Source organism: Triticum aestivum, chromosome 1D (assembly GCF_018294505.1).
Source record: "Triticum aestivum cultivar Chinese Spring chromosome 1D, IWGSC CS RefSeq v2.1, whole genome shotgun sequence".
Lineage (NCBI taxonomy): Eukaryota > Viridiplantae > Streptophyta > Magnoliopsida > Poales > Poaceae > Triticum > Triticum aestivum.
The window spans coordinates 463,374,763-463,445,671 of NC_057796.1; the positions used below are offsets into that span (position 1 = coordinate 463,374,763).

At 46.5% G+C, this 70,909-nt stretch overlaps 5 protein-coding genes and 1 pseudogene across 8 annotated transcripts in view; 2 read left to right on the top strand and 4 right to left on the bottom strand.

Annotated features, from left to right (window-relative positions):
- Positions 1-593, top strand: part of LOC123175773 (uncharacterized) — a 1,182-nt gene extending 589 nt beyond the window's left edge. The window contains exon 3 of the mRNA XM_044590306.1: positions 1-593. This exon is cut by the window's left edge and continues 139 nt beyond it. Coding sequence (XP_044446241.1) covers positions 1-383 — 383 coding nt within the window. The 3' untranslated portion in view covers positions 384-593.
- A 25,384-nt stretch (positions 594-25,977) lies between these two features.
- On the top strand, positions 25,978-27,402 carry LOC123175785 (uncharacterized). 2 transcript variants are annotated; one of them, XM_044590315.1, is made up of 3 exons: positions 25,978-26,105; positions 26,230-26,520; positions 26,641-27,402. In XM_044590315.1, the coding sequence occupies exons 2-3, from the start codon at positions 26,257-26,259 to the stop codon at positions 27,133-27,135; spliced, it is 759 nt and encodes a 252-aa protein (XP_044446250.1). In that variant the 5' UTR covers positions 25,978-26,105; positions 26,230-26,256; the 3' UTR covers positions 27,136-27,402. The 2 variants fall into 2 exon arrangements, with proteins under 2 accessions (XP_044446250.1, XP_044446248.1); XM_044590313.1 differs by lacking the exon at positions 25,978-26,105 and having other exon boundaries at positions 26,166-26,520.
- Positions 27,403-45,945: 18,543 nt separating this feature from the next.
- On the bottom strand, positions 45,946-53,136 carry LOC123160676 (disease resistance protein Pik-2-like; annotated as a pseudogene).
- A 188-nt stretch (positions 53,137-53,324) lies between these two features.
- LOC123175798 (disease resistance protein Pik-2) lies at positions 53,325-59,575 on the bottom strand. Its single transcript, XM_044590323.1, has 5 exons — positions 59,424-59,575; positions 59,128-59,330; positions 58,312-58,997; positions 53,619-55,603; positions 53,325-53,517 (listed from the first exon to the last, which is right to left on the bottom strand). The coding sequence occupies exons 2-5, from the start codon at positions 59,314-59,316 to the stop codon at positions 53,384-53,386; spliced, it is 2,994 nt and encodes a 997-aa protein (XP_044446258.1). The 5' UTR covers positions 59,317-59,330; positions 59,424-59,575; the 3' UTR covers positions 53,325-53,383.
- Positions 59,576-66,013: 6,438 nt separating this feature from the next.
- LOC123182988 (50S ribosomal protein L7/L12) lies at positions 66,014-67,628 on the bottom strand. Its single transcript, XM_044595708.1, has 2 exons — positions 66,965-67,628; positions 66,014-66,479 (listed from the first exon to the last, which is right to left on the bottom strand). The coding sequence occupies exon 1, from the start codon at positions 67,572-67,574 to the stop codon at positions 66,984-66,986; it is 591 nt and encodes a 196-aa protein (XP_044451643.1). The 5' UTR covers positions 67,575-67,628; the 3' UTR covers positions 66,014-66,479; positions 66,965-66,983.
- A 341-nt stretch (positions 67,629-67,969) lies between these two features.
- Positions 67,970-70,344, bottom strand: LOC123182989 (ER membrane protein complex subunit 6). 3 transcript variants are annotated; one of them, XR_006492393.1, is made up of 5 exons: positions 70,090-70,344; positions 69,112-69,307; positions 68,543-68,562; positions 68,229-68,401; positions 67,970-68,154 (listed from the first exon to the last, which is right to left on the bottom strand). XR_006492393.1 is itself a non-coding variant. In XM_044595709.1 (4 exons), exons 1-4 carry the CDS (start codon positions 70,176-70,178, stop codon positions 68,371-68,373), a joined length of 336 nt encoding a protein of 111 aa, XP_044451644.1. In that variant the 5' UTR covers positions 70,179-70,344; the 3' UTR covers positions 67,970-68,370. The 3 variants fall into 3 exon arrangements, 1 of the variants encoding a protein (XP_044451644.1); XR_006492392.1 differs by having other exon boundaries at positions 67,970-68,149; positions 68,224-68,401; XM_044595709.1 differs by having other exon boundaries at positions 67,970-68,401.
- Positions 70,345-70,909: the final 565 nt, after the last annotated feature.

The following is a 70,909-nucleotide window of genomic DNA, read 5'->3' on the forward strand; positions in this document are numbered from 1 at the left end:
CCGTTGCCTACCTCGCCGTCGCGGTCGCCATCGTCGGCCACTGTTTGTTGGCCAGCATCGCCCCCCTCGCCGCCGACGCAGGACTAGGCTTGCTCGTCCCCTTGATCGTCTACGCCGTGGCGGCCCTGGTGCTGCTACTCCCGTGCCGTTGCCGCCGGATCTGCCATGCCCTCGCCTACCTTGCGCTTGCGGTCGCGGTGGCGGCCGTCGTCATCGGCTGCTGTATTTTGGCGAGCTTCGTCCCCATCGCCGTCGACACAGGACTAGGCAGGCTCAGGCTCATCCTTTTGGTCGTCTACGTGGCGGTCATGTTCATCCTTGCGGTGGGCGACCTCAGCTTCCTGGCCCTCCTCATAGGAGGGGAATTCCCATGGGACTGCTGATTGGTCAGCCCCAAGCTCATGCCCATGGATCAGCTCATGAGGTACTCACGTACGTACGTACGTAACGATCGACTTGCGGGGAATATTAATATTGATGTGGTGCACTTCATCGGCCTAGTATTGGACCTTAATAATTTGATGCTGAATTAGCCTGTTATTTGTGTGATCGAGATATGCTATTGAGTTCGTATTATTGATGAACAAGCTACATATATGGAGTCTGCTTTGATGTAGTATTAATTGGACCTTTTCTCTGCACGATCAACGGTATATGCCTAGCTTCGGTATAATTGATGTTGATGATCTTGTTATGCGCCACATTCCTTGCGCCTTAACTGTGCTAAATAAAAATTGTCGACCATAGCAATTTTTGTTCAGTAAGTTACAAGCATATGACTGATGGACTAATTCGCTAGGGTATTCTTCTCGTTGCCAACATGTTTCATGCATGTGTTGAGAGCTTTGGACTTTTGATCGATGAACTTCGCACGTGTATAGAACGGATTCCCATTCAACTGTGAGTCTCCCACTTTGTTAGAGCAACTAGCTCGGATGCTCTCATAGCAGATTGGTATCATTTCTTTCCTTCAGGGCGGTTAAGGTGGTATGGATGATGGGCGCCCGTGTGCCAGTGTAATTATCTTCGTCACCTTTTTGTTTCCTTGGGCCATTGGAGCGGATGATATGGGTCAAGCTGAACCCACACTCAACAAAGATATAAAGAGCAATCTACAATGGCACGCTAAGTACATGCTCGGGGTTGCAAAACGGACAAGTGGTCCGTGGTAACATACTAATAATAATATACGTATTTTACATACCGGTAGATTGGATTTGTATTGTGTTTCGCATGAACAGAAAAGTATGACTCTGACTAACTACCGGGCAAGTAGTTTACCACCATATACGTGGTCGATGGAGACCAAAAATAAGCCGGTGAATGCGTTCGATTGATCTGGTAAAAAAACAAAAACTACCCGATGATCTGTCATGTAAAGTAAAACGCAATTAATGTAACTCACAGCCCAGGTTTTACCCGCTAACGGCGGCATCCAACGTCACGTAAAAGTAAATACATGATGCTGTCGAAATTAATGTTGTGCCACTAGGTGGCATATGCATGCATTATGATTATTTTGATTGCACGAACTAGGCAGTATTGCCGTACGTAATGATTCCACGAGCACAGCAAGTATACCAGTACCGCAAATGGAACGGCCTGGCCCTGTGGCTGTGGCATCGGTAGTGCACGATGCACGCGGACGAGTGAGCTAAAACGAGCTACGGACCCAGGCTTTGGCTGCCCTGTGTGCACTGCCAAAAATGGTATACGCGCTGCCCAGATCACATGCCGCACCGGACCCTCTCCCTCCCTCACATGCTACTCAGTGCAGCTAGCTCAGAGCCTGCGCCTGCTCGAGCTCGACACGTCCGTCGTGGGTGTCTCATTGCAGGGCAGGCTCGCTCGCTCGCCACCGCGTTGCTCCTGCTCGGTACTTCGCACGTGCTAGATGGATATGTTATGGATATGCTGATTATGTAGATGGATATGTTGATGATGATACATTATGACAATGTTGCAGCAAACCACTCATGTCATACAAAATAAAAGAGGATCAAGACTAACTCAATCTCATTGCATCAGAAGATAACTTCACTGATCCATTACGTATTAAGCAAGAGCATACAAAAAACAACTTGGCTTAAACTAGAGCAACTAAACCAGACAGTACATTGCATTTAGATTGGCTGCAACTAAACCAACTAACTAACTTAAGATCTTGCCTGCAACTAAGCCAAAAACAAATATAGTGAAAAGAAACAACACATTGTGAAATTTGGCCCTAATCCCTACAATCTCTGCATTCTTCTCTCTGAGTTGAGTTTGCAGAGACAGAACCATGGCCTCCCTTGTGCCATCATCTTCACTGGGAGTTAGCATTGGAAATTGATCTTCAGATCTAGCAACAGTTGCACCTTTAAGCCTCCAGACTTCATCACACAGATCCCCAATGAGCTCACTCCAAAATTTGGGCAATGGATCATCATGCCATTGCACAAATCCACAGCCACCATTCTATTAACATGCACAAACAAATTTCCAAATATATATCATTTCATATACTATTGCACAGAAGAAAAAGGAAAAAAATTAGGCAAAAAACTACACTCGCCAGAGCATCCATGCAGCTATAGTACCTCCTACCAGGGTTCTGCCTGCTCCAGGAGATCCATCTTGGCGCCTTCCTCGGAGTTGAGCAGTGGCACATCACTGGAGGCTCGTATGCCATTGGGTTCTCACGGTAGCGCACCGGCGAGCGCGACTCCTCCCCCCTCCTTCCTGCGGCTCGACGAAATCCGGGAGCGGACCCGGCACTGGACGACCACGACATCTCTCTCTCCGCCGCCGGCCCCAGTCAGCGCCTCCACGCTGAGATCTCTCCTTCGCTGCGCTCCAAATGGACACCGCGTGGATGAACCTAGTTTCGTTCCCCACTCGCTCGATACAAGCTTGTGCTGTCACTTTAATAGTAGGAGAGGTATCGGTCCCACCTGTCAGAATCCCCAAATGTGGTACTGCATGTTATGTGATGCCCCAATATTGGTACTGACATGCAACAGCTAGCAGCAGTATTGGTACTGACTTGCAACAAGTAACTGCAAATGTGGTACTGATTTGCAAATATTGGTACTGGATTGTGCCAACAGACATTCATAATTCAGGCACTGGCACTGGCAACACATACATACATATTCATCAACAGCAACACATACATATCCAGTAGCAACATCAACAGCAACACCATACATACATATTCAACACCAAAATATGATGCCCCAACTAGAGTACTCCACCTCAAGTTCAACATTACAATAACCAATACTGGATTGTGCCAAAATATGCATCAAGTGGCAACAGCACATCAACATCAACATCAAGTTCAACCAAAATAACACCACATCATTTCAAATTACATGGCTCCTCTTCCTGTGCTAGCAGTGAAGTAGGACATCCATCCAGTGTGTGTACCATCAGTAGCAATGTCAGCATAAGTTGAGGCAGCATATTGCCTGGGGGCACTGAATGGCCTTGGAGCACCTCTTCCAGCTCCTGTGCCAACTCTTCCTCTACCAGCTCCTCTTCCAGATGGTGGTGGTGTAGTAGAAGTAGCAGCAGCTCTTCCTCTGCCAGCTCCACTTCTTCCAGATGATGGTGGTGTAGGAGCAGAAGCACCAGCTCTCTTGCCTGTCTTGCTGTTGGTGTAGTAGAAGGACCAGCAGCTCTTGGCTGTGAGTTACTTGGAGTAGCCTTGCAAAGAAAAGGAAAACAGTTAATAATGCTAGAGAGGAATGTACAAGAAAGGAAACATTAGTATATTTCAAGGTGAAAAATTATTACCACATGCTTATTCTTCCTCAAAGCTAGCTCAGGCTTCAACTGTTTAAGACAGTTTGTGTACCTATGCCCTTGGAGACCACAATTGCCACATGTTATGGTCCCCATTCTTGAAGTGTCTTTTGGCTTTGGTACTTCAAATTTGCCCTTGATCCTCTTTTCTTTCCTTCTTCCTCTCTTGATTTTGAATGCAGGTGGTTCTATGTCTGGACTAGGGGTCCTTGTCCAATCATGCTCACCAGGCACAGGAAAGATCATTGGTTCATAAGCTGCAACATAAAAATCTTTCTTGAAGAATTTGCTGACATAATCCTCTGGTTTCCTTTTAGCCTTGTTTATTGCAGAGATGGCATGGTTGCAAGGTATGCCACTAAGGTCCCACTTCCTGCATCCACAAGTCTCAAGTTCCAGGTTGACAGCATGTGTTTGCTGCCCACTTGTAACTTGCCATAAGTTGACCCCTGCCTGTATTGGCTTGCAGTATCTGGCCCTCTCCTTCTCAACCTCTAGCTTCTCATTGTAATGAGGTGTTATCTCCCATCTTGCTGCCTTTCCACTCTCTCTGTTCCTGTGCCACCTCACCATCTGCTTATCTTTTATGCCATCGCACATTGTCCTTATAGGTTTTCTCCTAACATCTAGAATGTACTTGTTGAACACCTCAGACAAGTTGTTCACTACCAAGTCAGTCTTGCTGTTTGTGTCAAATGCATGCCTTGCCCATGTTTTTTTGGTATTGCAGTAAGCCACTCCCAAGCTTCCTCACTTTCAGCTCTAAGATCATTCATTGCAATATTAAATTGTGTTCATTGTAGGCATAGCTAGCATTATCCATGCACTTCTTAAGATCTTCACCCCTAAACCCAGCATTTTGGAAATTTGCATATAAATGTCTAAGGCAGAATCTTTGGTTGCAATTTGGAAACACAGCATTCACTGCATTCAGTAACCCCTGACACAAACAATTTAACAAGTCTAAGCTACAAGCTAAAGAAATATGCACCAATCAAACTCTAAGCTACTGTAAACACTTGAGCAAAACAGAATGAAATATGCAAACACATACCTTTTGTCTATCTGACATTATAGTATAAGGTCCAAACTTGCCCACTTCTCCCCCTAGGCAAATTTTCAGTTGGTGTAGAAACCAACACCAACTAGGTGTGTCCTCTTGTCCAACTATGCCAAATGCCAGTGGATATATGTTGTTGTTGCCATCTCTACCAGTGGCAGCAAGGAGTTGAGCACCTGTAGTGAGCTTAATGAAGGATCCATCAACACCTGCATAATCAACATTTCCAAACATTAAATACATTCAAGTGAGATACAATATGGAGTACTCTACAATATGTAAATGGTGCACAAGGTTAAGGAACTAACCAATGAATGGTCTGCACCCATTGAGAAACCCCTCCCTTGCTCCATTCCTGCAAAAGAACATGGCATGGAATCTTGGGCCTGGGTGGGGTATTTTTGCATTTGGTACTGGAGTAACAGTAGTGACTATTACTCTACTCCCAGGGTTTGTGTCCATGACAGTTTGAGCATAGTCTTTAAGCCTAGGATATTGCTTCTTGTGATCTCCTAACACAGCTTCAATAGCTATGTTCTTTGCCCTATATGCCATGCACTTGGGCACATCTACACCATATTTTTCCATGCATGCATCAATTATAGTCTGAATACCAGTAGTTATATCAGATCTAAAGAGATGCTCATATTTCTGTGCTAGCCACTTAGCACTAACCCTGGTGGTCTCAGTAGTACTAGGGCAAGTGTGCTCTAGTCTCATCTTCTTAATTACAAAGGCTTTCTCCCCTTTTATAACTGCTGCCACCATGCATAAAGAACTGGCATTGTTTATCTGTACACTCAACAATTATCCTCTGATCTGAATTCCTGTGATACTTGAAATTCCTAGCCTGAGTAATGTGCAAATTCAACAAAGCATCTCTGAATTCATGTTGATCCCTAAAACACAACTTTAGACATAGTTGTTCATGTGGTTGCTCCATTTTCTCATTGTACCACTTCCTAGCAGACCTTTTCTTTGCCCTACTCTGCCTTTTCTTTGATAGGACAAATGAGATTGGCTGAAAACCATCATCATCACTCTCCCTCAACAACCCCTTCTCTTCTTCATCTGATGATGGTCTGAAATCAGGTTCAACCTCTGGTAGCTTACTGGAATGTGACCTAGTAGTTGGTCCTCTTCTAACTGGCAGCTTCTGCTTCTTTACAGGTACAACTATATTTTCTTCTTCTTCTTCTTCTTCTTCTTCTTCTTCTTCAAAAGTCCTATCTTCCTCTACCTCAAAAGGGTCCTCAACTTCAGTGTCACCCTCATAATGCAGCACTGGTTCCTCATCTGATTCTTCCTCTTGTACTTCTAACTCTCTCTGTCTCTTCCCCTCTTCCACCTCTACATCTTCATCATCACACATATAATTAGGCTCACTTCCAATTTGACCATCCTCATCAGAGGCAGAAGCATCACTGTCCTCATATACCTCATATCCTTGATATCCCTCTTCTTCTTCTTCCAAAATAGCTTTCAACTTGGCATTTGCATTCCTGCTTTCTTGTGTGCAACCAACAGGAGGATGGGGTGTGCTAGAGCTGCTACGTTGACTCTCAAAAACTACTCCTTGCTGATCAACAGCTAAGACAGAAGGCTCACTAAGATCATAAACAACAGGCTCTTGGTACACAACAGTGGACAAATCTAGCCTTTCACATTGCTGCAACTCAAAATCTCTATCAGGGGGTGGACAAGCCCTAACTAGCAAATTAAGCTCCAATTTGTCCTGGATCTTCCTCTTTATCATCTGTAATTCTGCATGACTGTCTACCAAATCCAGCCCTTTCTCTCCTAAAGATGGATTTTCAATGTGATACAAACAATCATATGCATTAAATCCTTGGGTTTCCATCACTGCAACCAAATTCAGATAAGTAATATCTGAACTACAAAGCTTCATCTCCAATGGTTCTCTTGCATCAAAATGGATCCTTACTTGCCAAATGTCTTCATCCAAACTACAGAACAAATTCAATTTCATGTATTCATTACCATAACTCTAAATTTGGAGAGCAACAGTACAATACAGGAAAATTTGAATTAACTTTCCTATAAGTCTCAAATTTACTATTACAATTACAGATGACAGAACATGAATCAATGTAGCTACGACCATTTCAGCACAATAGCAAATTCAAGGAAAAATACAAGGACAAAATACTTCAATTACTCAAACCCTAATCCCATATTGTTACTGTAATTGAACTACTTTGATAGTGCACTACACTAGGTTGCTAGGTTACTGTAATTGTCCTACAGTGCTCACAGAAGATGAACAAACCCTAATCCCCAACTGGATAAATGATGACCCACGAGTATAGGGGATCTATCGTAGTCCTTTCGATAAGTAGGAGTGTCGAACCCAACGAGGAGCAGAAGGAAATGATAAGCGGTTTTCAGCAAGGTATTCTCTGCAAGCACTGAAATTATAGGCAACAGATAGTTTTGTGATAAGGTAATTTGTAACGAGCAACAAGTAACAAAAGTAAATAAAGTGCAGCAAGGTGGCCCAATCCTTTTTGTAACAAAGGACAAGCCTGGACAAACTCTTATATAGAGAAAAGCGCTCCCGAGGACACATGGGAATTGTCGTCAAGCTAGTTTTCATCACGTTCATATGATTCGCGTTCGGTACTTTGATAATTTGATATGTGGGTGGACCGGTGCTTGGGTGCTGTCCTTACTTGGACAAGCATCCCACTTATGATTAACTCCTATTGCAAGCATCCGTGACTACAAAAGAAGTATTAAGCTAAACCTAACCATAACATGAAACATATGGATCCAAATCAGCCCCTTACGAAGCAACGCATAAACTAGGGTTTAAGCTTCTGTCACTCTAGCAACCCATCACCTACTTATTACTTCCCAATGCCTTTCTCTAGGCCCAAATAATGGTGAAGTGTCATGTAGTCGACGTTCACATGACACCACTAGAGGAGAGACAACATACATCTCATCAAAATATCGAACGAATACCAAATTCACATGACTACTAATAGCAAGACTTCTCCCATGTCCTCAGGAACAAACGTAACAACTCACAAAGCATATTCATGTTCATAATCAGAGGAGTATTAATATGCATATAGGATCTGAACATATGATCTTCCACCAAATAAACCTACAAGTACCAATCTCAGACTTAGAGACAAGAATTGGATACAAGAGATGAACTAGGGTTTGAGAGGAGATGGTGCTGGTGAAGATGTTGGTGGAGATTGGCCCCCTCCCGATGAGAGGAGCGTTGGTGATGACGATGGTGATGATTTCCCCCTCCCAGAGGGAAGTGTCCCCGGCAGAGCAGCTCCGCCAGAGCCCTAGATTGGTTCCGCCAAGGTTCCGCCTCGTGGCGGCGGAGTCTCGTCCCGAAAGCTTGCTTATGATTTTTCTTCGGACGAAAGACTTCATATAGCATAAGATGGGCACCGGAGGGCCACCAGGGGGCCCACGAGGCAGGGGGACGCGCCTAGGGGGGTAGGGCGCGCCCCCACCCTCGTGCCCAGGGTGTGGGTCCCCTCTGGCATTTTCTTCGCTCAGTATTTTTTATTATTTCGAAAAATAACTTCCGTGGAGTTTCAGGACTTTTGGGGCTATGCTGAATAGGTCTCTAATATTTGCTCCTTTTTCAGCCCAGAATTCCAGCTGTCGGCATTCTCTCTCTTTATGTAAACCTTGTAAAATAAGAGAGAATAGGCATAAGTATTGTGACATAATGTGTAATAACAGCCCATAATGCAATAAATATCAATATAAAAGCATGATGCAAAATGGACATATCAACTCCCCCAAGCTTAGACCTCGCTTGTCCTCAAGCGGAAGCCGATAACGATAAATATGTCCACATGCTTAGAGATAGAGGTGTCGATAAAATAAAATACGGACATGAGGGCATCATGATCATTCTTATACAGCAACATATATGGATATTGTCATATGATTTCTTATGCTCAAGTAACAATCTATTCACAATGCAAAGTATGAATCAGAAACTTCATTGAGAACTAACAAACTATAATGTCAGTCATTGAAGCAATTGCAATTTATCATAACATCAGAAAGTGTCTATGTAAGAGCTTTTTAGCAAGTCCACATACTCAACTATCATTTAGTCTTTCACAATTGCTAACACTCACGCAATACTTGTGGTTACAGAGTTTTAATCGGACATAGAGAAAGATAGGGGCTTATAGTTTCGCCTCCCAACCTTTTACCTCAAGGGTAATGTCAACAATAATAGTTCATGCTAACTTACATCCAATTAGATATATATATCAGGATCTTTCCAACACAATGTACTTGCCAAAGGATAAAATATAAAAAGGAAAGGTGAAGATCACCATGACTCTTGCATAGGGTAAGAGGTAAAAGTAAAAGATAGGCCCTTCACAGAGGGAAGCAGAGGTTGTCATGCGCTTTCATGGTTTGATGCACGAAATCTTAATGCAAAAGAACGTCACTTTATATTGCCACTTGTGATGTGGACCTTTATTATGCAGTCCGTCGCTTTTATTTCTTCCATATCACAAGATCGTATAAAGCTTATTTTCTCCCACACTAATAAGTCATACATATTTAGAGAGCAATTTTTATTGCTTGCACCGATGACAACTTACTTGAAGGACCTTACTCAATCCATAGGTAGATATGGTGGACTCTCATGGCAAAACTGGGTTTAAGGGTATTTGGAAGCACAAGTAGTATCTCTACTTGGTGCAAGGAATTTTGGCTAGCATGAGGGAGAAAGGCAAACTCAACATGTTGGATGATCCGTGACAATATACTTTATTTTAGATGTAAGAAAACATAACCCATTACATTGTCTTCCTTGTCCAACATCAACTCTTTAGCATGTCATATTTTAATGAGTGCTCACAATCATAAAAGATGTCCAAGATAGTATATTTATATGTGAAACCTCTCTTTCTTTATTACTTCCTATTAATTGCAACAATGACCAATACTATGTTTGTCCACTCTCAACAATTTTTAATCATCATACTCTTTCTATGTGAAGTCATTACTCTCCATAAGATCAATATGATCTCTTTATTTCTTTTTATTCTTTCCCTTTTCTTTTATTCCCTCAAGATCATAGCAAGATAATCAAGCCCTTGACTCAACACTAATCTTTATTATATATAGCTCACGGACTCGATTACATAGAGGAATCATAAAGCAAAACTCAAAACTAAATCATACTAAAATTTATTCTACTAGATCAAGATATTACTAAAAGGATCGAACTAAGAAAAAGGGTAAAGATACGAGTGTGATGGTGATACGATACCGGGGCACCTCCCCCAAGCTTGGCAGTTGCCAAGGGGAGTGCCCATACCCATATGATTATGTCTCCCTTGCTGGTGATGATGGGTAGTCACACATCGAGCGTAAGAGATCCTCCAACTTGCGGATAATGCCCTTGAGTGCAACGATATGCCCCTTCAACAAAATATTTTCACGTGTGAGATACTTGTTTTGTATACGAGCTAACTCAATCATCTTGAAAGCTTCGATCTCAGTTGGGGTAAGAATATTGTGATCAAGTTGAAGGATGTCTTCTGTTGCCGGAACTTGGTCCTCCGTGGCCTTCTTGATCCCTTCATCCTTGTTGATCTCCATGGGTTCTTCCCTCTTCAGCTCTATCTTCATGAGCCAAGCATCGTTGTCACCATTGTTGGAGGAGGGGGATGACATGATGCCTGGCTTTGACAATCCTGACAGAAAACAGAGGATATTTGCGTGATACAGGAGTCAAAACCTTCGGGAGATTATATAATGAATTTTTACCAACCAAAATAGGTATCATGCAAGAAAACGGAGTCCGGAGAGTACACGAGGTGCCCACGAGGTAGGGGGGTGCGCCCAGGGGGGTAGGGCGCGCCTCCCACCCTCGTGGATGCCTCGTGTCCTTCCCGGACTGCTTCTTATTTTCCTGTTTTCTTAAATATTCCAAAATGGAGAGAAATTGCCATTAGAACTGATTTGGAGTCGGTTTACTTACCGTACCACGTACCTATTCCTTTTCGGGGTCTGAAACGTTCTGGAAAGTGTCCCTTATGTGTTCCTCCGGGGTTACGATTTCAATAATATTAGTTTCAACATTTATAGGATTACCTGAGATATAATGTTTGATTCTTTGACCGTTCACCACCTTTGGATTTGTGCCTTCGAAGTTGTTGATTTTTATGGCACCGGAACGATAGACCTCCTCGATAACGTAAGGACCTTCCCATTTAGAGAGAAGTTTTCCTGCAAAAAATCTTAAACGAGAGTTGTATAGCAACACATATTCACCTACATTAAACTCAAGCTTTTGTATCCTTTTGTCATGCCATCTTTTAACTTTTTCTTTAAACAACTTGGCATTTTCATAGGCTTGAGTTCTCCACTCATCAAGTGAGCTAATGTCAAATAACCTCTTCTCACCGGCAAGTTTGAAATCATAATTGAGCTCTTTAATAGCCCAATATGCCTTATGTTCTAGTTCGAGAGGTAAGTGACATGCTTTTCCATAAACCATTTTATACGGAGACATACCCATAGGATTTTTATATGCAGTTCTATAGGCCCATAATGCATCATCAAGTTTCTTAGACCAATTCTTTCTAGATCTATTAACAGTCTTTTGCAAAATTAATTTGAGTTCTCTATTACTCAATTCCACTTGACCGCTAGACTGTGGGTGATAAGGGGATGCAATTCTATGATTAACATCATATTTAGCAAGCATCTTACGAAAAGCACCATGAATAAAATGTGAACCACCATCGGTCATTAAATATCTAGGGACTCCAAACCTCGGAAAAATAACTTCTTTAAGCATCTTAATAGAAGTGTTATGATCAGCACTACTAGTTGGAATAGCTTCTACCTACTTAGTAACGTAATCAACAGCAACTAAAATATGTGTATATCCATTAGAGGCAGGAAACGGTCCCATATAATCGAAGACCCAAACATCAAATGGTTCAATAACAAGTGAATAATTCATAGGCATTTCTTGACATCTACTAATATTATCAATTCTTTGACATTCATCGCAAGATAAGACAAACTTACGAGCATCCTTGAAGAGAGTAGGCCAATAAAAACCGGATTGCAATACCTTGTGTGCAGTTCTATCTCCAGCGTGGTGTCCTCCATAAGCCTCGGAGTGACAGTTGCATAGGATCTATTCCTGTTCATGCTCAAGTACACAACGTCTAATAACACCATCTACTCCTTCTTTATAAAGATGTGGGTCATCCCAGAAGTAATGTCTTAAATCATAGAAAAACTTTTTCTTTTGCTGGTATGTGAAACTAGGTGGTATAAATTTAGCAACAATGTAATTAGCATAATCAGCATACCATGGAGCAGTACGAGAAGCATTTATGACATTCAGTTGTTCATCAGGAAAGCTATCATCAATAGGTAGTGGGTCATCAAGAACATTCTCTAACCTAGACAAGTTGTCTGCAACGGGGTTCTCAGCTCCCTTTCTATCAATAATATGCAAATCAAATTCTTGTAGCAAGAGAACCCATCTAATAAGTCTAGGTTTAGCATCTTTCTTTTTCATAAGATATTTATTAGAAGCGTGATCAGTGTGAATAGTTACTTTAGAATCAATAATATAAGGTCTAAACTTATCACAAGCAAATACAACTGCTAAGAATTATTTTTCAGTAGTAGCATAATTTCTCTGGGCACTATCTAGAGTTTTACTAGCATATTGAATAACTTTAATTTCTTATCAACTCTTTGCCCTAGAACAGCACCTACAGCATAATCACTAGCATCACACATAATTTCAAAGGGTAAATTCCAATCAGGTGGCTGAACAATAGGTGCAGAAATCAACGCTTTCTTAAGTATTTCAAATGCTTCTACACAATCATCATCAAAGACAAAAGGAATATCTTTTTTGTAATAGATTGGTCAGAGGCCGAGAAATTTTTGAGAAGTCCTTAATGAACCTATAAAAACCGGCATGACCAAGGAAGCTTCTTATACCTTTAATGTCCTTGGGACATGGCATCTTTTCAATAACATCAACTTTGGCTTTATCAACTTCAATGCCTCTTTCATAAATTTGTGCCACAAGACAATACCCTCATTAACCATAAAGTGGCACTTCTCCCAATTTAAGACAACGTTAGTTTCTTCACATCTCTGCAAAACTCGATCAAGGTTGCTCAAGCAATCATCAAAAGAGGATCCATAAACGGAGAAATCAGCCATGAAAACCTCACAAATCTTTTCACAAAAATCAGAGAATATAGCCATCATGCATCTTTGAAAGGTAGCAGGTGCATTACATAAACCAAAAGGCATACGTCTATAAGCAAAAGTACCGAAAGGGCAAGTAAATGTGGTCTTAGCTTGATCATCAGCTGACACGGGTATTTGAGAGAAACCAGAATAACCATCTAGAAAGCAAAAGTGTGTATGTTTGGATAATCTCTCTAGCATTTGATCAATAAAAGGTAAGAGGTAATGATCTTTTTTAGTAGCTTTATTTAATTTGCGGAAATAAATTACCATCCTATAACCTGTAATAATTCTTTGCGGAATCAATTCATCTTTATCATTAGGAACGACAGTAATACCTCCCTTCTTAGGGACACAATGGACATGACTTACCCACTGACTATCAGCAACGGGATAGATTATACTTGCCTCAAGGAGCTTTAATATTTCCTTTCTTACCACTTATTTCATCTTAGGATTCAGCCGTCGTTGGTGATCAATAACGGGTTTGGCGTCTTTCTCCAAATTTATTTTGTGTTGACATAGAGTGGGACTAATGCCCTTAAGGTCATCAAGAGTATATCCAATAGCAGCACGGTGCTTCTTCAGAGTTTTCAATAATTTTTCTTCCTCCTTCTCTGAAAGGTTAGCACTAATAATAACAGGATATATCTTCTTTTCATCAAGATAAGCATATTTAAGAGTGTCAGGCAATGGTTTAAGATCAAACACGGGATCACCCTTGGGTGGAGGAAGATCCCCTAAGATTTCAATAGGCAAGTTGTTTTTCAGAATAGGACCCTGTTTAAAGAACACTTCATCTATATCCCTTCTTTCATTCATAAACATATCATTTTCATTGTCTAGCAAATATTGTTCTAAAGGATCACTAGGAGGTACGACAATAGAAGCAAGACCAATAATTTCATCTTTACTAGGTAATTCCTCTTCACGGTGTTGTCTATGAAATTTAGAGAAATTAAACTCATGAGACATATCACCCAAACCAATAGTAACAACATCCTTTTCGCAGTCTATCCTAGCATTAACAATGTTAAGAAGGGTCTACCAAATATAATGGGACAAAAGCTATCTTGTGGGGAACCAAGAACAAGAAAATCAGCAGGATATTTAGCCTTCCCACACAAGACTTCAACATCTCTAACAATCCCAATCGGTGATATAGTATCTCTATTGGCAAGCTTAATGGTAACATCAATATCTTCTATCTCAGCAGGTGCAATATCATGCATAATTTCTTTGTATAAAGAAATAGGTATTGCACTAGCACTAGCACCCATATCACACAAGCCATGATAACAATGATCTCCTATTTTAACAGAAATAACAGGCATGCCTACCACAGGTCTATGTTTATCTTTAGCACCCGGTTTAGCAATTCTAGCAGTCTCATCACAGAAGTAAATAACATGCCCATTGATATTATCAGCCAAGAGGTCTTTAACAATAGCAATATTAGGTTCAACTTTAACTTGCTCAGGAGGTGTATAAGTTCTAATATTACTTTTACAAACCGCAGTTCAAGCTTTAGCATGATCCTTTATCCTAACAGGAAAAGGTGGTTTCTCAACATAAGCAGTAGGAACAATAGGATCATTATAAGTGATAATCTTTTCTTCAACTTTAATAGGTGCAACTACTTTTACTTCTATGGGAGGATGATATTTAAACTACTTCTCCTTAGGGAGATCAACATGAGCAGCAAAAGATTCACAAAAAGAAGCTACTATCTTAGAGTCAAGTCCATATTTAGTGCTAAATTTACGGAAAACATCGGTATCCATAAAAGATTTAACACAATCAAACTTAGGTGTTATACCTGACTCCTTACCTTCGTTGAGATCCCAATCTTCAGAGTTGCATTTAATTCTTTCCAATAAATCCCATTTGAATTCAATAGTCTTACTGTTGCTATTTTTATTTATTTTAATAAAGTTTATTTATTTTACTTTATTAAAGTTTATTTTATTTCTACTTATTTATTTTATTAAAGTTTATTCTATTTTGTTTCTACTTATTTATTTTATTAAATTTTAATTTATTTTATTTTGTTTCTACTTATTTATTAAATTTTATTTTGTTTCTTTCTGCTTTTCATGTTTTGAACAGAAAATACTTATAATACTAGAGGTTTATAAAAGCTTTTTAGTTTATTCCTTTTGCTATTAGAGTTTTATAAAAGTTTTTTAGTTGATTTTCTTTTTGCTATTAAAGAATATTATAGTTTTGTTTTAGTTGATCATAACAGAATATTTTAATTGATTATTTTTTAGCTAAATGATGTGGCTTTTTAGTTGATCAGTGTTTCATACGGAAACTTATCTGTTACAAAGAGATTTCATTTTTTAAACTTATTTGAACTCCAGACCTTTTGTGTGTTCAAAATGCACCATTCAAAGCCACATCATCAATTTTCAACCCTTTCTGACTTCATTTGTTATTTTTCATGCACTTACTGATTTTTTTAGCTATAAGACCCTGAAATTCAAAAGCATTTCAAATGAACTCTGAAAAGGTTGAAAGTTGGCATGGTATCATCATTTCATCCACATAGCATGTGTTAAAAAGTTGAGAGGGTTACGGCAAAAACTAGATGCACTTCGTGTACAAAATGGACAGTCTCTTTCGAAGTATCAGGGTTTCACACGAAAAGTCATCTGTTACAAGGGATTTCATTTTTTAAACTTATTTGAACTCCAGACTTTTTGTGTGTTCAAAATACACCATTCAAAGCCACATCATCAGTTTTCAACCCTTTCTGACTTCATTTGTTATTTTTCATGCATTTACTAATTTTTTTGAGCTATAAGACCCTGAAATTCAAAAGCATTTCAAATGAACTCTGAAAAGGTTGAAAGTTGGCATGATATCATCATTTCACCCACATAGCATGTGCTAAAAAGTTGAGAGGGTTAGGGCATGGACAACACATAAAACCATTCTGCTTGTTTGCCTCAGCCACTTCGACAAACATAATTATGTGTGTCTGTCACCATACATCCATTGCCGGTTCATCTGCGTGCATTATATATTATTATGTGTGTCAAAAACCATTACAGGTTCACATGGATACACTAGTAGAAAACAGGGCTTTCGTTCGGGCATGGCAAGCCCATTAGTCCCGGTTCAGTCACGAACTGGGACCCATGGGGGCATTCGTCCCGGTTCGTGAGCCCTGGGGGCCGGCCGGGGCCTCGTGGGCATTGGTCCCGGTTCGTATGGAACAATTTGTCCCGGTTCGAGGCACGAACCGGGACTAATGGGCCTCGCTCCTGGCCCACAACCATTGGTCCCGGTTCTTGGCTTGAACCGGGACAGAAGGCCCAGATTTAGTACCGGTTCTAGCCACGAACCGAGACAAATGAGCTGCCTATATATACCCCATCGCCGCAGCAGAGCACTCCACAGTGCTCTATTTTTTCTGGCCGTCGAGGGGAGGGCATTTGGGTGCTTTAGCTCACCTCCTATGCACATGAGGTGTTCGATGAAATGTCTGAGCCACACTAGTTAATCTTTCTCCTCTCGAAACTCGACCTCCGAGCTCCATTTTCCCCGAGATTTGTCTAGGTTTAGCGGTCCGTCACGTCCCGTCCCCGTCTTCACCGCCGTCGATCGCCCATGCCGATCTCGTCGCCAGCACCACCGTGGTGAGCCTCTTGTTCTTATCTTCTTTCTGAAAGAAAAAAATTCTTACTTCAGATAGATACTTGTCTAATTTTGTTACTTTTATTATTCCTTCTTATTATATAGTGCGATGGTTTTGGTATCCGCCCCCGTCGGCCCTCGTCCTGTCTATGATTCGGATGTGGTATATATTATCTTTTTATAACTATTTGGTTCATTTATTGTTTATGACAATTATGCCGACCAACGTGACATAGATTTTATTTATCTAGGAGGTGGTTGAACCGGAAATTCCAACCGACCCTATTGTCGAGAGGTTAAATTTAGTTGAAGAAGAAAACAATTACTTGAAGGAAAAAATAAAAAAATGAGGAGGAGAATATGATATTGGAGTTGCATGTTGCGGATGTCGTCGATGATCGCAAGATCAAGATGGATGCAATGCGGTTGAAGATTAGAAAGATTAGAAAATATGCCATTCATACCGAGGCTTGGTATCATTATGCAGTTGGATCAATTGTTACCTTGGTTTGCGATTATGATCGTATTTGTTGTTGCATTGAAATGTTTTACATAATTTCAATGTATGGTTTAATAGATGCTCTAGAGAGCTATATATATGTTGTTCAATGAGAACTATGTATGTACTTTGGTTTTAATGTGATGATGAACTTCTGTTAATTTGGTCACTTATCTATTCATGAGAGCTATATGTTATCTTCAATTTCAGGGTCTTATAGCTCAAAATAATCAGTAAATGCATGAAAAATAACAAATGAAGTCAGAAAGGGTTGAAAATTGTTGTTGTGGCTTTGAATGGTGCATTTTGAACACAGAAAAACTATGGAGTTCAAGTAAGTTCAAAAAAAATGAAATCCCTTTGTAGCAGACGAGTTTCCGTATGAAACCCTGATACTTCGAAAGAGATTGTCCGTTTTGTACACGAAGTGCATCCAGTTTTTGCTGTAACCCTCTCTACGTTCTTGCACATGCTATGTGGGTGAAATGATGATACCATGCCAACTTTTAACCTTTTCATAGTTGATTTGAAATGCTTTTCAATTTCAGGGTTTTATAGCACAAAGTAATCAGTAAATGCATGAAAAATAACAAATGAAGTCAGAAAGGGTTGAAAATTGATGATGTGGCTTTGAATGGTGCATTTTGAACACAGAAAAACTATGGAGTTCAAGTAAGTTCCAAAAAATGAAATCCCTTTGTAACCGACGAGTTTCCGAATGAAACCCTGATACTTCGAAAGAGATTGTCCGTTTTGTACACGAAATGCATCCAGTTTTTGCCGTAACCCTCTCTACTTTCTTGCACATGCTATGTGGGTGAAATGATGATACCATGCCAACTTTCAACCTTTTCAGACTTCATTTCTAGTGCTTTTCAATTTTACGGTCTTATAGCTCAAAATAAACAATAAATGTATGGAAAATAACAAATATCATAAAAAAATAAATAAGTAATTAGAAACAGAATAAAATAAACTTTAACAAAATATATAAGTAGAAACAAAACAAAATAAACTTTAATAACATAAATAAAATTTATTAAACTAAAATTATCAACGTATTTTCTGTTCAAAACATTATAAGCAACCTCTAGTATTACTGAAACTAAAATTATATAAAATTGATGCAACTAAAATATCAAAGTTTTTTCTGTTCAAAATCATTAAAAGCAAAAAGAATTTTCATAAAGAAATTTTTTTGTTAGAAACTTTAATAGCAAAAATAATTATCATAAAATAAATAAGTAATTAGAAACAAAATAAAATAAAATAAATAAGTATTTTGTTGTAAGTAGAAACAAAATAAAATAAATAAAGCAAAAAAGAAAAGAAATAAACTGGGAAAAAATAAAAACGCCACCTACTGGGCCACCACGGCCTGAATACGACTAGAAACCCACCCATGGGCCAGGATTCAGGCCCGTAGAAGGCCCAATAGGCCCATAGGCAGATACAGTGTGTTTAGGCCCGAAAGCCTGCATTTGAGAGGAGCTCGAGAGGGCAGCGGGAGTGGGGCTTATAAACCAATCTCGAGTTCCCTCAGCTAGCGAGGTGGGACTAAACTTTCGTGCCGCGATGTGGGCAGCACAAGGCCTTTAGTCCCGGTTGGTGCCACCAACCGGTACTAAAGGCATACATTGGTACCGGTTCGTGGCACCAACCGGTACCAATGCCCACCCTTTAGTCCTGGTTTGTGCCACCAACCGGGACCAAAGGCCTCTGCGCCCTTTGGGCTGCTGAAAAGAGGCCTTTGGTCCTGGTTGGTGGCACCAACCGGGACTGAAGGTGGGCTTTGGTACCGGTTCGTGCCACGAACCGGGACTAAAGCTTTTCCTATATAAGCCAGCACTTAGCATTTTTTCAGATTTCATCGCCAGTTGCCGCCCGACGACGCCGACCTCCTCGACGCTGCCAGGCTGCCCCGCCGCCGTCGCCGTCGCCCGTGCCCCCGAGCCCACGCCGACGCCGTCCGCCGCCCTCGAGCCCACGCCGTCGTCGGCCGCGCCCCTGCGCCACGCCCCGACGCCGTCCCGCCCCGCCCCGACGCCGTCGCCGCCCCGCGCCGCCCCTGCTACGACGCTTCCTCCTCGTCGCCGTCGCCGCGCACCCTGTGAGCGCCGCCCCGATCCCCTCCTCCTCCTCCTTCCTGTAATGGCCGCCGCCGCTGCTGCCGCGCCGCCGCGCCCCCTAGCTATTATATATGTGTAGTTTAGATTTGTAATTTAGTTGTATTAATTTGGATGTGTAGTTAATTTAGTTGGTGTAATTTAGATGTATTAATTTAGATGTGTAGTTTAGATTTTTTTTGGTGATATTATTATTGAATATGCAAATGTTTGTATGTTCATATATATGCAAAGAATATATCAATTTTTTCATAGAATTTTTATGGTTTTTTTCTGTTGTAATTTTGTTCATAGAATTTTTATGATTTTTTTGTTCATAGAATTTTCTTTGTCAATTTATGTATATGTTCATATTGTGTAGGAATCTGAAAATTGTGTATGATCAAAGTCATTTATGTATGTTCATATTTAGAAGAAAAAGAAGGAGAGAAAAAAGGAAAATAAGAAGAGGAAGAAGGAGAAGAGGAAGAAGAAGAAGAAGAAGAAGAAGAAGAAGAAGAAGAAGAAGAAGAAGAAGAAGAAGAAGAAGAAGAAGAAGAAGAAGAAGAAGAAGAGAGGAAGAAGAGGAGAAATAAATAAGAAGATGAAAAAGAAGAAAAAAAAAGAGTAGAAGAAGAAGGAATAGAGGAGAAGAAGAAGAAATAGAATAATATATTATTCTATTTTTTCTTCTTCTCCTCTATTCCTTCTTCTTCTCCTCTTTTTTTTCTTCGATCTCCTCCTCTATTCCTTTCTTCTTCTCCTCTTTTTTTCTTCTTCTTCCTCTTCTTTTTTTTATCGGGTATGCCGTTGTCGACATACGTACCCCCCTCCCCGATAACTTTTAGTAAGTACTACTTAGAAAGTGTTTAATAAAATTAGTTAGAAAAATAATAGAACTAGTTAAACTAGCTAGTTTATTTTTAGTAAGTACTACTTTATTCTATTTATAGTAAGGAAATTAATAGAACTAGTTTGTTTTTTTAGTTAAAGCAATTATTCCCGCATCGACATCGACGATGCCTATCCCGCATCCTCGTCGTCGACTCGGTGGAGGAGGCCGGCTTGATCAGAGGGGCCATGTCTGGGACTGGGCTCCGCTGGGCTGGTTTTGGGAGGTGCTAGCTTCCGGGGGGCGTAGGTTGGTGAGGAGCCAGCCCGTCGTTGACCCGATCCTTGTTTGGTGGCGGTCGCGTGGGCCAGTGACGGTGCCGAGGCTTCCGGACACCGCGGAGGTGGTACGTCACCGTGTCAGCGAGGAGGACCAGCACGTCCGTCGCTACATGGTTGCGTTGGAGGGCAGGTTCGACAATACCTGGCAGGTTCTTCAGGGATCTCACTGGAGCTATGATCCTGTGATGGTTCCTTCCCTTTGGGTGTCCACCGCCCGCACCGATATCAGTCGGGCGCTACGGTTCTAGTTGTACTGGCGATATGTATGATAGTATTCGAGGTGTATTAGTGATAATATTCGACGATGTACGGACACATGGAGATGATGTAGTTTTGCTTATAATTGAATGCATCCTAATTTGAATACTACTTTATTTTGCGATTTGATTTTGCTTATTGAATGCTCAAATTGGAAAACTACTCCTACTTCGAATGCTAAAATTGGAGAGCACTATGCAAGGCATATGCATATGATTAGTTGATAGCTTATAGGGTTTTTGTTTTCGCAGAAATCTAGGAGCCCCCGGCCCCTCCATCATCCCCGCCGTCGTCCCCGTCACCGACCCCCTCCGACATCGAGGTGAGACCAGCCAAATCCTCTTTTAGAAAGATAATTAAACGATATTTCGGGTTGACTTTAAGTCTGTCGAGTCTCCACCATATATGAGAGGACGAAGAATCCCGACTGTTGTCGTGGGGGTAGCTTCTCCTTCGTTCCCGTGTGCTAGACAATTTGGTGTAATGCACTCGGGAACGAAAGGAGGAGCTACCATCACCGACGGTCGCAAATGTCAGAGAGGAATCAGTGAGGGAGAGTTCCACCATATATATATGAGAGGACGAAGAATCCCGACTGTTGTCGTGGGGGTCGCTTCTCCTTCGTTCCCGTGTGCTAGACATTTTGGTGTAATGCACTCGGGGACAAATGGAGGAGCGACCATCACCAACGGTCGAATGTATACACCACGTGAGCTGAGAGTTTTCAAGAAAAGACTCGACAAACCGATAGTCAACCCGTGATGAATAATAATGATCTAATTTAGTTTTTGTAGTACATATATTTAATTGTACAAGTTTAATCTTTGAATTATGAACGTAGGAAATGTCATCATCGGACGACGAAAGTCTCCCGGGGGAGTGCGGGTGGTGCCACGACGATCGAGGTTTGTGCGACAGGCCTCACCTGGACGATGATCGGCGCTTCAGCATTAAGCTCGAGGAGACCTTCGATGTTGAAACGGTACGCAACGGCGACAAGTGTTTTTTTCGTAATTAAGCATGACTTCAACTATTTCAACGTGTAATTTTCATCTTTTACAATTCGAGTATAGCTTATCCCATGCCATGCAAGACGCTATGTCTTGGAGAAGATGGATTTTGAAGACCATGAAAATTTTGAAACGAAGAAAATTCACCTAAGGACCCATCATGATGTGGATTTTGAAGTAAATCTGTATAATGCTGAGAGCGTAACCCATTTTGGTTGCAAAAATTGGGAAGCATTTTGCAAGATGTATGGTTTTGATGAGGGTATGCTTGTCACCATGGATCTTGGTGATCCTGGAATCGAGCAAGACAATATGGACATTTGGGTCCTTGTTGATACGCCTCCAGTTCTACCGCTATGTGAGTTTCTCAAACATAGTTATTAGCTAATTTATATTGTTTATTTCAAAATAGTTGACAGCTTATTTTCATTGACAGCTTATTTTGATTGTTCAAACAATGTGCGGAACATGGTAGACAAAACCCACTACACCGATGGCACCGAATAAACTTATCAGGAGAAAAATCATCTGGTCGGATTTTGTACTGATATTGAGAATTACAATATCTACAATCGAACTCCTCAACATTATGGTCAATACATGCAACTAGTGCACGTGTTGAACTACGGTAACTACCATGGAGATACCCTGGTAAGATATTTTACTATTACGACATCCGTGCATCTTTTGCATACTTCTAAAACTAGTACATCATTGCTAACTATAAAGTTATTACTATGTTTTTCAACAGAGAATCCCAGAGGATTGTGTGCCTCATTTGATGTATCAGAATGGCAGCCTTCGTGTTTTGAACATATATCCAGGTCATCCTACGAATCTCAACTGTCCATACCGGATTTCTCAAAGAAGTGGAGACATGCTAATCAATAAATGGAAAAAATGTATGGACAGTCGTAAGGAGGTTCTTGGAAGCAAAAGGAAGCGAAGCTTAAAAATTGAAGATAGGATGATCTCCATTCTCCATAATGGAGAGTCAGGGTCTATATTGTTTTATGCTATTTTACCTTAAAGAGGGTATTTAGGTCCTACATAATACTGATGATCATGTGCTAAGAACAAAGGAGGGTTGGTTCGATGACTATCAAGATGATGATCATATGACCTGTTATTAATAACGAGTAGAAGTTATATGATGATGATTAGTAGGACTTGTTATTATGATGATGCATGATGCGAGCATGAAGAGTTATTATATATCTGTGGATGAAATGAACATGGATTGGATTGAAGTGAAGGCAACATGCATGTGGTGCATGTCGAAAGTAGTACAATCCAAACTTGATCAAGTTAGGATTAGTATTACTTTCGACATGCACCACATGTTGCCTCACTTCAATCTAAGTCATGTTTAGGCATAGCAGTAGCAGTAGCACGGAGATAAGAGAGGACACATCTCTCTATTAGCTACCTATACCAACCTAAATTAACCCCCAAAACCCCTAAACAACCTCCTTTCAAAAAAAAACCAGTCGCTGAAATGCTGACGCGTGGAAGCTTATTGGTCCCGGTTGGTGCTACCAACCGGGACCAAAGGCCCTCCTGCCTGGGCTCGCTGGAGCGGCCACGTGGAGGCCCATCTGTCCCGGTTTGTATAAGAACCGGGACTAAAGGCCTAGGGCATTAGTAACGACCCTTTAGTCCCGGTTCCCCAACTGGGACAGATGGGCCTTATGAACCGGGACAAATGGGCCTTTCTCTACTAGTGACAGATAAGTGACCAAATTAATAGTAGTTCATCATCACATTAAAACCAGAGTACATACATAGTTCAAATTAAACAACATATAGCTCTTCAGAGCATCTAGTTAAACCATACATTGAAACTATGTAAAACCTTTCAATGCAACAACAAATGCGATCATAATCACAACCAAAGTAACAATTGATCCAACGGCATAATGATACCAAGCCTCGGTATGAATGACATATTTTCTAATCTTTCTAATCTTCAACCGCATTGCATCCATCTTGATCTTGTGACCATCGACGACATCCGCAACATGCAACTCCAATATCATCTTCTCCTCCTCAATTTTTTTTATTTTTTTCTTCAAGTAATTGTGTTCTTCTTCAACTAAATTTAACCTCTCGACAATAGGGTCGGTTGGAATTTCCGGTTCAACCACCTCCTAGATAAATAAAATCTATGTCACGTTGGTCGGCATAATTGTCATAAACAATAAATGAACCAAATAGTTATAAAAAGATAATATATACCACATCCGAATCATAGACAGGACGAGGGCCGACGGGGGCGGGTACCAAAACCATCGCACTCTATAATAACAAGGAATAATAAAAGTAAGAAAATTAGACAAGTATCTATCTGAAGTAAGAATTTTTTTCTTTCAGAAAGAAGATAAGAACAAGAGGCTCACCACGGTGGTGCCGGCGACGAGATCGGCGCGAGCGATCGACGGTGGTGAAGATGGGGACGGGACGTGACGGACCGCTAAACCTAGACAAATCTCGGGGGAAATGGAGCTCGGAGGTTGAGTTTCGAGAGGAGAAATATTAACTAGTGTGGCTCGGACATTTCATCGAACACCTCATCGTGAGCTAGAGCACCCAAATGCCCTCCCCTCGCCAGCCAGAAAAAACAGAGCACTCTGGAGTGCTCTGCTGCGGCGATAGGGTATATACAGGCAACTCATTTGTCCCGGTTCGTGGCTGGAACCGGGACTAAAGCCCAGCCTTCTGTCCCGGTTTGAGCCACGAACCGGGACCAATGTATGTGGGCCAAGAGCGAAGCCCATTGGTCCCGGTTCGTGCCTAGAACCGGAACAAATGGGTCCAGACGAAACGGGACCAATGCCCACGAGGCCCCGGCCGGTCCCCTGGACTCACGAACCGGGACGTATGCCCCCATCAGTGGCGGAGCTAGCATTTGACAACAGGGTGGGCCGCGCCCAAAAAAATTTAGTTCGTTCTTCGGCCACATATGCAGTCCCCTGCACATCTGGCTCGCACATACTAGCTTTCTTCCCTATCTTCCTAGCATGTCTCAAAAATAAAAGCAAGGTTTCTGGTGCTCTTTATTTTTCAATAATTCTACAGTAATATGGGTATGATTTCATCGGTACATCTATTTATGTGCTGCATCTAATTAAATTCGTCTACAACTAGAAAACGGAACTCATCTATGTAATATATAACATTGCATCTCTGTTTCCATTCCCTGTCAAGAGTCAGACAAGCAAAGAAATTTGGCTGTAATCGGCCGAAGGGGATTTGAGGCCAGTACCTCTCCCTCAGTCTCCCAATCTGTGCGCCTGAGTGGACTGGGCGCCGTGGCCCGTGGGCGACTCGCCGGCTCAAGCAGTAGCAGGGCCAGGGCGGCTGCCGACTGGGCGCGCTGCTGCGCATGGCGGCCGGACGACGCGCGGAGCACGCAGGGCCGATGCCCGCGGGCTTCAGGATGGCTCCTCCTGGTGGCCGGCGAGGCGACGCCACAACGACGAAGCAAGGAAGCAGGTGGCGAATCTGAATCGAGCGAGACAAGGGTTGTGCGGCTGTCTCGTGTGGTGCGGTGTGCCTGTGCGTTGTGCGTCCGGCCTTCTTTCTCCCCCGGCCGCTCTTTCTGGCAGCACTTGCTGGGCTTCTTTCCCCCTGGCCCATGTCTTAATAATCCTATCCTATGCTGGCTCGAAATCCCAGGGTGGGCTGCGGCCCACCCTGTCCACCCTGTGGCTCCGCCACTGGCCCACATGGGTCCCGGTTCGTGACTGAACCGGGACTAATGGGTTGGCCAGGTCCGAACCAAACCCTGTTTTCTACTAGTGCGTCCCTCTGTAAAGAAATATACGTAAGAGCGCTTAGATCACTAATCAGTTATGAGTTACTCCAAATAAATGATTCTGTGGACTAGGCATTATTGTCAAAATGATCCACGCGCAGCGATTGTACACTAGTAAATAATGGAATGGACTTGGACAGGCCTATGGGTGGGTGGTAGCTGGCAATGGCATCAGTGGTGCACAAGGCGCGCAGGCGGGAGATGAAACGGGCTAGCCTTCCTTTTACTCGCTGCCCGGATGCATGCAACACCCCCGTGGTTTCATGTGCCCGTGCATGCATCGTCGCTGCCATGCATGAGACGGCATCACATGCCGCACCGGACTGATCTATAGACCAGAAACTGCTCGACACGTCATGGGTGTGGCCCACGCGGCCAGCGTCTCGTCGCAGGCTCGCCACTGCGCTGCTCGACTCAACCAAGCTTGCTATAGCTACAATAGCTAGGAAGCAACCAAAGCAGGCCGACCAGTTCGCGGCCGGTGAGTAGTCCCCTCCCCATCTTCGTCTTGGGCTTCTTCTTCTTGAGCTCGATCTTGTGTTTTCTTTCTTTCGCGCCCGAAAATTAAACAACTAACCGTGCCTTCTTGCTGCTGCTGGTTCCAGTCAGCTGGCTTCGATCCGAGTCCGACCATGGACATGGACTCCCCGCAGAAAAATCTTGGATCCATGGATGCCAAGAAGACGATGGCCGCTCGTCCGTTCCAGGAAGACGATGCCAAGAAGATGATGGCCGCTCTTCTGCTGCTTGTGACGCTGGCCAAGAAGACGATGGCGGCTCGTCAGTTCCAGGAAGCTACCCGGCTGGCCAGCGCTTGGGCGCTCGTCAACGCCGCCCACTTCCCCGTCTCCTACGCCTTGGGCTCCGCCATCTTCTACGCACTCTGCTACCTGCAGGTAACAACTACGGCCCTTGGCTGGACGGATGCTGCTGGATCATTCTGAGTTCCCCATCGATCGACCTACCAGCTACCACTACCATGCGCTAATTAAGTTCGTCTTCCTGGCTGGCTGCAGCTGCTGTGCCGCGATTCATGCGAGGAGGAGGACGCCATGCACCGCCCCCTCTGGATCGGGCAGTTGTGCTGCGCCGCACTCCAGGCGGCCACGGCGGCGCTGGCTCTGCTGCTCCCGCGCCGTCGCCGCCTGATCCGCCGTGCCCTTGCCTACCTCGCCGTCGCGGTCGCCATCGTCAACCACTGTTTGTTGGCCAGCATCGCCCACCTCTTGCTCATCCCCTTGATCGTATACGCGGCGCTGCTGCTGCTGCTGCTACTCCCGTGCCGTTGCCGCCGGGTCTGCCATGCCCTCGCCTACCTTGCGGTGGCGGTGGCGGCCGTCATCATCGGCTGCTGTATTTTGGCGAGCTTCGTCCCCATCGCCGTCGACACAGGACTAGGCAGGCTCATCCTTTTGATCGTCTACGTGGCGGCCATGTTCATCCTGGCGGTGGGCGACCTCAGCTTCCTGGCCCTGCTCCTGGGAGGGGAATTCCCCTGGGAGTTCCGGTGAGGAGTAGCTGCTGATCGGTCAGCCGCAAGCTCATGTCGTCCATCGATCAGCTCATGAGGTACTGACGCACGTAACGATCGACTTGCGGGGAATATTAATATTGATGTGGTGCACTTCATCTGCCTAGTATTGGACCTTAATTTGATGCTGAATTAGCCTGTTATTTGTGTGATCGAGATATGCTATGAGTAGTACTGATGAACAAGCTATATGTATGGAGTCTTTGATGAACAAGCTATATATATGGAGTCTTTGATGTAGTATTAATTGGACCTTTTCTCTGCATGATCGACGGTTTATGCCTAGCTTCGGTATAATTGATGTTGGTGATCTTGTTCTGCGCCACGTTCCTTGCACATGATCAATGGTTTATGCCTAGCTTCGGTATAATTGATGTTGATGATCTTGTTATGCGCCACATTCCTTGCACCTTAACTGTGCTAAACAAAAATTGTCGACCATAGCAGTTTTTGTTCATTAAGCTACAAGCATATGACCGACGGACTAATTCGCTAGGGTATTGAGTTTTCTTCTCATTGCCAACATGTTTCATGTGTTGAGAGCTTTGGACTTTTGATCGATGAACTTCGCACGTGTTTATAATGGATTCTCATTCAACCGTGAGCCTCTCACTTTGTTGAAGCAACTAGCTCGGATGCTCTCATAGCAGATTGGTTTCATTTCTTTCCTTCAAGGGGGCTTAGGTGATATGGATGATGGGGCCGCGTGTGCAAATGCAATTATCTTCATCATCTTTTTCTTTTCTTGGGCCTTTGGAGCAGATGATATGGGTCAAGCTGAACCCACTCTCAACAAAGGTATAAAGAGTAATCTGCAATGGCACGCTAAGTACATGTTCAGGGTTGCAAAATGGACAAGTGGTCCGCGGTAACATACTAATAATAATATCTCTACACCTATAAAAACTCAGTTGAGATGATGGTATGTCTGTCATCCGTCATTTCTGACCACTAGATCTGCATCTAACGACTGTGAGGTAAGTTGTGGCCTTTTTGCAGCAATAGGCCACTTCTCTGTTCCAATTTGGAGAAAGCCCCTTAGTATCTTGAAACCTACCACATCCCTCCCCCACCTCATCAAAACAGCCAGGGGAATATATTTTGAGTGAAACATAATAATTTTCTTTGTGGTATATGTATATCAAAACAAGAGTGTTTTCTTTCAAGTTTGTGAACAAGTATTATTCTACGTTGGATTCATTGCAACGCACGGGCACATTGCTAATACGTTTTTTACATACCAGTAGATTGCATTTGTATTGTGTTTCACATAAACTGAAAACTATGACTCTAACTAACTACCGGGCAAGTAGTGCACCACTATATACGTGGTCCATGGAGACCAAAAATAAGCTGGTGAATGCGTTCGATTGATCTGGTAAACACGATGATCTGTCATGTAAAGTAAAACGCAATTAATGTAACTCACAGCCCAGGTTTTACCCGCTAACGGCGGCATCCAACGTCACGTAAAAGTAAATACATGATGCTGTCGAAATTAATGTTGTGCCACTAGGTGGCATATGCATGCATTATGATTATTTTGATTGCACGAACTAGGCAGTATTGCCGTACGTAATGATTCCACGAGCACAGCAAGTATACCAGTACCGCAAATGGAACGGCCTGGCCCTGTGGCTGTGGCATCGGTAGTGCACGATGCACGCGGACGAGTGAGCTAAAACGAGCTACGGACCCAGGCTTTGGCTGCCCTGTGTGCACTGCCAAAAATGGTATACGCGCTGAACCCGCTCTCAACAAAGATATAAAGAACGGTGTAGTCAAATCGGCAATGGCACGCCAAATATATGTTCGGGCTTGCAAAATGGACAAGTGGTCCGCAGTGACATACTAATATACATATGTTATGTGCCGGTAGCTTTTGTGTTTGTATTATAATTCATACAAACAAAAAACTATGACTCTAACTAACTACCAGGCAGTAGTTTACAACGATATACAAACTTGCATCCATCCTATGTACATATAATTTTCAGCAAATAATAAGTTACAAATTGTGATGAATCCGAAGAACAAAGCACTCATCCCGTCATTTCCGCACTTGAAGAACACTCATCTGGCATGTTTCGGCATGCTTGAAACTCGATGCAGCACATGCCGTGGGCAGTAGTGGTCACACTTGATAACAGGGCAGCGGCGAGCCGACTAGGAGTCTTTACTCGGACGGGTGGGCGGCCTAGTAAATATAGATGCCCGCGGTGCGGAGGAGTATAATATTTACTCCTCTAACCATTATACGCATTCCGCTAGGTGACGGTTAGAGAAGTAAAACGTCCATTTCTTACTCCTCTAACCTTTTCTAGGGAATCAGCTAGAGATGCCCTAACCTTGGCATCCAACGTAAAAATAAATGCATCGTGCTGTGGAAATGTTGTGCCACTAGCTGGTATGCATGCATTATTGTTATTTTGATTGCATGAACTAGGCAGAAGTATTGTGGTAATGATTCCACGGGCACAGCAAATGTACCGGTGCCGCAAATGGAATGGCCTGGCCCTGTGGCTGTGGGTGGTAGCTGGCATCCAATAATTACTGTGGAAATGCATGCAGGGTGAGCCAGCCATTTACTGCCATGTAGTACAAAATAGTATACGCGCTGCGCAGATGCGTGGTTTCCTGTGCGGCGCCCATGACCATGAGCCGAAACGGAAACGAGATCGCCACCGATCACATGCCGCACCGCACCACACCACACCGGACCCTCTCCTCTCTCTCTATCTCTCTCCCTCTTCCCTCTCTCTCTCTCTAAAATGCTACACCTCTCCCTCTTTCTCTCTCTCTCTCCCTAGACGAGCCGAGGAAGAAACAGCCAGTGCAGCTCAGCTGAGCCACGCGCCTGCGCCTGCTCGACACGTACGTCTCACCGCAGCCTCGCCACTGCGTTGCTGCGTACAATATATGCGAGGAGCACACCAAGGTTCAAGAAGCACATCACCAAGCTTGCAATTGCAACAGGGAAGGGCCTCCCATCATCTCATCTCACCAGTTGACGTACGCACGTACGGTGAATCCCCTCCCCTCCCCTCTTGGGGCTTCTTCTTCTTCTTCTTTCTTGTGTTTCTTTCTTGCTCATCTCTTCCAATCTGTAGCTTGGATCCATGGGCATGGACTCCCCGCAGAAGAAGCCTGCCTCCACTACCAGAAAAACTTCGTTTGCCGACGGCCAAATCTATGCCGACGGCACCCGTCGGCATAAATGCCGCTATGCCGACGGCCAAGGGCAGGCCGTAGGCCTAGAAAAGCCGTCGGCATAAATACTTATATGCCGACGGGGCCGTCGGCATATACGAGGCCGTCGGCACCTCTCGAGGTACGCCTACGGGGCCCGTCGGCATAGGAGCGGCCGTCGGCATAGCCCTTGCCGTCAGCGCTCACCGTTTGACGACGTTGAGCCTACGCCGACGGGTGGTAACGGCGGCCGTCGGCATACCCGTGCCAGCCCTATGCCGACGGCTATGCCGTCGGCATAGGCCTGGCCCATACCCCTCTGCCACGTCATCGATCCGTGTGCTATGCCACGTCATCGATCCGTGGGACTGCACCTCCGTGTGTGCACAGATATGCCGACGGCCTGGCCGTCGGCATACATTTATTTTGTTTTATTTTAAATTTCGCTTTATACTACCTATGGCAAATATATGCCTACGGTATAGCCGTCGGCATAGGCCCCTCTGCCACGTCATCGATCCATGCGCCATGCCACGTCATTGATCCGTGGGACTGCACCTCCGTGTGTGCACAGGTATGCCGACGGCCTCGCCGTCGGCATACTATTTTTTTATTTTTACTTTATTTTCTCATTTTTACTTTATTTTAGTTTTTGTTTTTGCATAAGATAATTATGCCTTATCTAAAAAAACGTACCCTGATTGTATATCGATTGCCCCCCGTTACGAACGTCGCTATCGCCGTGTCACGGAGGGGGGAAACGGTCGACACGGAGGGAATTCTAGTTGGTGGGGGGATTCGGGGTGTAGCTATGTCACCGAAACATCGCACGGGTCCCGATGCATATGTGAAAGTGTTCAGGCATGCGTAGACGCCCGTCTTGGGGCTCCGCGGTGTGCCCCCCTGCACGCAAGGCAGTGCCGCCGTCACTTGGATGGGGGCACACCCCGGAGACGCGTGCCGCCTCTTCGGACATGCCACCACACCACCCCGCATGTATGAGGGCCCGGTGCGACGCTCGGGTGGCATTGCTACCCCCCAGGGCCCCCGTCCCGCCTAACCCTGTAGCCTTTGACCACGGGATCTAGCCCTTTGACTTTGCACGGACGGGCTTTGAGCAGTGGACCTATCCACCCGGTTGTGGTAGGTCAGCCCATAGGAACACTTTGGAGCAACATCCGGGCCAGACCCACGGCAAGATCCCCTCCGTGTAGACCCGACGCGCCCGTTTCCCCCCTCCAGGTGCCGGCGGCGGTGTCGTCCGTGAGGGGGGCACACCCCGGAGACGCGTGCCGCCTCTTGGGACATGCCACCACACCACCCCGCATGTATGAGGGCCCAGTGCGACGCTCGGGTGGCATTGCTACCCCCCAGGGCCCCCGTCCCGCCTAACCCTGTAGCGTTTGACCACGGGATCTAGCCCCTTGACTTTGCACGGACGGGCTTTGAGCAGTGGACCTATCCACCCGGTTGTGGTAGGTCAGCCCATAGGAACACTTTGGAGCAACATCCGGGCCAGACCCACGGCAAGATCCCCTCCGTGTAGACCCGACGCGCCCATTTCCCCCCTCCAGGTGCCGGCGGCGTCGCCGTCCGTGAGGGGGGCACCCCCCGGAGACGCGTGCCGCCTCTTGGGACATGCCACCACAGCACCCCGCATGTATGAGGGCCCGGTGCGACGCTCGGGTGGCATTGCTACCCCCCAGGGCCCCCGTCCCGCCTAACCCTGTAGCGTTTGACCACGGGATCTAGCCCCTTGACTTTGCACGGACGGGCTTTGAGCAGTGGACCTATCCACCCGGTTGTGGTAGGTCAGCCCATAGGAACACTTTGGAGCAACATCCGGGCCAGACCCACGGCAAGATCCCCTCCGTGTAGACCCGACGCGCCCGTTTCCCCCCTCCAGGTGCCGGCGGCGTCGCCGTCCGTGAGGGGGGCAACCCCCGGAGACGCGTGCCGCCTCTTGGGACATGCCACCACACCACCCCGCATGTATGAGGGCCCGGTGCGACGCTCGGGTGGCATTGCTACCCCCCAGGGCCCCCGTCCCGCCTAACCCTGTAGCGTTTGAACCACGGGATCTAGCCCTTTGACTTTGCACGGACGGGCTTTGAGCAGTGGACCTATCCACCCGGTTGTGTTAGGTCAGTCCATAGGAACACTTTGGAGCAACATCCGGACCAGACCCACGGCAAGATCCCCTCCGTGTAGACCCGACGCGTCCGTTTCCCCCCTCCAGGTGCCGGCGGCGGCGCCGTCCGTGAGGGGGGCACACCCCGGAGACGCGTGCCGCCTCTTGGACATGCCACCACACCACCCCGCATGTATGAGGGCCCGGTGCGACGCTCGGGTGGCATTGCTACCCCCAGGGCCCCCGTCCCGCCTAACCCTGTAGCGTTTGACCACGGGATCTAGCCCTTTGACTTTGCACGGACGGGCTTTGAGCAGTGGACCTATCCACCCGGTTGTGGTAGGTCAGTCCATAGGAACACTTTGGAGCAACTTCCGGACCAGACCCACGGCAAGATCCCCTCTGTGTAGACCCGACGCGTTCGTTTCCCCCTCCAGGTGCCGGCGGCGGCGCCGTCCGTGAGGGGTGGCACACCCCGGAGACGCGTGCCGCCTCTTGGGACATGCCACCACACCACCCCGCATGTATGAGGGCCCGGTGCGACGCTCGGGTGGCATTGCAACCCCCAAGGGCCCCCGTCCCGCCTAACCCTGTAGCGTTTGACCACGGGATCTAGCCCTTTGACTTTGCACGGACGGGCTTTGAGCAGTGGACCTATCCACCCGGTCGTGTTAGGTCAGCCCATAGGAACACTTTGGAGCAACATCCGGGCCAGACCCACGGCAAGATCCCCTCCGTGTAGACCCGACGCGTCCATTTCCCCCTCCAGGTGCCGGCGGCGGCGCCGTCCGTGAGGGGGGGCACACCCCGGAGATGCGTGCCGCCTCTTTGGACATGCCACCACAACACCCCGCATGTATGAGATCCCGGTGCGACGCTCCGGTGGCATTGCAATCCCCAAGGGCCCCCGTCCCGCCTAACCCTGTAGCGTTTGACCACGGGATCTAACCCTTTGACTTTGCACGGACGGGCTTTGAGCAGTGGACCTATCCACCCGGTTGTGGTAGGTAAGCCCATAGGAACACTTTGGAGCAACATCCGGGCCAGACCCACGGCAAGATCCCCTCCGTGTAGACCCGACGCGTCCACCGGTCAGACCCTGTCCGGCGGAAGTGAAAGAGCTAGATCCGGCGGTCGTGTGTGTCAGGGTTAGACGGGACTGGGTACCGGAGGGGGGGTAGCAATGCCGCCAGGTGTTGCGGTAGGCCCTCCTACACTTGTGGAAGCATGGTGGCACGCTCAGGCACCCGACACGCGGCTCCGGGGTGTGCCACCCTCACGGGCGTCGCTGCCGCCATGTCTCGGAGGGGGGAAACGGCCACCACAGGTTACACACGACAAACTGAAAAATAGTAATAATTGAATTTATAAAAAACAAATATGCCGTAATAAAAAATTAAAAAATGTCGTAATAAAAATGCAAGTTCTATGCCGACGGCTAGGCCGTCGGCATATCTCATACCTTATCCACTCGGCTCTGTCGCTGGCAGGTGGGACCAAGCCTATGCCGACGGCTAGGCCGTCGGCTTAGGTCCAACCTTATCCAGTCGCTGCACGCCCTCCTCTCCTCCACTCGCTGCACGTCTCCTCTCCTCCACTCGTTTCTCTCCCCCAACCGCCGCCGCCACCCTCTCCCCGTGCCGCGCCGCCCTCGTCCCCGCCCTGACCCGCGCCGCGCCACCGTCCTCCCGACCCGCGCCGCCGTCCTGCCGCCCCGCGCCTCCCCGCCGTCCTCCCCGCCCCCGTGCCGCCCCGGACGTCCTCCCCGCCCCGCGCCGCCCCGACGTCCTGCAAGGGCTCCGACGTCCCGTCCGCGCCCGCCCCGCGCCGCCCCGTCTGCGCCCGCCCCGACGTCCTCCCCGCCCCGCTCCACCCCGTCCGCACCCACCTTGTGTCGCCGCCGTCCGCGCCCGCACCGGCCCATCCCGTGTTGTCCCGCAAGGGCTCGACTCCGGCCGCGGGTCCGGCGCCCCCTTCCCGGCCGGTTGGAGCAACCGGCCCTCCCTGTGCTGCAGCTCATCACCGACCCCCCAACCGCCGCCGCCCCTCTCCTCCGACCCGACCAGCCGGCCCTCTACGTGAGTTCTTTTCTTCCTTTTTAGTGTTTCGGTACTGTTTTTAGGTGGATGAATGCATATATGATGGAATGTATGTCATATTTGTTGGATGTAGTTAGTTTGCAAAATATTGATCAATGGATGTTATTAGCAATATGAGTTTTTTTTCAAGTTTGAAGTGTGAATGTTGTTATGTGATGGGTGATTATATACTTTTTGCACGGTGGTATTTTGATCATGATGGTGTTGCTACAAATCAATGATGAAATATTTATTGACACTTAATGGTCTTGCTAAAGAATACTTATTTGAGAAAAATGGTGATGTTCATAACTTGTTCATATGGATTTCTTTTAGATGATGATGATTGTTAGATGAGGAGAGATAATGATGATTTTTTATGCTTCGATGATTTTGAGATGATGACGATGACCGATGATAGATGATTTTTAGATGATGATGTGGATGATAGATGATGATATTTTTTATGCTTCGATGATTTTTGAGATGATGATGATGATTGTGATGTTCTAAATTTTTTGTCGCGATGGAATTTGCAGGCTTTGTGGTGTTGCATTTCATGAAAGTGATTGTCGTCCGACGTGTTGGTCCATGAGCATCCCTCCGTTGTTCGACCCCTTCCCCTACAGCCGAGGGTGAGCTACAAGTCCATCTCCTCCATTTTTTCATGTCAGTAGATTTCATTTTCAAGTCAAGTGGCGTAACTTAGGCGTCTCCCGTCCGAAAGGGTTGCATCGATAAATATGCATTCAATTGCATATTTATCACCGTTGCTCTTTCGGATTGTCCAGCGTTTTCCACGGACAGCCCGAGGATGTGTAGATTGGGTATGTTCTCCATGTTCTACCCCGTTCCGAGACAGGATTTCGGCGGCGCCTCCCCATTGTTCTCCGGAGCACATTCTCTCGGCTATTTGCCGAGACGTGTATCTGGAGAACAGCGGGGAGGTGCTGCCGAAATTTTGTCTCGGAACGGGGTAGAATGGAGAACGTACTCAATCTACACATCCTCGGGTGGGATTAGGACCCATCTTTACCTATTAGAGATGTAGGTGGATTAAACGCGGTAGAAACTGAAAATTTGATGTGATTAATTTAAATGAATCCTTAATTATGTTGTGTGGCTTGCAAAAAAGCAGAGGATGGCAGATAATCAGTGGATGTACAGTGGTTTTATCCGTCGGAATCGAGTAACATCAGAGTGGATCGCGAAAACCGATGTCTATTTGAAGGAGATATTCCGTCGTCCAATGAGAATTATCCCACCATGCCCCTGTGCGAGATGTGCCAGACGTCACCGTAGAAATCAGACGGACATGAGTGAGCACCTTCGCACGCACGGATATATGCCAAACTTTGACATGCCGCCGATAAACATAGCCGAGCAGGACCGTGGTAGAGAGGAGGTGATGCGACAACGCATCGATGGATATGAGGACGACGGGGTCAGGGACATGCTAGATGATGTCATTGTTGCAGAAACGGGAAATGCGACACCTTCAGAGAATGAACCGGAGGAGCTGGAGGCAACCGCAAAGGCCTTCTTGGAGGTCTTGGCCTCGTCGAAGAAACCTCTTTATGCGGGGGCGAAAATATCTCAGCTGGATGCCATCTCGCAACTGATTGCAGTCAAGGCTGAGTACGGCTGTAGCCAGAAATGCTTCGAAGCATTCTTGGGAGTATGGGCTAACAGCCTCCCTGAGGGTCATGAACTGCCGAAAAGCATGTACGATACAAAGAAAATCATGAAGGCACTCTCTATGGATTATGAGAAAATAGATGTTTGCCCGAAGAATTGCCTTTTGTTTAGGCACGAGTATGCGGATGACAAGTACTGTAGGCAGTGCGGTTCGTCTCGGTACATTGAGGTGGTCGGTGAGGATGGTGAGAAAAAGCAGCTAACCATCCCCGTTAAGGTTCTTCGGTATCTTGATTTTATAAAAAGATTGCAGCGCCTTTTCATCACGAAGGAGTCTGCCAAAATGATGAAGTGGCACAAGGAAGGTATAAGGTACAATCCAAAAAAAATCGTACATCCATCGGAAGGGGAAGCATGGAAGTCGTTCGATGAAGAATACCCCGAGGAAGCAGCCGAGGCTGGGAATGTCAGAATAGCCATATCAGGTGATGGGTTGAATCCATATGGTATGTCGTCCAATCCATACAGCTGCTGGCCCGTGTTTGTAATTCCGCTCAATCTTCCTCCCGGTGCCCTAATGCAACGCAAGACCATGTTCTTGTCGCTCATCATTCCGGGTCCTGATTATCCGGGGAAGCAATTGGGTGTGTTTATGCAGCCGCTGGTGGATGCTTTGCACCATTCTTGGTACTTTCCGACGTTGACATACGACCGGGATCTGCAGAGAAATTTCTTGATGAAAGTTTGGTTGCACTATTGCATGCATGACTTTCCCGGCTATGCTCTATTCTGCGGATGGTGTACAAGTGGGAAGATGCCATGCCCAGTGTGCATGCAGGCTCTGCGAATGATTTGGCTGAGTAAGGGTGGCAAGTATGTAGCCTTTGACCTGCATCGACAGTTCCTCCCTCCAGACCATCCAGACAGGGAAGACAAGAAGAACTTCACGAAAGGCCGGGTTGTTCATGAAGTAACCGAGATTCCAACATTTTCGGGGGCAGATGTTCTTGCTCAGCTAAAAGCTCTCCAGCCTAAAGTCAAAGGCAAAGGCAAAGCCAAAGCCAAAGGCTTCGAGGGATATGGTGAGACGCACAACTGGACTCACATTACCCCCTTCTCACAGCTTCCCTATTTCAAGGACCTCAAACTTCCTTACAATATCGATGTGATGCACACCGAAAAGAATGTGGCAGAGTCCCTTTTCCACACGATCCTCAATATTCCTGATAAGACGAAGGATAACGTTAAAGCTAGAGCCGATCAACAGAGAATTTGTGATAGACCACGTCTGAACATGAAGCCTCCCACAGGCGGTCGAAAAAACTGGTTCAAGCCAGATGCTGACTTTGTCCTTAAACCGCCAGAAAAAAAGGAAGTACTTATCTGGCTGAAACACATTTTGAAGTTCACCGATGGTTATGCATCGAATATAAGTAAGGGAGTCAATCTTTCAACGGGCAAAGTGACCGGCCTGAAGAGTCATGACTACCATGTATGGATTGAGCGGATAATGCCGGTGATGGTTCGAGGCTATGTCCCCGAGCATGTCTGGCGAGTGCTTGCCGAGCTAAGCCATTTCTTCCGCACGCTCTGTGCTAAAGAAGTAAGTAAAGACGTGATTGAAAAATTGCATAAGAAGGCACCAGAGTTGATAGTCAAGCTAGAGAAGATCTTTCCGCCAGGCTTCTTTACACCGATGACACATCTCATTCTGCACCTCGCGAACGAGGTATTGTTGGGGGGGCCTGTGCAGAATCGCTGGCAGTACGGCCCTGAGAGACAGAACAAGCATCTCCGACAGAAATGTGGAAACAAAGCTAAGATTGAAGCTTCCATAGCTGAGGCAGTTATCCTAGAGGAGGTGTCAGACCTCAGGACATCATACTATCCAGACCACGTTCCCCATCTGCATAACAAGGTGCCTCGATACAATATAGAAGAGCCGAATTATCAACCCAAGCTCTATCTATTCAACGCGCAAGGTGGGAGGGCTGGGGCCTCGAAACCTTATAACATGCCACGACAAGAGTGGGAGGACCTCATGTTCTATATCTTGCACAACATCAGGGAAGTTGAGGAAGTGTGGATGAGGTAATACCACTACACCATTCCTTTATGTCTTCCACATCATCATGTTTTATGTTCACTTAGTCCCGGTTTAACACCGGTTTTCTTTTTTTTAGTGATTTCGTTCAAGAGGAATGGACGGGAATGAATCCTCCTACTGAGGCGGAGGCACTTACTCTTCTCCGTCATGGAAACCCTGGACGTAAAAATTTTGTTGCTTGGTTCATGGAGAAAGTAATTGTCCACACTCCCCTATTAAATACCTAGTTCAACATTTATTAGTTAACTAATGCACGCAACAATTTCAATTATACTTGTAGGGAAAAGATCCGAACATATCTATGGATGATGAATTGAGATGGGTTTCCATGGGTTTTGACCCTGCCGTCATGACATGTAAAAAGTATGATGTGAATGGGTATCGCTTCCATACAGAGGATCACCAGAACAGCCGGCCTGATCCCAAAACTATAAATACCGGAGTGTACACCCCCGGTCAAAATTCAGTAGACTACTACGGAAGGGTACAAAATATATACGAGATTAAATTCCACCAGGGGCGCGAGACCCTAAGTCTGCCTGTGTTCAAATGTCGATGGTTCGATCCGCGGGAGGGGGTAAAACATACGCCTTCCATTGGTTTGGTCGAAGTTAAACCATCAACCGTCTATGCCGGAGCCGATCTCTTCATTGCGGCTACCCAAGCTACACAAGTATATTATCTGCCTTACCCATGCCAGAAAGAGTACCTAAAGGGTTGGGAAGTTGTGTTCAAGGTGTCGCCACATGGTAAGCTACCGAACCCGAATGAAGACGATTACTACAACATTAACCCCATGACATACGAGGGAGTGTTCTATCAAGAGCAACCTGATGATGATGATGTGGTTAGAAACGATGACGCTAGACCATTGGGTGATGATGATGTGGATCCAAACGACGACGAAGCACGGAATGATGGTGAGACCATTGTCAATGAAAATGACATACTTATGCTAGAAAAGTTAAACTTAGACGCTGACGACGAGGAAGAGCCTCCACCTCCGTCAGACAACGAAGATGATATGATTGATAGTGATGATGAGACGGACCGAGAAAGAGGTTACAACAGTGATGATTCATATGGTTTCTAGCAGATGTACGTGTCAAGTCTTTTTTCTATAGTTTAGGAATATGCCTTTTATGCCTTTTTATTAATGTGTTTATTTTCATGCCTTTTCCTTCATTTCATTAATTTACTAATTGCTTATTCTCTTTTCAATGCAGGTTCGTGGAACATGAGCAAGGGGAAGGCCGACGGCGTGGGTTTCCTACGCAAGGTCGTTGGCCTGCCTAGTCGGAGTGGTCGAGCACGTAATCCTCCCCCCCCGGCTACTTGACGATGACTCCTCACAGGGAGGTCGAGGGAGAGGTGCCCCTAGAGGAGGAGGGGGCGGGGGGAGAGCCCCTAGAGGGCGAGGTGGGGGGAGAGCCACTACAGGGGGTCGCGGCCAGAAAGAGCGCACCCTCACCGACTTAGGGGTGTTGTCTTCGAGGCCATCCTCTAGTGAGGTACCCTCCTCTAGTGAGGTACCCTCCTCTGGTGAGGAGGAGGAGGAGGAGGAGGATGAGGCAGGCGAGGAGGAGGAGGTTCAGGATGGGGCCGAGGAGGAGGTGGAGGAGGAGGAGGAGGAGGAGGATGAGGAGGAGGTTGGGGAGGGGAAGGCAGGCGAGGAGGAGGGTGGTGGCGGGGATGATGGTGCTGGCGGGGAGGGGGTTGACAACAAGGGGTGGCTACGTGGTAACGCAAAGCTACCAAAGCAGGTTCCTGCTACTGAGGAGCAAAAGTGGCTCATTGAGCCCACGGGGAAAGAGTAAGTGCCACTTTATAATAATTTCATTATTTTGCTTGTCACATGCTCATTCCGGTTGTTATTTATTTTGCTTGTCACATGCTAATAGTTCATTTTTTTGCAGCAACTGGATATATTCTAAAGGGGTCCGTATTCCCAACGGCCTCATCACCGTCCTGCTGAAGTTACACTGGCCGGGGTTGCACTGTCCGGATCCAGTCAGGCACCCGGACCATCGGGTCTTGGCCACGAGCTGGGAGCACTAGGAAGCGGCCCTCCACGCGAAGCATGGGACCCATGCCAAGGCCGTGATCACCACTTTCTGGGTGAGTTCTCTTCAGAAGCACAAGTCCATTCTAGTTTCATGAATGATTTAACTCATGGCTTCTTCCATTCTTGTTTCGTGCATGATTGTAGAAATTCTATCGAGTTCTCCCGGAGCACAGGGGCAGAGCGGACCAGATCGTGCTACGCCAATGCAAGAAGAAGGCCCGCCAGATGCAGTACGAGGTGCGCTATGTGGCCATCTCGACATACTACCACGACTATCTTGGTGTGAAGATGACCAAGGAAGAAGCGCGGAGGATGGGCATTACCTTGGAGAGGGACGAGTTCTTGGCGGTAAGTATAAAAGATTTTTCATTATGCTTTCATTACCTTGTGGTACATTTCACCGTTTCGTGTTGACATGCCATTATGCTTTTATTATGTAGGTGTGTCCAAATTGGTGTTATGGAAAAGACGAGTCCTGGGCGGCATTGGTGGATCTTTGGTGTGATGAGGCTGGAGCCTGGGCGGCTATGAGAGTCAAAAACAAGGCTAACCGAGGGAAGGAGGGAGTACATGCTCAGGGAAACCGAAACCACTATCTCCACAAGGCAGTTAATGTATGACTAGCTAACCCCATTAAACATTCTTCTTCTTCTATTTACCATCACTTTCTTATGTATGACTAACCTCTGTTTGGTGGTGCAGGAGGAGAAACTGAAGCGGCCGCTCTCACACATGCAGGCGTGGGAGATCGCCCATACGCGGAAGGACCCCAAGCCTGGCGAGCCCAAGTACTACGGCAAGAAGACCGCGGGGAGGAAGAAGGCCTACTCCGAAGGGTATCTGGCGTTACATCCTGACACACCTGACCCCATTGCGGCGGATCTGGACGAAAGGGTGGTGGTGGGCATGGGGCCGAAGGAGCACGGTCGGGAGGCGGTTCTCGATGCTGTGATCACTCCGTCTATCTCCTACACACAGCTCCGTCGGATCGACCCGACCCTGAGCCAGCGCACGAGCACGCGCATGAGCAGTGCACCGTCACTGTCCCTCTTTCAGGAGCAGCAAACTGTAAGTATTTTCCCTTTTATCTTCATTGTTCCCTTTATTTTCCGCATTTAGTAGTTTTATGAGTCTCATCATGTCATACTGTAGGCCTACATGGAGTACACACGCCAGGAGACCATGGCGTGGCACGACCGCCTTCATGCATACCATCAGCAGAGGGATCGCGAGATGCAGCACGCTTTTCAGGAAATGGCGGCCGGCAGGTGTCCTCAATGGCCATCAGCAGAGGGTCCTCCAGCACAACCAGTGCTGCTGACCTTTGAGGAGTTTGTGGCACAGAACGCTGGCCCCTCGCCGGTTAGTTCATCCCCAATCAATTCACCCAAAGCATGTCATGCCTTTCAACACAGTCTTATATCCCGTTAATATATCTTTTCAACATCCAGGGAACAGGTGCATCTACCGTTGGCGGTGGTCTTCACAACACTCCCGAGACACGGAGCCCGACCACTCCGATCCACGGAGACGGAGGCGGAGGCGGACGTGGAGGCGGTCTTGGCGGTAGCGCTGCCGCTAGCAGTGACGACCTGGGCTTCGGCGGTCTTGGCGGTGACGACCTCCGCGGTGCTCGACGTCCTGGCGCTTAAGCCTTTCTCGATGCTATGATACTTGTATGCTTGTTCTCGATGCTATGATACTTGTATGCTTGTGATGTTCTTATCTTATTGTTGTTTGTGAGATTCTTATATGCTTTGTGGTGATGATACTTATATGTGTGATGCTTTGCGATGCTTCTTAGCGATGCCAATTTGTTGTGTGATGCTGTGTATATGCTGTTTGTTATATATGTTGTTTGTTATATATTCAAATGAATTGAGCTGAAAAGAAACAGAAAAAGAAAAAAAACTGGACAGAATCTATGCCGACGGCCAGGCCGTCGGCATAGGCCTGGCGTGAGCTCCCAGTGGCCGACACGTGGCAGGTCTATGCCGACGGCCTAGCCGTCGACTTAGTTTGGCCGTCGGCATAGGCCTGGCGTGAGCTCCCAGTGGCCGACACGTGGCACGTCTATGCCGACGGCCTAGCCGTCGGCTTAGTTTGAAATTATGCCAAAGGCTAGGCCATCGGCATAGACCTGCCCCAGGAGCGCCCAGTTTCTGACACGTGGCGTGTCTATGCCGACGGCCTAGCCGTCGGCATAATTTCAAACTAAGCCGACGGCTAGGCCGTCGGCATAGACACGCCCATGCTGAATGGCGTCTCGCCACGTGGCGAGAAGCCATTGGGCAGCACTTGACGGCGGCCGCCGTTAGGCGATGACGTTGCTGACGGCTAGGGCCGTCGGCATAGATGTACGGCCACCGTCGGCATAGGGTCTATGCCGATGGCTTTTCTATGCCGACGGTCATCCTGGCTACGCCGACGGATATTTTGCCGACGGCCCTATGCCGACGGGGGCCGTCGGCATAGGCCTGACCCGACGGCTAGTCATGGCTATGCCGACGGCCCTGGCCGTCGACATAGGGTGCGATTCCGGTAGTGCTCCATGGACGGCGGCAAGACGCCACCTCTGCTGCTTGCGGTTGCGGCCCAGCTGGCCAAGAAGGCGATAGCCGCTTCTCCGTTCTCGGATGCACACCGGCTGGCCAGCGCTTGGGCGTTCCTCACCGCCTGGTTCTTCCCCGTCTCCATCGCCTTGGGCTACCTCGTCCCCAGTCGATCGACCATGCGCCAACTTCGTCTTCGTCTTCCTGCAGCTGCAGTGGTGCCATTTTCTGGAGCGCGAGTGGGACCGGCCCATAGACAGCGTCCTCTGGGTCGGCCTGTGGTGCTGCCCCGCACTCCAGGCGGCCGTGGCGGCGCTCGCTCTGCTGCTCCCGTTCCGCCACCGCCGGATCCGCCGTGCCCTTGCCTACCTCGCGGTCTCGGTCGCCATCGTCGGCCATTCTTTGATGGCCAGCCTCGTCCCCCTCGCTGTCGCTGCCTACCCAGGGCTAGGGCTAGGATACCTCCTGCTCATCGTCTTGTTCGTCTGCGCCGCGGCGGCGCTGGCACAGCTGCTCCCGTGCCTCCCCCTCCGGATCCGCTCCCGTGCCTCCCCCTCCGGATCCGCCGTGCCCTCGCCTACCTCGCGGTCGCCATCGTCGGCCTCTGTATTTTGGCCAGCTTGGCCCTCGCCGCCGACACACCATTCCTCATCGTCTTGATCGTCTACTCGGCGGGCATGTTCACCCTCGCGGTGGGCGACCTCCTCAGCTTCCTGGCCCTCCTCCTGGGAGGTGAGGAGGAGTAGCTGCTGATCGGCCAGTCGCAAGCTCCGTATATCTCCATGGATCAGCTCATGAGGTACTCACGTACGTGACCGCTGATGAGTAGTTGTGAGGACTGAGGTACTAATTTGCTGGGGTCTAACCCTAGCTAGCTCGAACTAGTTTTCAGAGACGGAGGTAGACGAAGCAAGGAACGGAGATAGATTGTTTTTCTGGCAACAAACCACGGCGCCGAACGCCCTTTTTCTCTGTTATATATATAGCTGGCCAAACCAGATCGTATCTGGACTCCTAACCATCTACGCATAACAACCTGGACTAACAAACCAAATCACGGCCGGCTTTGTAGCACACGGGACGCAGCGCCCAAGCTTCCTTTCGTACGCACGCACGTACGAGCGCCCAGGGACACTGCTCGCCTACGCCGTCCTCTACTACGCGTTCTGACGCGTCCAGCCGCGACTGCTGCTAACTGACTACGACTCGATCATGAGCACAGACTCGACACGCACCCAACGCACGCACACACGCACGCTCGCCACGGCTTCAGGCATGACCAGCACGCACGCACACACTGGTCACCACCACCGCCGTGTCTTATTCCTAACATAATTAATATTGTAGTATTGGACCTTAATTTGATGCCTAATTAGCCTGTTATTTGTGTAATGCTGAACTATCCTGAATTGTGCTCGTCTGATCGAAATATGGTATTAATTGAGAGTAGTATTGACGAACAAGCTATATATGGGGTCTTAATTTGATGTAGTATTGGACCTTTTCCCTGTATGCATGCCTAGCTTCAGTATAATCGATGTTGGTGAAATCGTTACCGCAGTTTATATGTATGCATGTATGCAACCATTCATGTTGTATTTGCTGTTGAGCATTTCATTATGGCCACCATTCATGCCTAGCTTGGTGTATCGATGTCCATCGGGGGATGAGTTGAGGTCCTCCTTAATTTTGTTGTCTCGTTCATTCGGAAGCCAAAATCGCCATCATCTGCTTATGGTCAACGGACCCACGCGCTGGGCACTTGTATGAGCGCTCGAGCAAGCTGCTCCCATGCCCTGTTTTTGTAGGGAAAGACCTTCGTATGGCTAGCTTTATCAACTTCAAATTATAGTTACATCATCCACTAAAAAAATCTGACTATGGGGCTATTCTATTGCATCCCAATTTCCGGGCTAGGAGCTGCAAGCATTCTCGGAGAGCTGCAACCTCTGCTGAGTCGACATGAGCAACCTGCTCGAGTCTTGCCATCGATGCACCTAACAAATCACCTCTATGATCTCTAACAATAGCTCCACAACCACCTGAAAAAAGTGCATCCCAAAAAGCTGCATCGACATTCAGAATTTGGTGATCAGGGCCGGGGGTGGCTTCTTCCACTTGTTCAGATGTGGGATGGGCTTCATGTTTAGCAGCTCTCATTCTTATTCTCCACCGATGACCGTTGAACACCAACGCTTCAGTTGGTTGCCTTGGTTGATGTTGGTTAGCCGACTTGTTTGACACAACTATTGCGTATCTAATTCTGAACTGCATTTCATATTCAGTAACTGATCGATGAGCATACAGAAAGGTACTGTGATTAAACTGATGCTCTGCGTTTGTGGGCCTTCGGCCACTGATAAGTTGCCACATCTGCCGTTGGCTTCATCTGGACCGTTCAAAAGACCCAAAAAACTGAACAGAGGCAGTAAAGGTCCGTGTGCCAGGCGTGGATAGCTACAAATGTTCAAGTAGAAGTGCGGAGAGCTTAGTTGACTTAAGAGTAAATTTTCAGATAACAAAACCTGTTCTGTTCGTTCCGGAATGTCTCGGGGGACTTTCACAATGTTGATGCATGTACAGTTTGTCATTCCAGGTTACCAGTCCTCCCTAGCTAGTTCAGTCAGATGAACTAAAATTTCGGCAGTGATGTAGCTTTTGAAATTTTAGTTCAACTGGTTGAACTAAAAAAAGGGTCAGATGGAATTTGCAGACCCCCCACAGTTTGCCACTACTTACCATGAAAGCGTGTCAATCGATCTTCATACCGACTTTCAGAAACTAATTAACTGGAAACACATCTTCATGTCGACAGCCTACTTATAGCCTTGTACTTCAGAACACATCTCTTGCCTTCTTGCAGTGTCCTCTCTTGCCTTCTTGCAGTGTCCTGCAGATCGACTGCCTTGTATGTACTCCTTCTGAAGGAACTTCCTACCAAATCAAGGTCCAAATGCACAAGTGTTGTATGCAACAACATATTTTCATTACCAAGGCACAAAAACAATGTACGATAAGGTAAAACAAAATAGGCATTCGAGTTCGATGCACGCCAGGAAAACCCACTAGTTGTACTACCACTTGTAATAATAATACGACCTATGGGACGAAAAACCTGGCGCGACATCGATCGTTCAACCTAAGTTCAGAAAATACAGAGCATGCAGTGATCTATGTTACAGTATTTTACATCCCAGGGAGTAGCAACAAACGAGAGGAGACACGTCTCAGCAGCGCTAGAACTGACACTGTCGTCACGTTGAAGGCGGCAGACGCTGAGATGGCCCTGCCTCGTCTTCCGATGTCTGGTTTTGCCTCCGAGCTAGCATTCGTCCTATGCTCACTATAGCTAGAGGTAGACCATTGCACCTTGCCAATATGTCCTTTGAGACATTCAGCAGGTCGGCCGGACATTTCCCTGACTCAAACACTGTCTTGAAGAATAGCTTCTCTGAGTCACCCTCCTGTAACCGCTTCATTTCATAGACAGGATCATTGGGAGAGGTGCAGCAATTCTTGGCTACCTCATGACTGCGTGTAGTAATTATTATGCTGCCCTTATTATTATCACGAGGAATAGCTACATTTAGCTGATCCCATGCAGCTGCTCGCCAGACGTCATCCAGAACGATCAAGTACCTAAAAAAATGACACACGTTCTTATGAGTAGGCTAGTAACAAAAATCGAACAGGGACAGGTAATCCATGTTAGGACATGCAAGTGGGAGTTGTGTACTGGCTTGTTACTTGTGACTTGATTTCATGCAGTCATGCCTATAGTAATAAATTTGGTCCAAAACTGAGGTTGTAATCACCATAACATACCTATCAATCCATCATACATTACAAATTCTCGATAAAGAAAATCATCTAACTCTAATTCAATAAACTTCTGTTATTGTTAAACCTTAACCATAAAGATCTTCATCATCTTTTTTTTAAAGCAATAAGATCTTCACCATCTAGCAAAAGTGAAAGCACAAAAAAGAAAGTTATCTGCCCTTATAGGAGCAATGCTACATCTTTGGGGAATTTCTAACGGATCCAATCTACGGGGTGACGTGGAGGCCCACAGTGAAATAATGGGGGGGGGGGGGGGGGGGGGGAGGGGATCAGGGAGGGGTTAATATGAAATCATAGAGAACATTAGTCCGTGTACCACGTCCGTAACTTAGTTTCCGCTAGTCTAACATTCCAGGGGAGAGAGACAGGAAATGGGGTCCTTTTCTCGTTCACTTGACAGTAGGGCTGGCAGAAAACATCTCGGAGGTGCAAATATGTAAATAATGCTAATGAGCTTCAACTTCTGCGAACAGAAATGAATTTATAGGTTCTCATAATCGGCAATGCAGATAGGTAGAAAATTGTAAATCTCCCCCTTTATACATAAACTTGGCCAAATTTGAAGAAGTATCACTTGAAGAAAAAACTACAAGAGCAACTAGCAGATTTCCCACACCCTCTCCCTTTAAAGAAGTGCCAATGTAGAGGCCGAGAGTCCAAAAATGCTGTCCAAAAACAACCATTGTGACGCCACTAAAGTTTCAACTCTGAAGTGCTTCTCTTAAATTCCCTAATTGGTATTTTGATAATTTGACACACCCATTGAGGGACTAATGTTTATATTGAGTTTATTTCAGATTTAGTCCCTTGGCTATAACTCGAACATCAATGGTCACCTGTTGCCAATCTCAAGCTTTTAGAATGTACTTAAAATGTTTTTGGTGAATCCAAGATTCAAACTGAGTGCAGGACAACCGTACTATGAAGAGGGCCACAAGCAAAGATACTTTGGTATGGAACTTCATGAAATATCCTAAACCCAAAATCCACAAAAAAATCACTCTACCAACCTCATTCTTCAGTATCTCTAAACCCCGGTACATTCAAAGATTTTTCCTCAAGTACTAACAAGCACTTAGGGTGGTTGTCTTCGTAGAGTTCAAACCCAGCTTCTCATTGCGGACGGCCGCACATTTTTGTTCAGGTGCTACCGAGCCTATCTGTTTGAGACATCCCTTTGTTAGCTCTGGTACCTCCAAGCAAAACATTTTACCCGGCAGTTCCAAGCCCTTCTCAGTTTGCTCCTTTATTTGATCCTGATATAGGTCCTGATACCAACGTGGTTTTCCGTCCGGTACTTTTGAGCTGTGACTTAGGCCTTTTCCGCACATTTCCCATTTGAGAGTTGCTCTGTCTACTACGGCACTTCCAAACAATTGAATTTACCATTACTTCCGAGCCAGTTCAAATCTCGCAGAAAGGAATAACAGTTGCTGTTCGGAACCACCACTCTAGTTTTACCCTTTCTTGGCTGCAAGAACTCAGCATTCCTTTCATCCACCCCATCCATTTGCGAGCCACGCAAGTCATTCCAATCTCCACCTTAACAAGGAAGAGAGATCCAAGACAAAGAAAGAAGAACCATGAACACTAAAAGATTCTTGAAGGCCAAGAACTCCTCCCTTTCATGAACCCCCACACCTCAAGTTCATCTCTTTCACCACAACTCTATCTTTACGAGAGAATGATCCTATGCGTTCTTGAGAGATGTTTAGATTGGAGATCATTTGAGGAGTTTCTATCAAGTGAACGGCAATGGGTAGGGTATAGGTGGGTACAACCACCTTCTGTCTAAACCCATAACCACAGACTTTCTATACCCATCCACTTCAATACCCATGGACGTAAATCGACACCCATGCCCATACCCTTCGGGTATCCTATACCCGATGGGTATCCAATGGTTACAATATGTAGCATTTACATTTTGAAAAAGTAGAGAAATGAGTCTAAAATTCAAATGATATGATGGGCGAGCAGTCTAGCACCTAGTCGGCCTCCTCCCATGGGTGGCCTATTGGAGGCAGCAAGGGAGTACAAGTAGCAGTTGGTGGAAGCCCAATGCAATGGGAAGCGGCGGCAGGAACTGGGCTCGCTAGATCGAGAGCTGGACAAGAGTCCGATGGCTATGAGTCGAGTTTCATCATTTCAAGGAGTCGCATAGGACGATGGAGGAGTGGCGAGCTGATGGGCGTGGGCCTATGAGTTATTGCTGAGTTAGCGAATAAGAGATTTAGGGTTGGGCCATAGGAGTTGGATGTTGACTCCACAAGTCACAGGAGTTATTTGCATTTAATAATTTTTCTAGGTATCCATTGGGTTACCCATGGGGGCAATTTCATACCCATGCCCTATCCATATTTTTGCGGGTATGGATACCCATTACCCATGGATATAAAATCTTGTCAAGTCTCATGCCCACTGTTTTCGGGTAGGGTACCCACGGGTACCCATACCCATGGGCAAAACGGCCATCCCTAAGTGACTTTGCTTTGTTTGTTAGCTTTGGAGGGTGTGCGCCCCCTAGATGGTTAGGATTCACTTGAGAGCCTTCGCCTACTACGTGTGGCGAACTTAAGATTTTGTGAAGCCAAGAAGATCACCTACTTCGCGAAGATCTACCCCTTACCGAGGCTTCTTTGTGCAAGCCATGTTGGAATAGGTTGATTGCACTTGGTGGGTGACACAACTGAGATCCTTGTGATCTTACAATCATTTGGTTCAAGCCTCCATAAACATGGAGTAGGATCGCGCCAACTACCAAAACCACAGGAAAAACATCATCAAGATCCAATTTTGCACAATGGTGAATCTGACTTTGCACAATGGTGCGGGAACCTCCAAATAATTTGGAGTGCGCTCCAAAACTGAGTTGGAGGCCCAAGATTTCGGTAATCTGCTAGAGTTGCTTTAGGGTGTGTACAATGCTGCTATCTTAGCAACGTCGCCTAAGATAACTGGTGGCGGGGAAGAGAGAAATGAAAAAAAAAACACTTGACGTATGTTAACTAAGAGATGATCTCTTAGCAAGAACGATAAAACATTTGCCTCCCTTATACGAGATGCCTTCTCTTATTAACATGTTTTTCAAGTTTTAATTTTATTCACTCCATAAGGATCTCGTAACATTAAATGCTAGAAATAAGGTATTGTATAACATATTTATTGCATTCTCTCAATGGCGTGGATACGTAAAAAGATAGTCTTATCAACCACTATATACATGCCTAACATTTTTATATTCTCTCTGTTTCTTTTTACTCCACATATTAGGATTGTCTTAAATAAAACTTTGTAAAGTTTGACCCAAATTATATTTTAAAATATCAATATCTGCAGTAGCAAATGAATACAATATGAAAATATATTCCATGATGGATCTAAATGATATTGACTTAGTATTGTGAATGTTGGTATCTCTTTCTATAAACTTGGTACAAACCTAATATGCAGAGTAAAAAGAGATGGAGGGAGTATTTTTTTTAAACAGAGGGAGTATGGCATAAGAGGAAACAAATTAAAAAAGATAATAGTAACAAAAAGTGCTTCATTGATGTATGAGCAATCAGCAACTCAAGACTCAATGGTCAATAATGCAGTAGTGTATCATTACATACCTCTTGCCATCCAACTGTTTTTTAATATTGTCAGATAACTGTCTTTTGTTCCAGTCTTTAATGTTCTTGAGGGGATCATCATTTTTATCTTTTTCAGCTGAGGCCGAAAGCTGCTTGAGCATGGACTCAAGAAGAGAACGGACGTCGTATGTCTGGGACACCGGAACAAAAGCGCGGCACTGGATGCCGCCCAACTTTGGAGTGTTGTAGACAGTCGTCGCGAGGGTGGTCTTGCCAAGGCCACCGAACCCCACTATGGACAGCACTCGGTGACCTGCCGCCGCCTGGCGTTGCTCATTGTTGAGCAGCTCGACCACGGCATCAGTCATGTTGCCCATCCCGACTAGTCCGGACCCGTCACCACGGATTGCAGGCAGCCAGCGCTCCAGGTTGTCGGGGTGGCTGTACGGAGAATCAAGCCCTTTCCTCGACCGTCCAGCCTCGTGTAGAGTGTATGTGTACCTTTGCTTCCGGTCGCTCACTTTCTGGGCACGAGATTTGAGGCCCTGGATATCGGTCGCCACCTTGTGCCGCACGCTTAATGTCCGCACCATGTTGAACATCCTGTTCAGATATTCCAGGAGTCCTTGACGGTCTCCATGGTGCTTGCTGAGGTGATGGCAGAACCTGTCCATACAGTCCTCCACATCGAACGCGACCTCCCTCACTTGTTTCATCCAAGTCCTAGTCTGCACGTATATGAATGAGCACATCAGTTCATCATGCCAGGATTTGTCTCATCGCATTATAAGAGGCATGTTTTCCTTGCTATCAAAAAGTTGCAATTAAAAAGTCCATCTACTAGCATTTGCATTACTTGTTCATTGTGATCATCACTATCCGCGAGGTCGCGGAGGCACGCCGTCATGCTCTCAAGCTCATCTTTGAGCTCCTGGATCTCCCCACGAACGCCGCCGAGAGGCACATATTTGGTGGCAAGGACGTGCCGAGCTTCCCCAACAGGATCTGCACGGCGCCCTGGGAGGCGCTCACCACGGCCTCCATCACCTTGCCCGTCCTGCCATGTTAACTTCCGTTGGCATCGCTTAGTACAAAAACACTAAACCACACCAGCCACAACCATAACTTGATTTCTTGTAAGTTTGTACGGCATTACCCTTGGTTTGAGCGGTCTGGACCTGTTCCATGTATTCGGCGTTTACATCTTTCAAAAGTCAACTCTGTTTACCAAGGACGAGCAGGTGAATTGGTTATGGCACACCCACTCGAAGGCCACCAGCTCCTGGATGCCCACAGCCGACTAGCCCATCGCTAAGAGAGGTGAAAATTAGAGTTCTTACCATCAGTGAACCATGCTATTGGACTCTGAGACAACCAAACTAGCTCAAAAGATTTACCTGCTACGATGCGAGATAAATAAGAACTGTAGTTGGCTCGGTCGATCTGCGGGACAGGAGAGCGGCGCACCAAAGATCGTGATCCCCCGGCCAACAACGCACCCAAGATTTCCGCAACAAAACGCAAGCTGGCTCGATCTTAAGTCTGGAACAACAACAATAGATCAAGAACTCACTCAGACCATAAAAGCACGAACTTCCAATTCAAAAGCTTAACCCAAGGGAGAGACGAGAAAAGGCCAAACCTTGACAGAAATCGACAACCACTTCTTGTTCAGCCGCGATGAAGAATGGAGTCGCCGGAGATAGCACACCAAGAAAAGGGAACAAGACTAGCTGGTCCAGATGGACAGAGGACAACCAAGTAAGGCTGAGCAGTGTGGTTAGGAGGACAAGGGGTGAGGCAAGTTGTGTCTATTTTATGGTTGATGAGTTGGCTACATTTTTAACAGAGAAAGCAACACCTACCGGTAGCACTGCACTAGTAGTATATAATATAATGCTGCACTGAAGGATTGGTCATTTGTTCTCTTGTAAGGTAGCTGGCCTCAAAATTGTTTCTTCACAGTAGGTGCTCACTTATTTTTCATGGATGGTGCGTCCTTCCATATCTGTCGCGTTTTATGGGTGGTTAGTGACTTAAAATAACACTCTCTTGGGTTGATCTGCAGATGCTGAACCAATCAGCAGAGATAAACTAATCACCCAGTTCAGCACTGATGATTGTTTCTTATAGGAGTGAGATGTTAAGCTGAAAATGGAGATACCGATAGTTGAACAGTCTGTTGGTAAATAAGATTTACCTGCTGTGATGCCAGGTGAATAAGAACTGTAGTTGGCGCGGTCGATCTGCAGGTAAATAAGACTTCCACAATCAAATGCAAGCTGGCTGGATCTCAAGTCTGGAACAACAATAATAGATTAAGAACTCAGTCAGACCAATGGCTGTGATGCACATACAGCAATGCAGACTGCATATTGGCTTAAAAGTAAATTCCAGATAACCAATCCTAGTATGTTTGTTCCAGAGTGTCTCAGGGATATGTCTACAGTTTGCCACTCCTTATGGCGGAAGCGTGTCGACAGATCTTCATACTGACTGATATCAGCCTATCGATTCATCATAGTCCTGTACCTGAAAACACATCTCTTGCCTTGTTGCTGTCCCCTGCAGTCCACAACTGCTTTGTATGTGCTCCTTCTGAAGAAACTTCCTGCCAAATCAAGGTCAAATTGCACAAGTGGTAGTGCTAAAGCGCCTCCACTATTCTTCTACCTGTGTCTTGACAATTTTGCTGAAAGCAGTGGGGATCCCCCCAGAACAAATTATCTTATTGCTTGTTTACGCAACAGCACCAGCGCTTAACTAGGTCTTTTAGGTTCACACCACAAGCTAGATTCATTCACCAAAATTCTGCATATAACTGGACTGGAGGAGACCTTTTTGTTTAACTAGGCAACAATCAAATTTCATTACCAAGACAATGTATAAAGTAAAAACAAAATAGGCATTCGAGTTTGATGCACGCCAGGAAAACCCACTAGTTGTACTACCACTTGTAATAATACAACCTATGGGACAAAAAACCTGGCGCAACAATCGACCGTTCAACCTAAGTTCAGGAAATACAGAGGACGCAGTTATACAAATTACAGTATATAAGCCAGAGGACACTTAGAAGGCAGCAGACGCCAAGCTGGCGCTGCCTCGTCATCTTCTTCACGCCGAAGTGCAGGCCTATCCACCTGCTGGTTGGTTGACTGCTGCTCACTGTACCCCACCCCTGCATAATTGACACATAATGGGTAAAATGTTTGGGGTCAGAAGAAGGTTGTTGTTATAAACAAAGTATAGGGCCGGAAGAAGAAAGAACCAAATGCAAACCTGAACTTGCTTGTGCAGCTTCCGTAGAAGGTTGATCGTCCCTGGTGACTTTCGGACGATTTGGATGTATTTTGGCCGCCTCAAACACCTCATTAAATGTAGAATCTATAATGTGACCGAAGAACTCAACTTCTCTTAGGCACAGCAGGTTCTCAATGCCGTTAATGCCTCCACGAGGCACCCTACTGAAAGCCAATGTGAGCCTCTCAAGATTGGGTGAACCCCCATGGAAGCTCAGCTCCTGGAGATACTCCTGATTATCCACAACCAATTGCTTCAGTCGGGGAAAACTGTCCTCTTCAAAACATAAGGCACTCCCAGCATATCCCCTGAAGTATAGCTTGAGAGAAACAAGACTGGGGAGCTTCCCTAGAACCTCAAAGGAATCCTCCGCCAAGTGGTGAGTCTCTCGAAGCGACAGACTGGCCAAGTTGTTGAGCGATGATACCCAGTCAGGCAGCTTAGTTAGCCGTCCCCCCAAATGCAGCCTCTGCAGAAACAGAGGGGGGGCCTTTAGGCGTACTAAAAATTCCAGCTCCTCGCCTTTCTCTGAACCATCCAGGACCATTAGATAACGAAGAGAGGTGCTAAGCACATTCAAAGACTTGGCAAAGGGTTTCCAAAACTTTGCTTCATTCTTGTTGATTACACAAAGTCTGGTTAACTGCCGCAATTTTTCCAGTTCATGCATTGCACAGGAGCTTTTCTGTGTAGAGATGTCTACATGAGAGATTCTCTGGAGGGCAACCATATTCCCTAATCCAAGTGGTACCTTCGCTCCACGTTTCCCCCCAAAACGCTTGACACTTCGTGTCCTTGTGTAATATGCATAACGGCCTACAAGTAGATGATTCAGATTCTGGAGCCGAGTGATACCTTTGGGAAACTCGACGACAGGAGTTTCCCTTACATCCAGTGTCACCAATTCTTTAAGTTTCCCTACTGCATTTGGTAGTTGGGATATGGTTGTCTTTCTAAGGCTGAGGTATCTCAGCAGAGACAGTTTGCAAATGTCCTTGAGATCCTTATCGCTTAACCATCCACATCCTTCAAGATCTAAAACCCTTAAAAGTGTCAACTCAGCAAATTTGATGGGTACAGGTTTCTCAATGCAGTCCAGAATTGTCAGTGAACGGGTATGGACTATGTTCTTACTGGAAAAGGTTATCTGCTCCTTGGCGACACCAGGATGGATGGAGAGCCTTCGTACCTTGTCATGGCCTGCTGTTGTGTTGTATTGACTGCTCCCTAGGAACGAGATGAAATTTTCCTTGACAGATTTAGCGGTGATAACTTCTAGCATTATGTCGTGGACTTTACAACTCTTAATCTTGCCACTACAGCCAATCTGTTCAGGGCTGACGATGTTTCTACTGACAAACTCATCCAAATAATTCTGAGCAATCTCTTCCAAACTGTGACCATACCTTCCAGAGATTAAGCCTTCGGCTGCCCACCGTCTAATCAGAGAGCCTCTTCTGACCTCAAAATCCTCAGGGAAAGCACACAGGTATAAGAAACATGCTTTCAGATGGTATGGCAGATCATTGTAGCTCAGAGCAAGTATCCGTCTCATTCCCTCTAAAGTGGGGTTTATCTCCAGTTCAGAACCCAGCCTATCACATACTGTTTGCCACTCTGCCGATGTCTTGTTTTGCCTCCGAGCTAGCATTCGTGCTATGCTCACTATAGCTAGAGGTAGACCGTTGCACCTTGCCAAAATGGCATTGGAGACTTTCAGCAGGTCGTTCGGACATTTCCCTGACTCAAAGACCGTCTTGAAGAATAGCTTCTCTGAATCATCCATCTGTAACCGCTTCATTTCATAGACAGGATCATTGGGAGAGGTGCAGCAATTTTTTGCCACCTCGTGACTGCGTGTAGTAATTAATATGCTGCCCTCTTCACCATTATCATGAGGAAAAGCTACCTTTAGCTGATCCCATGCAGCTGCTTGCCAGACGTCATCCAGAACGATCAGGTACCTAAAAAAAGACCCACATTCTTATGAGTAGACTAGTAACAAGAATCGAGCAGGGACGGGGATTCCATGCTAGGACATGCATGTGGGAGTTGTGTACTGGCTTGTTACTTGATAGTTGATACTCCTACCTAGTTGCCTATAATCTCATCTCGTAATAAATTTGATAATAAATAAATCTGTTCATCCTATTTTTGCTTTATGTGTTCGCTTTACTGTTAAGTTCATAGATCTGTTGGTTCTGTGCCTAGCACACACACGTGGCACCCCTTCAAAAATTCAATTTTTTTTCTACTCCCTCCATTCCAATGAATAAGGCTAGCACGCATTTCAAAATTAAACTTTGACCATAAATTGGACCAACCAAATGTGAGTTATATGTGACAAAAGTTATATTGTTGAATTTGTTCGAAACTGCATGCATTATTGGCATAATTCTTGGTCAAAGTTCAATTTTGAACTACGTGTGTGCCTTATTCATTGGAATGGAGGGAGTATATATAATTAACACTAATTATCTAACAAGTTAATGCTATTTCAAAACTACTTGTTACACCGCTGCCTCCAGATCTCGTCCTCAAAATGTGGCATGCTCGGTCAAGGCCTTGAGCTCAAGCATGGTCAACGCCACTACCAGCCTTGGCTGAGATGGGTAGGGCTGGTCGGCTGGACACGAGCAAAACCAAGCCAGTATTTGGCTCGCTATTGGCAAGCCAGCTCGGCTTGGCTCAGAAGCACCGGCGAGGCAACTAGAGGAGCTCGGATCAGAGTCGGCATAGGCTTGAGCCAACTCAGGCCAGCTCGCGAGCCTGGGGTGACATGACGCCATGTAGCCTTGGTGGGGCGACGTGGGAAGGAGAGAATAGGAAGATGGCTGAAGGATCCCGGATGCCGACGGCCTTAGTTGGGGAGGAAGCACCGGTGAATCGCCCCCCCCCCCCCCCCCCCCCCCCCCCAATGTGCTTGTCTCCTCTCCCAAATCAACAGAAGCTCTCGTTCTTTGCCGGTTCCCTGCGCCAGCTGCCAATGGCCATGTGCAACAGCCTTCATCCAATCTGCATGCCACCGGCCACCGTTGGCTGCCTTTGTTGCCGGTCAGTCGATGAGCTACGTGGTCAACTACTGGAGGAAGGATCAAAGGATTGAAGAAGCAATGTAAAATTCAGTTAAAACAAATTGATTGGTGATGTTCTGATGATGGTTATTCTTCTGGTTTGAAATTATCAAGTCAAGGCTCAAAATAGAATAGAAGATAGATTTATTGCGGATAGCTTGCCGCTACAAGTAGAACGAGAGATTGTAGCAACAATAAGTTATGATAACATAACCATTGATTCCAAAGCTATGAAATCCTAAAGAGCATACTTGTAGTTACTGGCCATATTAATCGTCTTTTCTTAAGTCTATTGTATTCTACTGTTGTGGCTGTGGAGCTGCATACTGTTGCCAATGCGTGCGGGTTGGAGGCAGGCCGGCAACAGTCGTTGGACAGGCCCAATGCGTGCGTACTGCGTAGTAGGCGGTCATCCAAGGAATAGATACATATGGGCTAGTTCGGCGGGACCTCCCGTGTGTAAACCATAGAATACTGAGCAATCGCGTACCGGAGTACAGCGTAGTGGGCCAGCCCATTCGGTAGGTTTGTATTAATTTGAGAAGAGGAGGCTGGCCGGACCGGTTTAGAGTTATGGAATTTCAAAAAATGTTATGTAATTTAAAAATGGTTCAAGAATTTTAAAATTTGCCAAATTTGAAAAAAATCATGAGTTTAGAAAAATTTCCCCAAATTTCAATAAAATACAAATTTAATATATATATATATATAGAGAGAGAGAGAGAGAGAGAAATGTTCCTGAATTTAAAAATGTTCACAAATTAAAAAAATGTACCCGGATTTCAAAAAATGTTCAAGAATATTTTTTAAATTGAAAACCAGAAAATGGAATAGCCAAAGAAATAAACAGATAAAACGCAGAAAAAGGAAGAAAAACACGGTCCGGGGTTCTAAAGAACCTGCCCTACACCTGTGGGGAGGACAAAGAAAAAAGCCTCAATGGGCCGGCCCATATAGCCATGTGAGCATGCAAGGGGGTGCGCCTCCTGCCGGCTTACGGAAGGAATAGGACAGCCTTAGTTCGGTTGTCGTTCTTATTCCCCTCCCCCTCTGTCTGTCGTCTTAGATAGGTTAGATCAGGCCACAAACTGCTGGGCAGGATCAAGCCCAGGCTAGGCATGAAGCACAAACAAGCGTACCATGCCAACTCGGCTCGGCCTATTTTCTTCTTGGGGCCGAGCTACAGAGAGCTCCAAGCCGAGCCTAAAAGCTCCCTCCGCCCCTTCGTTGAAATGGAGGAACAAGATGATGAAGAGAGAGAGAGAGAGAGCGAGATGGGAAATATGGTCGCTTTCTCATTCACTTAACACTAGAGCTGGCAGAAAACAAAACGGAGGTGCAAATATGAAATATGTAAATAATGCTAATGGAGCTTCAACTTTTGCGAACTGAAATAAAGCAAGTAGATTCTTGTAATTGGCACCGCGGACAGGTGGAAAATTGTAATCTCCATATTTTATATAAACTTGGTCAGACTGAAAGAAGTTTCGCTTGAAGACAAAACTATAACATCTTTGGATTTTTCAAACAGAGGGGGTATGGCATAAGAGGAAACTAATTAAACGAGAGAATAGTAATAAAAGTGCTTAATTATGTACCTCTTACGCTTCAAACATTGTTTGATCTTGTCAACCAAGTCGCTTATGGTCCATTTTTTAATGTTCCGGAGGGGATCGTCATCTTTATCACTGTCGGCCAAAGTCGAAAGCTGCTTCAGCACGGACTCGAGAAGAGAACGGAAATCATATGTCTGGGACACCGGAATGAAAGCGCGGCACTGGATGCCACCCAACTTTGGAGTGCTGTAGATGGTCGTGGCGAGGGTGGTCTTGCCGAGGCCACCGAAACCCACTATGGACAGCACTCGGGGACCTGCCGCCGCCTGGCGTTTCTCACTGAGCAGCCTCACCACGGCATGAGTCATGTTGCCCATCCCGACTAGCCCAGACCCGTCACCATGGATTGCTGGCAGCCAGCGGTCCAGATTGTCATGGTGGCTGTACGAAGAAGAATCAAGCGCTTTGCTTGACCGTCCTGCCGACTCGCCTAGATCATACCTGCGCCTCCTTTCGCTCACTTTCTGGGCACGAGATTTGAGGCCCTGGATATCGGTGGCCACTGTGTGCCGCACCCTCAATGTCCGCACCATGTTGAACATCCTATGGAGGTATTCCAGGAGTCCTTTACGGTCTCCATGGTGCTCGCTGAGGTGATGGCAGAACCTGTCCATACAGTCCTCCACATCGAACGCGACTTCCCTCACTTGTTTCATCCAAGTCCTAGTCTGCACGTATATGAATGAGCACATCAGTTAATCATGCCAGGGTTTTGTCTCATCTCATTACAAGAGGCATGATTTCCTTGCTATCAAAAGGTTCAGTTCAAAAGGATCCATCTACTAGCATTTGCATTACTTGTTCGTTGTGATCATCGCCATCCGCGAGCTCGAGGAGGCAGGCGGTCATGCTCTCGAGCTCGTCCTTGAGCTCCTGGATCTCCCCGCGAACACCACTGAGAAGCGTGTATTTGGTGGCGAGGACGTTGCCGAGCTTCCCCAATAGTATCTGCACGGCGCCATGGGAGGCGCTCACCACGGCCTCCATCACAGTCGCTCGATCTGCCATGTTAATTTTCGTTGGCATCTCTTAGTACGAAAACACTTAAGCACATCAGCCACAACTTGATTTCGTGTAAGTATGCAAGACATTACCTTTGGTTTGTGCCACACACGTTCAGACTTGAAACGTCTGGATCTGGTCCATCTTTGGTAGCGTCTACATCGTTCTAAAGTCAACTCTGTTTAGCAAGGCACACCCACTCAACAGACCACCAGTTCCTGGATGCCCACAAGCCGACTAGCCCATCGCTAAGAGAGGCGAAAATTAAAGCTTTTTAATAACCATCCGTGAACAAGCTATTGAGACATTAAAACTAGCTCAAAAGATTTATCTGCTGCGATGTGAGGTAAATAAGAACTGTAGTTGGCTCGACCAATCTGCAGGACAGGACAGGAGAGCGACGCACCACGGATCGAGATCCCCCGGCCAACAATGCACCCAAGATTTCAGCAACCAAATGCAAGCTATCTCGATCTCAACCCTGGACCAACAACAATAGACCAAGAACTCACTCAGACCAGAAAAGGCATAATATTCAATTCAAAAGCTCAACCCAAGGGAGAGAAAAAAGAACAAACCTTCACAGAAATCAACAACCACCTCTTGTTCAACCGCATTGAAGAACGGAGTCGCCAGAGCCCAGAGATACCACACCAAGAAAGGAGATCAGAGATTAGCTGGTCCAGATGGGCAGGGGGCAACCAAGTAAGGCTGAGGAGCGTGGTTAGGAGGCAAGTTGTGTTTGTTGATTGGTTGAATTGGTTACATTTAGTAAACAATATGACGCTACACTGAAGCATTAGTCATTTGTTTTCTTATTATTAGGTCTTGGTCTCTAATTAAATTGTTTCCTCAGAATAGGTGCCCACTTATGGTGCGTCCTTCACGTTAGAGTTATAATATAGGTCATGTACCCCTTTGTATTTATCCCGTTGTATAAGGGGTTTTCTGCATATGTTCCACACCTGTACATGTATATATATATCGGCCTATGGCCTCATGGTAATACAAGTTGCTTATTCCTAACATGGTATTAGAGCCCTAGGGTTTCTTTTCGCACGCCGCAACTCGTGCTCGATCCCGTCGTGACGGCCGCCGCTGCTCCAATCCGCTGCCCCGGCCTGAAGCGCTGCTCCTTCTGGACGCTCAACACGCGGTTGGCGCTGCTCCGGTCTCACGCCTGCTCGTCGCTCAACACGCGCCGGGCGCTGCTCGTGGACTCCCACCTCCCCCGACCGATGCGCACCACCCGCCCCAGATCGACTCGCTGCCCACCCCGCCCCAACTGATGCCGCCGCCACCGGGCCGCTCGCACTCCGCCCCAACTGACGCCGCCGCCACCGGGCCGCTCGCACTCCGCCCCAACCTGCCCCGCCGCAACCGGCGCCGTCGCCCCCGCAGTGCCCCTACCGGCGCCGTCGAGACAGCCGCCAGCGCCGGTCTCCCGCGTGCTCGTGGTCTTCTGCCTGTCGTCCGGTGCTCGTGGTCTTGCGCCTGTCGTCCGGTGCTCTGCTGATTTCGGGTCTCTCCTAAAAAAAATGTCTGCTGCATCGGGCTATGTTGTTGTCCCTCGCTGTCCGGTGATCTTCGATGGTACTAACTACACCGAGTTCGCTGGCTTCATGCGCATTCACATGCGTGGCATCCGTCTCTGGGGTGTTCTTTCTGGCGAGGTCTGCTGTCCGCCACGTCCGGTTCCTCCGGTGGCCCCTACTCCGCCGACTCCACTGGTTCTTCCTACGGATGCTAATCAGGCCGCCAAGGATGCGGCTAAGATTGCTGATGAGGCTGCTGATCGTGCCTATGATGAGAGGGTTTTGGCTTATGAGGAGGCTCTTCAGACGTATCATGGTGCTTTGTCTGTTTACACCCAGTGGCTTGATGATGATGCTCGTGTTGCAGCTGTTCTCACTGCTAGTGTTTTGCCTCAGTTTGCTTCTGAGTTTCTGGGTCTTCCTATTGTCTTCCAGATGTGGACCTGTCTTCGTCAGCGCTATGAGCCCTCTGGTGATGCCTTATACCTTTCTGTGGTTCGTCAGGAGCATGCTCTTCAGCAGGGTGACTCTACTGTTGATGACTTTTATGCACAGAGTTCTGCTATCTGGCGCCAGCTTGATTCTCTCCGTAGTGCTGGTTGCCGTACTTGCCCCTGCTGCTAGGCTGTCCAGGCCGATTTGGAGTTTCATCGCGTCTACGAGTTCCTGTCTCGGCTCCGTAAGGAGTTTGAGCCCCGGCGTGCTCAGTTGTTTGCTCGTGGCCGTATTTCTCTCATGGAGGCGCTTTCAGAGATTCGTGCTGAGGAGACTCGCCTACGTGGTGCTGGTTTGCTGGAGGTTCCCTCTGTGCTTGCTACTCGGGCTTCTTCCACTCCACCCGCTGCACCGCCCCATTCTCGCTCGAGTGCTCCGCCACTCTTGCCCACTCCTTCTGGAGGCTCAAGACGCCCTCGTCCACACTGTGACTACTGCAACAATGATGGTCATATTGAGTCCCAGTGCTACACAAAGCGGAAACACCTGCGCAAGGCGCGCTCATCCTCCTCAGGGACTTCGTCATCTCCCTCGCCAGCTTCAGCCATTGCTTTGACTGAGCAGGATATTCTGAGACTTAAGCGTCTGCTCGCGGCTTCAGGTTCTTCCTCGACGGGTACTGTTGGTTCTGTGACTGATGCTTCCCGCACTGAGCACCTGCCCTCTACACAGTCAGGTACATCCCCATGGGTTCTGGACTCTGGAGCTTCTTTTCATATGTCTTCTCATTCTTCCGCTTTGTCCTCTCTTCGATCGCTGGATTCTCCTGTTCATGTCTTCACTGCTGATGGTGCTCCACTTTCTGTTGCTAGTAGAGGCCATCTTTCCACTCCTTATTCTGTTCCTGATGTTGCTCATGTTCCTCGACTTACCATGAATCTGTTTTCTGCTGGTCAACTTACTGATTCTGGTTGTCGTGTCATCCTTGATGTTGACTCTTGTTCTGTCCAGGATCGTCGCACGCACACTCTGGTTGGGGCTGGCCCTCGCCGCCGTGATTCTCAGGGTCTTTGGGAGTTGGACTGGCTTCATGTTCCTTCCGCTGCCACCACCATCGCCAGTCCCTCCGCTGCTGTCGCCTCTGTTACTGGTTCCTTCCAGCAGTGGCATCATCGACTTGGTCATCTGTGTGGTTCTCGGTTATCGTCTTTAGTTCGTCGAGGTCTTCTGGGGTCTGTCTCAGGAGATGTCTCTTTAAAGTGTCAGGGTTGTCGTCTTGGCAAGCAGATCCAGTTACCATATTCACATAGTGAATCAGTGTCTAAGCGTCCTTTCGATTTAGTCCATTCTGATGTATGGGGTCCGGCTCCTTTCGCTTCGAAAGGTGGTCATAAATACTATATTATTTTCATCGATAATTTTTCTCGTTACACATGGCTTTATTTCATGACTTCACGTAGTGAGGTGTTGCCTATTTATAAGCGTTTTTCTGCCATGGTTCATACTCAGTTCTCTTCACCCATTCGTGTTTTCCGTGCTGACTCCGCTGGTGAGTATCTCTCTAAGATGTTGCGTGGTGTTCTTGCTGAGCAGGGTACTCTTGCCCAGTTCTCTTGTCCTGGTGCTCATGCTCAGAATGGCGTGTCTGAGCGCAAGCATCGTCACCTTCTTGAGACGGCTCGTGCTATGATGATCGCCGCCTCTCTTCCGCCTCATTTTTGGGCCGAGGCTATCTCCACTTCCGCCTCTCTCATCAACCTTCAGCCGTCCGCTGCTTTACAGGGTGGTGTTCCTTTTGAGCGTCTTTTTGATCGGTCTCCCGATTATTCGATGCTTCGCTTGTTTGGTTGTGTTTGCTATGTTCTTTTTGCCCCTCGCGAACGCACCAAACTGACCGCTCAGTCTGTTGAGTGTGCCTTCTTAGGCTACAGTGATGAGCATAAGGGCTATCGTTGTTGGGATCCTATCGGTCGTCGGATGCGTATCTCTCGAGACGTGACTTTTGATGAGTCTCGTCCTTTCTACCCACGCCCATCTTCCTCGTCTTTTTCCGTGGAGGATATCTCTTTCCTCACTTTTCCTGACTCACCTATCACCCCCGTCGCGCCTGTGCCTATTCGTTCCACTCCCTCTGCTTCTCCACCCCTCGTCGATTCGTCGCCACCATCTTCCCCGGTCTCCTCCCCTAGCATGTCACTGGGTTCTACACCTTCATCTCCGGTGACTTCTTCGTCGCCACCCCCCGATTCTACCTTGGCGATTCCTCCTTCTCTTATTCCATCTTTGCCTCAGCATTACACTCGTCGTTCACGACCTGTGGATGCTTCCTTGGATGAGTCATCCTCTTCCTCTCAGCCTACTTATGGCTTGCGTTCTCGTCCTCGTCCGCCTATTGATCGCTTTGGATTTCCCACCGCTGGTGCTGCTGTTCTTGAGCCGACTTCTTACCGTCAGGCTGTTGTTCATCCTAAATGGCAGTTTGCGATGGCAGAGGAGATTGCTGCTCTTGAACGCACTGGTACCTGGGATCTTGTTTCTCTTCCTCCCGGAGTCCGTCCCATCACTTGTAAGTGGGTCTACAAGGTTAAGACTCGCTCTGATGGTTCTCTTGAGCGTCACAAAGCTCGTCTCGTGGCTCGTGGTTTTCAGCAGGAGCATGGTCGTGATTATGACGAGACTTTTGCTCCTGTGGCCCATATGACCACTATCCGTACACTTCTTGCTGTTGCCTCTGCACGCCACTGGTCTATATCTCAGCTTGATGTTAAGAATGCCTTTCTTAATGGTGAGCTGCGTGAGGAGGTGTACATGCAGCCACCACCTGGGTATTCTGTTCCTGATGGCATGGTGTGTCGTCTTCGTCGCTCTCTCTATGGCCTTAAGCAAGCCCCTCACGCCTGTTTTGAGCGTTTTGCCTCTGTGGTCCCTACTGCTGGTTTTTCAGCAAGTGCTCATGATCCAGCATTATTTATTCACCTTTCTCCTCGTGGCCGGACTCTTCTTCTTCTCTATGTTGATGATATGGTCATCACTGGGGATGACCCTGAGTATATTGCCTTTGTAAAGGCCCGTCTTAGTGAGCAGTTTCTTATGTCTGATCTTGGACCTCTTCGCTACTTTCTTGGGATTGAAGTCTCTTCTATCTCTGATGGCTTTTTTATATCCCAGGAAAAGTATATCCAGGATCTTCTTGCTCGTGCTGCTCTTACCGACGAGCGCATTGTTGAGACTCCTATGGAGCTCAGTGTTCACCTCCGTGCTACTGATGGTGATCCTCTCCCTGACCCGACGCGTTATCGTCATCTTGTTGGCAGTCTTGTTTATCTCGCTGTCACTCGTCCGGACATCTCTTATCCGGTTCATATTCTGAGTCAGTTTGTCTCTGCTCCCACATCGGTTCACTATAGTCATCTCCTTCGTGTTCTCCGATATCTTCGGGGCACGATCTCTCACCGTCTATTCTTTCCTAGCTCCAGTTCTTTACAGCTTCAGGCCTATGCGGATGCTACGTGGGCTAGTGATCCTTCTGATCGCCGTTCACTTTCTGCTTACTGTGTTTTTCTTGGCGGTTCTCTCATTGCCTGGAAGACGAAGAAACAGATTGCAGTTTCCTGTTCGAGTGCGGAGGCTGAGTTGCGAGCCATGGCTCTTTTGACGGCAGAGGTGATTTGGTTACGGTGGTTACTTCAGGATTTTGGTGTTTCTGTCACTACACCGACTCTGCTCTTATCTGACAGTACAGGTGCTATTAGCATTGCGCGCGATCCTGTGAAGCATGAGCTCACCAAGCATATTGGTGTTGATGCTTTCTATGTGCGCGCTGCTGTGCAGGATCAGGTTATTGCTCTTCAGTATGTGCCTTCCGAGTTACAGTTGGCGGATTTCCTGACAAAGGCCCAGACTAGAGCACAACATGGCTTTTATCTCTCCAAACTCAGTGTTGTTCCTCCACCATGAGTTTGAGGGGGGGTGTTAGAGTTATAATATAGGTCATGTACCCCTTTGTATTTATCCCATTGTATAAGGGGTTTTCTGCATATGTTCCACACCTGTACATGTATATATATATATCGGCCTATGGCCTCATGGTAATACAAGTTGCTTATTCCTAACACTTCATACTTATCTGTCCTCTTATGGGTGGTTGGTTACCTAAAATAACACTCTCTTGGGTTGACCTGCAGGTGTTGAACCAATCAGCAGAAGATCAACTAATCACCCAGTTCAGCATTGATGATTGTTTCCTACAGGAGTGGGATTGGATGTTAAGGGAATAATTGAGACAGCGATAGTTGAACAACATCAGGCAGACGCGTACGCGTGGTCGTGTAAGGATAATTACAGTGATAATTACAGCAGCAGCAGATTAGTACGTCTTCATCCTCGTGTTGTTTCATGTCGAAGTAGCTAGCATCTGAACAATCTGGGAGGCAGCTCTTGTTCAGTTGAACCCACGTTTTCTGCCTCTCAGACTGTTTTGAACCCTGCATATCAATGCCAGGCTGCTTTGAACCCTATCTCAGGCTAGCTACTCCACATGAAACAACAAAAGGAACAACAAAAGCATCCTTGGCATTGTGGAGGGGATTATGTTTCTCCTTTTTGCTTCGAGAGATGTTAATGTATACATAAAGAGAAGAATTTGCTGGAGAACTGGAGACTAGTGGCGCTCATAGTTGGTAGCCAGGAGCATGATATCAGAAACTCAAATGTGTGGTAACAATCTGTTGACCATGTGTTTTATAACTGCATAACAATCCAGTGTACAAATCTGTACTTTGTTAACTGGCCAACACATTACACCAAACTTGAATTTGTTTGCCACAACACAGGTAGATCACAGAGCAAAGGTTGGGCTCCAGCGCACCACAGTACTTCTAACAAGGAACCAAATGCATGCCAGCCAAAGTGTAACTTGAGTTTCCAAAACTAACAAAAGGCAACTCAATTGCAGTCACGAGTCATTTCAGTGCATGCTTCTTATCTGATTTTTAGAACATTTTATTCCACATTTCGTGTTAGACAGAAAATTCATCAACAAAATAGGAGTGAAGGCAACTAAGAGAATCCAGCATTATGAAAACCTTCGAGCCTGAAAAGTTCAATTGACACTGACAGTCCCGCAATGCTCGCAGCACTCAGCCATGGTAATCATATGGTTCATACATTCAGCAGTACCTGCAGATAAGAACAGCAGATTTAAATTTTCATACATATTGCACAATACTTTATTTGTTCTATGGAATAGTGGAACCCGGCATTTGGGATGTGCCGTGGATAAGAAAACTAAGCACACCAACACACAAGGATTCAGTTTCATTCAAGGCAGAGCAGAGCACGGCAGAAAGTAGACCACATTTGCATCTACGTCTAAAATCGATAACTCGACTTGCTGAATAAAATGGACAGTTGTAAATCCAGAAATGTGCAGTTGCAATTAAACAGCAAGGGTTACTAGGATCACAGCAAAACAATGTGATCAAATGTCACAAACTGAATCATAATGGAATGTGATTGGTGTGTGCTAAAACATCCTAGGTAACAACTAGGGTATATAGGCGACAGGGCCATCAGTTTCTCAACAAATTCACTACAGCAAGTCATCCATGTGCAGGCTCAAGCCAATCTGAGTTTACAATTCCGCGAGAGAGATCTCATCTCACCTCGAAATGCAGGGGCCGATCAGTCCATGACGACCTTGGCGCCGAGGGCCTTCATCCGCTCGACGATCTTCTCGGCCTCCTCCTTGGACAACCCTCCCTTGATCACGGCGGGGGCCTTCTCCACCAGCTCCTTGGCCTCCTTGAGCCCGAGGTCGGTGAACGTCCGGATCTCCTTGATCACCTTGATCTTGCTCGCCGCGTCGAACGAGTCCAGCCGCAGCTCGAAGACCGTCTTCTCGGCCGCGGCCGCCGGCTTGTCGCCGGCCGCGCCGGCGGCCGCCGCGCCGCCATCGCCGAGGCCCGCGGCGGAGTTGAGGATGGCGATGGGCGGCGCGGAGGGGATGTCGAGGCGGCGGAGCAGGAGGGCGGAGAGCTCGGCGGCCTCGGCGAGGGTGAGGGCGGAGACGTCGTCGACGAGGCGCCAGACGCGGTCGGAGGGCGGCGGGCGGGACGGCGGCGCGGTCGGGTCGAAGGTGGAGGGGTCGTAGTCGGTGGGCAGCTTGCGCACGTCGATGAGCTCCTCGGCGGCCGCCGTGGAGAAGGCCGCGGGGAGGCGGCCGCGGTGGTGGCGGAGGAGGCGCTGGCCGGAGCGGAGGAGGGAGGAGGCCATGGTGGAGACGGAGGTTAGGGTTCTGGGGCCAGTGGGAGCGATGCTCTGTGGGAATTGGGTTTTGGAAATGAAACCATGGCCTGCGACTTTGGATCTGGACTTAGGCCCATATAGTAAACCCAGCCCAATGAGCCCATTACGATTCATGAGGTCATGCTTCTCTCTCAAAACTTAAAGCAGCAGTAGTATATAATCTCAAAAAATTGAAAAAAAAACAATCAAAATCAGCTGAAAAACACACAACATTTTGACAAAAAAGGATCAAAAACACAAGACAGATTATATGTTGTTTTTAAAAAGCAAGCTAACCGAATTGTATACAACAAATGAGGACACATTTAGAAGCCATTGCCTATAAGATTAATAGCATTTTCATCGCAAGTGATTCAACAGCATGAACGGCGGAAATGATGTGATGTAATTGTTTCGGATCATCAGGTGAACTACGACATGGGTAAACGAATTTAAGTGTTGTGTTACACCTGTGATATCTGATACACTGGCCATCAAATAGGCATATACAATGTTGCGTTGCAGTTCACCAAACTAGACAGTAATAGTACTCCCTCCGTAAACTAATATAAGAGCGTTTAGATCACTAAAGTAGTTATCTAAACACTCTTATATTAGTTTACGGAGGGAGTAGTAACTAACAACAAAAATGTGATAACGATGAGACTCCATTGTTCCATCATGTTAAGGGGAAATCTTGCATATGCTTGCTTCATCTGACATTAGCTCCTTCCATCAGAAGATGCAACATGCTGTGTTCATCAGACTCTCCTTCCATCAGAACTCAGAAGATGTGGACGATATCATACGCAAATCTGGTAAGTGTCAAGGATGAACTCAAGCAAAAATATATCAACACAGGAGCGGTTAAAATAGGATGGGGGTGGGTACAGAAAAGCAGTAAAAGGGCTTGATATATTCAGAAAGAATAGCACATATTAATTTATCAAGGATACGTCCAGAACAGCACGAAGGACTGCAAATGAAAAATTCACAATGTTAGAACATCACACAAAGCAAAAGCTCATTGTAATGAGCAAATATTAGAAGATAAACTTAAAAACGAGAACATACAGAATACATATGGCAACTGAGTAGAATAAACAGTCTTGTTTGGATCATTTTGCAACATCTATCAAAGGACATGAGTGGCCATTAACTATAACATAGATACGTTAATAGATAATAGTCCTCCCAAGTTCACTTTTATTCATGGTTATGGCCCTACTGGATTATCTAATGCTACAGCTAATCTTTGAACATAGTGGCAAATTAGAGTTGTATATGCTTGTATAACTCCTGGTCCAAACTTCAGGTTTTGTGACAGCCGTACCAAATAAGAACTCATCTGGATCCAACTAAATGTTCAATAGCTTCCTAAATTAATTTAGACTAAAACCAAAGACGGATAATAGTGTTTGTACATGACATATTTCAACAGTATATAAAATAGCATCCAAGGGTCAAAATATTTATGCAGTTAGGGTGTAAACCACAGAATACTCATGATGGCAACAATACTTACCATAAGGCCGGCCAAAACTCCTTCAACTAAAATCCTGCTCCAACTATCAAAGTACGTGTGGACTGAGAACTTCGACTTTGCCAAGAGCCCAATAGAAGCTACCAACATTATCAGAAAGTAGAAGACGAAGCCCGTCAGACCTGTGAACCCCCAGATACCAGCAACAACTCCACTGATGATCGACAAGAATGTCCGGCTGTAAAACGAACAAATCATCATGCTCAGGACAAACCCTGTTTGGTTAAATAGCAGATAAGCAAAAAGTCTAGGGTAATTCCTTATAGTCGAAAAGGTGTTATCGACAAAATGGAAACAGGAAACTTGATAGTGTATCATCACACAGAAAACAATCAGTGCTTGAAGCCTGTTACTACAGTATTATGTATGTCCACCACCAACCAAACAAGTTAAAATAGTTACCGAACTGTAATTACATTGTCTAACCAGCTTTCCATACGAGTCTCAAGCATATAGGGAACCAACAAGAGCATCACTTCTATACCCCTTCCACTCGAAAACTAGATACACCTAGTGGATCTAACATCTGAGAGGCATGCCCACCGTTCACCAATTTTAAGGCTGTTCCCCCCAGTCCAGACTCCAACGTACAATGCATCTCAACCTAGCAGGAAAATCTAAGCGAATTATTTTAAATCAATCCACCACCCAGCTACCAAAAGTTCCAATTCACTGTGTGAAGTTGTTAGCGCATCATAGTTCCAGGAGAAACACTAATTCCAAAGTCGTCGTCCCCTTGCTCAAAAACGAAAAATAAAAATCCACTCCCCTCGAATACTTGTAGTGAAACATCCAGCGACCAGCACTTACGCTAATGATCCACGAGATACGCTCGGATCAAACCTGAACAAGCTAAAAAAACATAAACTGAGCACACCTCCAGAGTCCAGATCAGATCGAGTCCACCGTCGAACCCATCGGGAAGAGAAGGGGGGGTGCGCGGAAGAGAGGGGCGCGTACCTGTAGAGGATGGACCTGACGTTGCTGGTGAGGTTCTCTGCCTGGATGACGGGGACATCGTCGGAGGAGGTGCCGCCGGCCGCCGCCATCGCCGCGAAATCTCTCTTTTCTCCGGGCGAGATTTGGGGGCGGAGAGTCTGGGACGGCAGCGATCTGGACGGCTCGACTGCACGGGGACGGGGTTGGGTGGCTTGGCGGTGGACCTGGTCTAGTTTTCTTTTTTTTTCTGAGGGAGATCTTAGGGATGTTTTCGCCTGCTCGTCCTCAGCCTTTTCTTTTTTCACGAATTCTACCGTCTACTCTTTTTTTTGGGAAATCCTCGTATACTTGATTTGCAGAGTTGCTTGAAAAACACTCCTTCCGTAAAAAAAACATAAGGGTGTTTAGATCACTATAAAGTAGTGATTTAAAAGCTCTTATATTATTTTACGGAGGGAGTAAATATGAGCAAAAGGAGTTTGGACTTTATCAAACTACGTTCTTTTAGAGCAACCATATAATTTATTTCACTGATAGAAAATAAAGTTACATAGTCAGACACACGTGAGAAACTAGAGACTGACCAGAAAACACGACTGTATTGAAAACATTGCAAATAGGCCCCTAAAAATAGGAAATTTTATAACTATCCCTAGGTTCAAGTCTGTCTTTTTATATTTTGTGATAAAGTTGAGGGGAGAAATCTGTTTAGCTAGAATTGTATACAAGAATTTTCTACTACCTCCTCCCCACATTATTGTCCTACAGAGGTACCTCTACATTTTGTATCAATGGTTCACTGTTTAAGTTGAATACCCTCAATTGCACACCTATGATATAA

What these genes read in the sequence shown, in the direction of transcription:
- LOC123175785 (XM_044590315.1), top strand. Translation starts at nt 26,257, where the DNA reads ATGGACATGGACTCCCCGCAGAAAAATCTTGGATCCATGGATGCCAAG. An exon ending in ACGCACTCTGCTACCTGCAG is followed by an intron (nt 26,521 to 26,640) that starts GTAACAACTACG and finishes GGCTGGCTGCAG; the next exon opens with CTGCTGTGCCGCGATTCATG.
- LOC123175798 (XM_044590323.1), bottom strand. Translation starts at nt 59,316, where the DNA reads ATGGAGGCCGTGGTGAGCGCCTCCCATGGCGCCGTGCAGATACTATTG. An exon ending in GCGATGATCACAACGAACAA is followed by an intron (nt 58,998 to 59,127) that starts GTAATGCAAATG and finishes ATATACGTGCAG; the next exon opens with ACTAGGACTTGGATGAAACA. An exon ending in CAATGTTTGAAGCGTAAGAG is followed by an intron (nt 55,604 to 58,311) that starts GTACATAATTAA and finishes GTCTTTTTTTAG; the next exon opens with GTACCTGATCGTTCTGGATG.
- LOC123182988 (XM_044595708.1), bottom strand. Translation starts at nt 67,574, where the DNA reads ATGGCCTCCTCCCTCCTCCGCTCCGGCCAGCGCCTCCTCCGCCACCAC.
- LOC123182989 (XM_044595709.1), bottom strand. Translation starts at nt 70,178, where the DNA reads ATGGCGGCGGCCGGCGGCACCTCCTCCGACGATGTCCCCGTCATCCAG. An exon ending in GTCAGGTCCATCCTCTACAG is followed by an intron (nt 69,308 to 70,089) that starts GTACGCGCCCCT and finishes TTCGTTTTACAG; the next exon opens with CCGGACATTCTTGTCGATCA. An exon ending in GAGTTTTGGCCGGCCTTATG is followed by an intron (nt 68,563 to 69,111) that starts GTAAGTATTGTT and finishes TTTCATTTGCAG; the next exon opens with TCCTTCGTGCTGTTCTGGAC.